Raw genomic sequence first — 72,089 nt, 5'->3', positions numbered from 1 at the left:
CTGCCTTAAACATAATAGCATCTACATGTTTAACTTTTTTAAAGTGAAAAATATTTGAATTTCAAAATGTCATAAAGGTTCATGAAGTAATATTTTTCAGCCTAAATTACCCAAATAATTTCTAAACCAATTCTTCCTTTGGCTTTTGATTAATATAACCTAGTTGTTGATCAGTCTGAGACACGTACTTTAACCTTCTCTCATTAGAGTGTGCCATGGAGTGAAAATTTACTTTTTGGTTCTTAAATGTACCAAAGACAGTTTATGTGGTCAATTTCCTCTTCTTTTTTAAATTTATTGGGAGGACCTCATAGGACTTAAGTCCTTTGACAAGGGGACCATTTTAGCACCAACATTACAAAAGCCCTTCTATTCATAAGGGAAATCTCTCCCCCTGAGTTGAATCTACCTCTTCAGTGCTCCCATTCAGCCACCTGATAAATCCACTTGACTATCTTTTGGGGAGAGAGGTGCATGGGCACAATAACACTTCCTTTTTGAACAGTTTAATAAAGCTTTGTGCGATTTCAAGATGAAAGATAACGTGAAATGCTGATAGGCCCTCCAAAGCTCTGCATTCATGGATACAATTACTTTTTCTGTCATGGTAAAAGCCACCGTGGACATATTAAATGGGAGCGTGGCTTAAGAATTAAGGCCCAGGAGTCTGGGTATCTGGTTTCTGAGGCTGACTTAACTTGTGCTGTCTTATCTAAGTATGGGCATGCAGCTTAAGTTCTTTGCCTCAGTGTCTCCTTCCATAAAATGCCTAGCAAATATCTAAGAAATGCTTTTAAAAGGACAGTGCAAATTGCCATTTAGATCAGACTGCAATTGTCCAGAAAAGAATGAGGTGAGTGTTAGCCAAGGGAAATGCTATCTTCTGCTTAATTTTATATTTATCATAAGTTTTACTTTATAAAAGTCATGAGATTTCTAAAGAGGAATGACATTTTCAAAGCCTTAAAGATACTTGCGAAAGAATGCTATTTCAACTGTTCTTTATTTCTCATGAAAGTTTTGACTCTGGCATTTCTCCAACTTCCTCTCCTCCCCACCTCCCAATTTCAAGTTGAAAAGAGTAATCACCATGTTAACTTTTCTGATTCTGGAATGTTTTCTTGGAACTGATTGGTTTTATATAATCGTTATAAATTTATGCATATCAGATTTCATCACATCATATTTGCATATGTGGTTGCTGACTGTAATATTCAGTCCCCAAACCCTCAAATTGATTTGCTTAATTATGAAACAATTGATTATGAATTTGTAGAAGGACCTAATTTTATTTTACAAAATTCACGTCGATAGAACATTGTCATCTACTGGTTAATCTATTACCCATTTCCTGAGACACTCTTGGCAGCCAAAAGATGGCCTGTAAGACATCTATGAACTGTTAAAAGATAAACTGGGACATATTAAACATTTTAAGAATTTATTTGAGCAAAAATTGATTCAAATCAGGTGAAGCCAGACCAGCAGTGATTAGGAGTGCTCTACCCATGGGACTGGGGAGAGAGAGAAGAGGCAGAAATAAAGCAAAAGAATTATTTGATTGGCTGTAGCTTAAGCCATTGCCTCCTTGGCTGTTTGTGATTGGTTATCTTTAGGTTTTGATCCTTGACCTCCGGGCTTTTCAGGCTTAGGTATGGGTCTGCGTACGTAACTACTAGGGCATTAAGCCACTCAGTCTCCTTGTTGAATTAATTTAATAGTAACAAATGATCATACCCTTAAAATATGCATACCTGTATATGTTTTTCTAGTAATAAGCAGTGTTCTGATTATACAGTTTCGAAAGTTGTATAGCAAATTAAAACTTATTCCTCCTGTAGGATGCCTATAATTGTTGGCTTAGGTATTTTGGAAGGACGTTTGTGAAACATCATAGCTCCAGTGAAATTTTTCTCAACATATCAAAGACACAGACATCAAGTATTTGGCTGCAACAAACTGAGTCACTATGAATAAATAACTCATTACTTACAGTAAATTAAATAAGTTTTAGTAAATTCAATACAGATAAATTAGTTATAAGTATGTTTAAGTTAGACTGTCTGTTCTACAATTAAGAATCCTAATTTGAACTCTCTCGCCAAGTAAATTTCTAGCATATGAATGAATTTCACGAGATTGTACCAGTGTGTTCTTGGTTACCTCCTTCTTGCAAAGGAATAGTTGGTAAGAATATTGAAGACTTTGGCTTCATTTTGAAGACAGGAGAATTTGTTTAAATAGTTTTCCTGCTGTCTAAAGATAAAGTAGCTCTGATTAGAACGCAAGAATTGATTATGAGTAGAAATAACCTCTTATAGATCTGGTCTAAATTTAACTTTGCTTCAAACCAATAAACTATAGCTTCTAATACTTTATAGACAGATTATGGCTCATCAGTATGACTAAAAAAAATCACTGTGGAATTACTATGTAATAGTTTTGTTGCTATGCCTATAAATATAATTTCACTGAGTAACTTCCATTTTCTATTGCTCAGCTACACTTTTCGGTGGCAAACTAAGGTCCGCAGGAATATTGTAAATAACAAATTAAAATAGCCTCAGATAAGACATAAAAAGTCAATACTAAGTTATCAGCGGTTAAAAAAAGAAAAAAATGGATCATTGAATTTCAGAAATATTTTTAAAAACTGTATTTTACAATTGATTTTATCTTAATCTCCTTTTTATTCAAGTCTAAAAAGGTAAAATGAAATTATTTGATTTTCACTATGGTTTACTATGCCTAACCTATAGGAAATTAAAAAAGAAAACATTATTTAAGCAAAAGCAATCCCTATAACCTAAGTAAATAAATAATTAAAAGGCTGCCATAAAGGGCAAGACAAAGATAGAATCAGGTATTGCAACTGGGAAGAGTTTGAGTGTAGTTGTTCAAACTGTTGAAAAGAATCTGGAAAATGCTTTTAAATACTGTATATTAAAACAGAACAACAACAAAAAAAAGGGATTAGAGGAGGCAGTTTGAAATCCATGCCCTTCCTTTTTCATGTTGTTACTGTGTATATACAGGTTCATTTTCTGCTTCTTTCCCTTTCTCTATAGCTTTGTTGCTCTCAAAGTGTGACCCAGTATCAAAATCACCCAGGATGCTTGATAAAAATGCATATTTTATAGATAATCCAAATTTACTGCTGGTATAGGGCTTGGCAAACTGCAAATCTAACAGTTTCCAAGTAATTCTTGGAAGAAATAAAATTTAGGAACAACTATCAAAAGGAGTGTGATGAGAAAATATGAAGAAATCAATGAGTACCATTTATTTTTTTTTATTAAGACTTTATTTTTTAGAGGAGTTTTATGCTCAGAGCAACATTGAGGGGAAGGTACAGAGAATTCCAATATGTATCCTGCCACCACACCTGCATGGCCTCCCCCATTATCAGCATCACTCACTAGAGTGGTACATTTTTTTTTTTTCACTAGGAATGACCCTACATTGACACATCACAATCACCTAAATCCATAGTTTATGTAAGGGTTCATTCTTGGTGATGCACATTGTACAGGTTTGGACAAATGTGTAATGACATGTATCCATCATAATATCATATAGAGTATTTTCATGCTTCCACAAATCTTTGTGCTTCACATACTCATCCCTCCCCATTTCCAACCCCTCACAACCATTAATCTTTTCACTTTTTCCACAGTTTTGCCTTTTCCAGAATGTCACATAAGCTGTAATCATACAGTGCAAATTCTTTGCTTCTTGTACATAGTAATATGTATTTAAGGTTCCTCCATGTGTTTCTTGATTTGATGGCTCATTTCTTTTTAGCACTGAATAATATTCCACTGTCTGGATGTACCACAGTTTATTTATCCACTCACCTACTGAAGGACATCTTTGCTTTCAAGTTTGGGCATTTATGCATAAAGCTGCTATAAACATATGTGTGTGAATTTTTGTGTGAACATATCTTTTTAGCTCCTTTGGATAAATGCCAAAGAGCACAGTTGCTAGATCATATGATAAGAGTATGTTTAATTTTGTAAGCAACTATAAATCTGTCTTCCAAAGCGGCAGGACTATTTTGCATTCCCACCAGCAATGAATGAGAGTTCCTGTGGCTCCACATTTGCTGCTGTTGTTAGTGTTACAGATTTTGGCCATTCTAATAGGTATGTAGTTGCATCTCATTGTCTTAATTTGTATTTCCATGATGACAGGTGATGTAGAGCATTCTTCCGTTTGTTCATTTGCCTTCTGTGTATCTTCATTGGTGAGGTGTCTGTTGGGGTCTTTGGCCCCTTTTTCTAATCAGATTGCTTGCTTTTTTATTGTTGAGTTTTAGGACATTTTGTATATTTTGGATAATAGTCCTTTATTAAGTAGATATGCCTTTTGGAAGTTTCCAATCTTTGTCTTATCATCTCATTTTCGTGACAATGTCTTTTGCAGAGCAGAAGTTTTTAATTTTAATGAATTCCAGCTCATCCATTATTTCCTTGCTGATCATGCCTTTGATGCTGGATCTAAAAAAAAACATACTCAAAACCATCCTCAAGGTCATCTGGATTTTCTCCTATATTATTTTGTAGGAGTTTTATAATTTTATATTTTATCTTTAGGTGTGTGATCTATTTTAAGTTAATTTTTGTAAAGAGTGTAATGTATGTGTCTAGGGGCATGTTTTTGCATATGGTTGTCAAGTTGTACCAATATTTGCTGAAAACTGTCTTTTTTTCCATTGCAATGACTTTGCTCCTCTATGAGCTGACTGACTGACTTGTGAATTTCTGAGCTTTCTATTCTTTCTGATTGATTTTCCTGTTCTTTCATTAATATCACACTGTCTTGATGACTGAAGCTTTATAGTAAGTCTTCACATAGGGTAGTGTCAGTCTTCTAACTTTGTTTTTCTTCAATATTGTGTTGGCTAATCTGGGTATTTTGCCACTTCATAAAATCTTTAGAATCAGTTTTTCAATACTTACAAGATAACTTACCAGGATTTTTTTGGGATTGCAGTGAATGGATAGATCAAGTTGGGAGAACTGACATCTTGACAATATTGCGTCTTCCTATCCATGATTAGGGGATATCACTCCATTTATTTAGTTCTTCAATTTCATTCATCATAGTTTTGTAAATACTCATTTTTAAAAGAGTACTTAAAATAGACTCTGTATTAGGAAAATAATTTTTGTGCTAGAAGAAAATTTAAAAAATAGAGTTTATTCTGATCAAAAAAAAATCCTGAGAGGCTGTTTTAATAAAATCCAGAAAAAGTACTTAGTTTTCGTATGTTTCAAAGTTTAAAATGAAGTAGGTTAATTCTGTGCATAAGGCTGGTGTGAAGAGTGATTCAAATATATATATATATATCATCTCTATAAATGTCTCTGTGACATTTGAAAATAAACATCTCCATTCCCTTCCTCCGCCCCTCCCTCCCTCCGTCCCTCCTTCCCCAGCTCCTCCCTACACCTTCCCTGTCTCCTTTCCTGCACCAGGACTTAAATTGACAAATATGGATATTAACTGTATCATATCTTTAAACATACATGGTGTTTTAATGATTGTGCTGAGATGATAGGAATCCTCCAGTTTACCTAACTTTTCAGATTGTTGATTAGAACTAAATTCCCACAAATAAAGACTCTAAGGAATACAGTATATCACTTGAAATACACACATTATACTTTGAGATCTACCCAAAATTGAGAGTGACTACTTTGTCTTAATTTTGGGTAAGACTACACTTTGAATCATTTTATACAATAAAACAAAAATATCAAGATGTCAAACTTGCAACTCAGGAAAGAAAACTTAAATGAATTGACTCAACTCTTTATTCCCATGAAATGCAGTGCCCAAACCATCCTTAAATAGCACATACGTAGCTTTTTTAAAGCTCAGCATCTTATAATTAAATCCTCTTATCCCTTGCCTGTGTGAGTTCTAGGAAGTCTACTCCTCCTGTTACAAGGCCTTCTCTCCCTTTCTGACCACAGGGCAGTTTTTGGAGAGGATCTAAGGTTATCTAGGTATAAATAATTCTTTTAATTTTTATGTAAAGGAAATGGACTATGAAGGTAGATTTAGAGAAAATTATAAAAGAATTGAAATGGACGAAAAAGATTAGTAAATGACCTGTCTGCACCACAGTCTTCCAAGATGTCTCTGCCTTTCATTGTTTTTGAGCTATTTTACAATTTTGTATATTGCAAGTAGAAATATTAATGTGAGTTTCTTGTTCAAAGTTACTGTATCCAGTTAAATGTTTCACCTATATGCTGCCTTAAATTCTCCTTTAAAATGGGTTAAACATCTTAACTGTGTATCCCATTAATGACTCACTAAAATGTAGGATGTTCATGTGTTCATTTTATGTCTAATGAGCTCATGATTAAACATTTTAAATACATATTCATTTAACATCATATAATTTACCTTCTAGCCAGTAAACACTCCCTTCTTTACTTCCTAGTGACAAAAACTTATTTGAAATTCTGATCCCATTAACTTATTTTTCATATCAAAGCATAAACACTTCTTAGAAGCCCCCTTGAAGACATCATGTTCTAGATAATTTTTATCATTTAATTCTGTGCTAATATTCTCTTTGCTCTAGACCTGACAACTACTCCAAAATACATACAATTTTCTAGCCTCATAGCCTTCATCTTGGTAAATATAATGTGTGTTTGCCACACATTTGGTATGACCAGTATTAGATATAATTGCTCTAATTCACTTATCAGAGTATTTTTATAGTTGAGGGGCTCTGGCTGATTTTACATGTATGTACTGCTTTGTTATGTCTGTATCGATAGCACTGCCTAATAAATTTTGCTTTAGCAAATCTAGCCTCTGTAACTCATAAATATCTAATAACCAGTAGTTAATATTAAAGAATGTACCCCTTGGTATTTTGTTGGTTTATTTAAAAATGAGAAAAATAAAAGCACATGAAATAAAAAGCATTTTTTTTTTTATTTATTAGTCATGGTGATAGAAAAAAATGAAAGAAACTGAGAAAAGTTATTAAAATTGCTACCAGAAATTTTAAAACCCTAAAAACTGGAAAATAAGAGCATTATAGTCTGCTTAATATGTAACAAAGATACCTGCTTTACATTAGAAATTGTTTTTTGAACAGCCTTCGGAGATTATTTTTCCTCTTGATAGTTTGTTCTGATTATAGACAACCCCAGCCTCTCTTGCTGCAGGAACAAAATTCTAAATGAGCAAGAGGATCAATTCAGTAAAAAAAGATGTCAAGCCTACAAACAAGAAAAGTGATCAAATTATGGTTTGGCAGATTAACCAAGTAAAAGTCCAGCAGCTGGAATTTATTATAAAAGCAAATACTAAGAGATCATCTAAGAAATTGAAAATTTAAATATAGTTCTCAATATGGGATGAAAGGGACATGGAGAGATCTCTTTGCATTCAGCAGAAACTGGGAAAACACAACTGTTAGAAGATTAAATGTTACTTGTGAGTGCTTAGAAAGATAAAAATAAATCAGATTATTACAGAAAATTTTGTTCAGTTGGTTCCCCTGTGTATCACAAAAATCAGATTGATGCATTTATTTTCTTTTACAAATACAGGGCTTTCTTTATAAGAGCCATGCCAGAGAAAGAGGGAATGCCACCTAAAAGTCAATGTGAATCAGCATTAGTTGTTTTTGAGTAGTGAAACCATAACTAAAAAGTAATTTATAACTGAGTTTGTAAAATCTGTTACTTTCCACTCATTGTCACCATTAAAACATAAGGCCCCATTAAAAACATGATATGAAGAGAACTCATTTTAATGCAGGGAAAGTTTGTAAGATGAAGCAGAGAAAATGCAGCCAGGGCACAATGCGGTAGATCCAGGAGGTTGAGACTCGGTTGATCATGAGGGGACGGCACAGAAAGCCTGCCCTTCACTCCCCTGCTCAGTGTTCTGCCCAGCCTGGTAGTACTGAGATGCATGGCATAGCCCTCAAGTATCTAAACAGGATGACAAATCTCTCCTACCTATGGGAAATTTAGATGCCTTATTCACTACTCTCTATATGTGCTGAAGCATGTTGGCTTTTGTTGCCTTTCCTAATTTTACACTTGTTTTTAAAGTGAGGCTTGAACTCATGGAAATAGAATTGACTTTTGAACAAGGTGGGGGTTTGGGGCACTGATTCCTGCACAGTCAAAAATCCGCATATAACTTTTGGCTCCCCAAAATCTTACCTACTAATAACCTACTGTTGACTGGAAGCCTTACTGATAACACCAACAGTTGATTAACACATATTTTGTATGTTATATGCATTATAACTGTATTCTTATAATAAAGTAAGCTAGAGAAAAGAAAATGTTTTTCCAAACTGTCACATATTTCCAAGAAATTTTCCAGTATATGTATTGAAAAGAATATGGTGGACCCATGCAGTTCACCCATGTTGTTTAAGGGTCAACTGTATACATTCGGAAAAAATCCCTCAGCTTTCCCAGCGTTCCTTAATCATGTATTTGTAAAGCTATCAAAATAACATGGAAGAGATATTTGTTCAAAGATCTTTCTCCCTTCAGTGCTCTGTTTATCCACAATTATGTTCATAATAATTAATTGTGATGCCACAAACTAGGGACAAGTCTCTGGAGCGAATAGCAGTCCAAGACATGGCTATCATTAGAAGACAATAAACTTGTTTTCATTCCAACATTCTTAGCTTTGTTACAAGCTAAGTGGAAGAAATTAACATACTGCTTGCCTTACTAAGAAAATTATTTCTAATTATTTTGCTTCTCAAATTATTCTGTGAGGCGTTGATTAAACTTTAAATCTGTTTCATATTAGTTACCCTCAGCCAACATTTGTAATTTTCATTATTGTTAAAGATGGTCTCATTATTAAAATGAGATCACTTTACCAAATAAAAGTAAATAAAATTACTTGGGTAGCCAGAATATTCAAGTAACCGTTAATCTTGGTCAGAAATTAAAAGTAGATTGAGCCAAATATCTAAATATCTGAAATTTAGGATTCAAGTACTGATTGTCTGTGCCTTTCCGGCAAAATATAATCTAATTTAGAAAAATCTCAAGAAAATCTGTGTGTTGACTATACTATCAAGAGCTGTGGTAGGCAATAAAATAGCTCCCCAAAGGTGCCTGTCTCTTAACCCTGCCAACTGGTAGATGTATCACTTCACATTTCGCCCTTGTGATTAAAGGACCTTGAGGTAGGGGAGTACCCCGGATTATCTAGGTTGGGCCAGGCTGATCGTGTGAGTTCCTAAAACTTTTCCCATCTGTGTTCAGAGAGTGGCATGGTGATGGAAGATGGGTTGCAGAGATGTGCATCACTGCTGGCTTTCAAGGTGGAGGAAGGGGCTCAGGAGACAGGGAATGTCAGCGACCTCTAGAAGCTGAACAGAGCAAGTGGATGGACTCTCCGAGAGCCTCCAGAAGGAGTACAGCTCTGCCAACATCTGTATTTTAACCAGGTAAGACTTGTGTCAAACTTCGGACGTACAGAATTGTAAAATAATTAATATGCCTGCTTTTTAACTTTGTGGTAACTTGCCATGGCAGTGATAGAACATTGACACAAAGGCCATATCCCGTCATGTAATGTTTTAAGTTAAGTATGATAGTTTAGAAAAGCTCTATGAAATAGCCATAGTTAACTTACTTTCTGATTTAGAAAGATTTATAACTCTTTAGGAATTTAATAAGATTAAACATTAATAGATAATTGAGTTATAGACATTGGGGTGGGTTTGTGCATATACATGTTTACAAGGTGCAAGGTTTTCATGTAAAACAAAAACCACTCACTTAAATTCCAACTTTACACATATAGAGCATGAAATTGAGGCAGAAGACTTAATTTTTGGTTTTTCATGGAGAAATATCTCTATAAATTGAAAAATCTTCTTTGTGTATCACAAGGTTGCATTTTTTGAACTGTAAGACTGAATGGTTATTAACACTCCAGAAACACCAGAAGTTATATTGTAACTGGAAAATTTGGAGTGTTATATCTTGAAATTTATTGAAGTCTGTCCGCTCTTGAAAATATATCAAAAGTATTGTGCAGTTTTACTGCAGTTTAGCTTCTGAAAGAATCTACATTAATATGAAGATTAAAAGTAACTTAGCAATGGAGTTTAAAGAGTTTATAGATTTTTCTGAGAAGACTGTGGCTTTGAAACCTATGAAGTACTTTGCCCAGTTTAAATTTGATTTAAAAATTAAAGAAATTACTGGTAATATTCAGATGACTAGATGTTCCACAAAGGGAGTAAAAATAACCAACATTAATGGAGCACATTATATGTATCAGATGCATCCCCTTTAATATTTCTAATTTTCTCAATAATCCAGCAAGGTAAATACAAAATTTTCTGCTTTTAATAGATGGGAAAATTGAGGTTTATGTTTTGTTATAACTGGTGCAATTATATAGCTGGTAAATGCTGATGGAATTCACTACTGGTTTGACTGACTACCAAACTTGGGCTGTTTTGAATCTCCAACCAAGCGTCTCTTCCTTTTAACTGAAAAAGCCCAAAGGTAAGCACAGAGAGAATGTCATGTCTACACAGTGCCAGGCAAATCCCTGTGAAAGTACAATTAGTACAGACAGGTAAAGTGGGAAATTCTAACAGCGGAACTATCTTAGTCTGCTGTGGCTTATGTAAGGTTGTAAATTCGGTGATGCTCCTCCCAGGGAGAGGTGAGGGACTGTGTCCGTGTCCTCACTCGTGGGGGACCCTTGGGTAGGTTCTGCTCAGACCGATAGAGGACAGCAGGGCAGAGGCTGCTTCAGATGCTGCGCCCGCCTTCCCACCCCCACAGCTTCGGCTCCTTGTCTTTTGGAACATGATCCCTGGGAACCCTGAGCTACTGTAGATGTCTGATCACCGAGGCCACAAGTCCTGAGGAATCTGGAGCTAACTAGGTAAAGACGTGACAGGGAAAGAGGGGAGAGATGAGGTAGAAGTCCAGCAGCCGTCAGGTTTGCCAGCCATTCAGGTCCTCACAGCACAGTCTCAGACACTGGGATCAGAGATGAGCCTCCCCTACTACATCCTGTCCAAATTCCTGATCCACAGAATCATAATATATAATAAACTGTGACTTTAAGCCACTAAAATGCAGCAAAGATCATCAGAACACTGCGTATGTAATGGATATTTTGGTGTCTGTTATGTCTATTTGTAATGACTACTCACACACTCATTACTTAGTTCATTCTACTTCCTGGTTTTCCAGTAAACTTGAAGGGAATGTTGTTCATGGCTTCATTTTCCACTCTTCATTCAAACTGACATTAATGCAAATGTCAATCATCTTGATACTTGGAATCTGTTGAGCCAAACATTGGTTGTTTAGGAATTATCAGGCAATAAATTGTTTTCATATTCATGCCAACGACTTGCAGTCTTGTAGACTCACATTTTAGGATGAATTTAAGCATAACAACTGTGATTTTGGTGGAAATAATAGGTGTTTAATGTATCCAAAATCCCTCATTAATTGGGAAGCAATACTCAAGATGAGTATTGTTGTGGTTAATCTCTTAGGAAATGGTAATATATTGAATGAGTAGCAGTTTTTCTCCTTTATAGCAATTTGGTTATTTTGTTGAGGCATTCATCACAATGGTGATCTGTCTTTTCCATGTTTCTATATTTTAAAACTGATAGCTTGCCACACATGATGCCAATTTTTAGGATAAAAATAGGATATGGGAAATAAAAGGAAAACTCAGGAATGATTAAGCGTACAGATTTTGGAAGGAGAGAGATTTTCATAGTCAAAGTGTTTATGTTGTTCATCATTTAAATCTATGGCTCCAAAGTGAGCGTTTGCGGGCATAGCTGGGGGATTTCTGCGTGGGGTTCCATTTCTGGTATGGTCTCGTGTCAGACCTCTCACGGAGGGTCCTGCTGGGCTCCACAGGACAGCAGTGGGCAGCACCAGCTAGCAGCTGGCAGCAGGCCGGAAATGCGAGCACCAGTGTATTCTCCTAGCAGGCCCACCGGCCAGGCACTCCGGTGATCAGGATGCACTGGGACTCCCTGGGGCTTGGAATGTGCTCCCTTGCTTGAGGTGGAGAGAGTTCGTTCCATCCCTGTCGACCTTCCTGTCGACCACATGAGGCTCTGCGCACACAGCACAGCACTGGCCGGCAGCACAGGACGGAGGCAAGACTTTGGTCAGACAGGTTCAGACTAAGGAAGCTGGACCTGGGAAACCCAGGTGTCCACGTGGACCGGAGCCTTATTCCACAAAACTAGGATTTGTCTCAAAGTAATCACAAAATGTGAAACTGGTCAATGGAGTGCTTTTTATAGGATGTAACTCTTGTACCCATGATGGGAGCCATGGCCAGTCTTTTGGTTTGGACAATATCTTTAGATATGACCGAGGGTGAACGACAGCTCTAGAACTACACTGTTCAACATCATAGCCTCTAGCGATACATGGCTACATAAATTACTATTAAAAATGCAGTTATTTTTAGTTTTTTGAGGAACCTCCATACTGCTTTCCACAATGGTTGAACTGATTTACATTCCCACCAGCAGCGTAGGAGGGTTCCCCTGTCTCCACATCCTCACCAGCATTTGTTGTTGTCTGTCTTTTGGATGTTGGCCATTCTAAGTGGTGTGAGGTGTTATCTCATTGTGGTTTTAATTTACATTTCTCTGATGACAAGTGATGTGGAGCATCTTTTCATGTGCCTGAATTTCTTCTTTGGAGAAGTGTCTGTTCAGCTCCTCTGCCCATTTTTTAATTGACTTATTTGCTTTTTGTTTGTTGAGGTGCATGAGCTCTTGATATAATTTGGATGTCAACCCCTTATCAGATATGTCATTTATGAATATATTCTCCCATACTGTAGGATGTCTTTTTGTTCTACTGATGGTATTCTTCACTGTACAGAAGCTCTTTAGTTTGATATAGTCCCACTTGTTCATTTTTGCTTTTGTTTCCCTTGCCTGGGGAGATATGTTCATAAAGAAGTTGCTTATGTTTATGTCCAAGAGATTTTTGCCTATATTTTTTTCTAAGAGTTTTATGGCTTCATGATATCAAAATAAAGAAATTTTTTAAAAAGTGCAGTTATTGAGAGGCACTAGCCACATTTCAAGTGCTCAATAGCCACATATTTACCATTATGGTAGCACAATAGCTACCATTATCGGACAGCACTGACATAGAACATTTCCATTACTACAGAGAATTCTAGTTCACAGTACTTCTCTAGAATTAAGCCAGGACCTTTTGGTAACTAGAGGTCTGAAATGCTCTATCTTCATGTGACACTGTATGTACTGCAGTTGGTTAAAGGGCTTGCCAATCTGTATAATTGATCTGGAGGATTCTAAAAGCTGCTAGTTCCTAGAGATGTTGCTGCATTTTGAGACTGGATAGCAGAAAATATAAGAACATTCTTGTGATAATCACTCATTTATCCACTTTGTTAAAACTGATCCTGGGACTCATCTGTACATTCAGCAAATATTCCTGAGACCCTCCTCTTTACTAGGCATTATTAGAGGCATCAAGATTCTGTGGTGAGAAAAACAAGGGTTCTATTCTCATGGACTTACATTCTGTGTTGTTGATATGAAAGTAAAAAAAAATCAAATGTAAGATAATTTCAGTGTATTAGGTTCTATAAAGAATATTTTTAGTCACTGGTGGAGTGGGGGAGATTGATGTTCAGGTGATCAGAAAAGGCTCTGTTGAGATTAGCTAGTCATAGGAAGAATCAAGAGCTCATTTATTCTACAAATATATATACTCATTATTAGCCAGCTGTTGTACTGTTACCAGTATATTGTTATACCATGAAAACATCATAAATTGTGTTAGAAATTCAAGACCAATGTTCATTTCCAATATATTCAATTTGAATCTCATGCATATGGTGTAGAGATTAGTATCTTAAAAAAAAAATCACTACAAGTTATTTCAAGGCATAGCTAGATTGAGCATAAAGATACCTGACTGCTCCTTTGAAATTGATTCACTAGAAAATTAGAAACCATTAAAAATAAGCAAATATGATCAAGGTTGTACTGACTTCAAAATGAATGATAGAATAGAGAGAAAAGAAACTAAACTCGGTATCTCAAATTAATTTAGATGAACAGTTACAGAGGGACAAAATCGAGTGGTGTCTGTGCGAATACAAAGGACAGAAAGACACAGAAGGACTTGAAGAGCCAGGTGTAAGAAAGAGTGGACAATAATCCTGAGAGTTTTAATTTCATGCCTGAGGTAAAGGTGGTGGGATTTTGAGGTATTACCAAACCCAAAATCTTGTAAGTAGTTGGGTTATCTTAGACATTGCAAACTGGTGATTACTTGTTTTGGGTTGTGTAGGAATACTTTTCCTTTTTCTAAAGTTCTCAGACAAACAAAAATAATAAAGGAAAGCATTATATCATGCCAGAGACTAAACTTGAAAATATTTCTCATGGCCAACATAATTTTAAGCCTTCCACATTAATCAAAATATATGCGCTGCAAAATTTCATTTCCAAATTAGATCCACCTTCTTGTTGCAGTTAACAATGAAAACAAGGCTTTGTCTGATTCAGAATCATTTTTAGGACTTGCAACATGAAAAATATTCTTCCACAAAAAGTCCACCTAACATCAAAGGCCAATAAAAAAGTAAACTGGACTAAGTGTATTCATATATTAGCTTGACGTAAGTCTGGGAACTGGGCCAAACTTTTCAAATTATACTGTCATTATTTACAAAAGAAGGGAAATGTTAACTAATGTTCTTAAATAAAGGCATGTATACACATGAATAACAGGAACCAAAAATAAACGCTTAAATGTTAATGAATGTTGAAGATGTGTGTATACACACACACGCACACACACACACACACACACACACAAAGGGAAAATAAAATACTTCCTGAGTACTATTGGAAATAGTAACTATGCCAGGGGTAAACTTACACAAGCTCCTTGGCTGTTGGGTACACATTTATCGTGTACACAAATATACAAAAAAGCCACTTCCACAGTTGCTTAAGACAAAATTGGAATTTAACATTTTTCATTTAAATTTATTTCTACTGCTCTATTTCCGGGAATGGCAGATAATGAAACTTAGGTGTTTACAAAAATAAATGGAGTATAAAAGGTGCCTTGGTCATCTGTGAAATACAAACATCTTTTATGTATTTAAAGAAACAGTTGCATCTGTTCAGAAAGTCACTATTTTGTATTCATGATGGACCCTGTTTTAAGTTGTATTTCATTTTCTGCATTCCATTTGGTTCAAGGAAGATACTTTGATGTTCTGTTTGGATTCAGTATTAAGGCAAGATGTATTTCATGCTTAAAATAATTTTCCCAATCAGACTAGACATTAAGGCCACCTCACTTTCTAGAAAACGTCCCACTTTTCTATCTGAACTATATGATTTCTTTTGCCCCCTTGCAGGGGTTTGTGTGTCTGTGACACAACCACCTCGGTGTGGGGTCCTGGTTTTCCCAGGGAGTTTGTAGTGGGTGGCTTGGCTGAAATGCTGATGAGCCCAGACAAGAAGGTGATGATGACAGGAAAGGGTAATGGGGAAATAGTGCCCTGGGGAAGAAACAGTTTGTGGCTTGGAGAGAAGTGCTTGACCACTTTTTCTCAAATGACATTTATTTTTGAAAGACAGAATTAAGAGTGTGCAATTGTAGAAACAACCTGGTAGCTGTAGAAATACACACATGCTTAAACTTGTTTGCTTTAAAAGTTAAAAAAACAGAAAAATGTGCATCTCTTCAAGAGATTTCCCAATTGTCATTGTGAACAGTAATCCAATATTTCAATTTAGAAATTGAGAGGGTTTTAAATACGAAGCAATTATTCCAGGCAGAAAGCAAATATAAATGCCAGCAGTCAAACCTGTGAAAATTTATAATTAAAATATTTTTTATTATTTATCTGTAATTCTTGACTTTTAACATCTACAGAAATGTTCCTTTGAGAAAATAATAAGAAATATGAAATGTTAAAAGCATTGGAAATACTTAAAAAAGAAACAATTTAAGAAAATATTAGTATTATGTTACCAGCTCCAAAGCCAAATACAAAAACACTTTTGAATCTGATTGGAAGTTAATTTGTGGGGAGGAACATTATTGTAAAAATAATAATTTTTATTAGTATTATTTTTATTCTTTTGGCCCTGTTGCTTGCCAATCTATTAATACATGGTAATGACACTCTCTTTTATTTATTTTGTAAGAAAGGTATTCTTTTATTTTAGGCAAAGGTTTTTAACTCAATTGTCTACCTGAATGTTTTAAATGTTCAAGAATAGTTCAAACCATGCTTTATTGGAAAAAATAACCTCAGGACCTTTATTTACTGCTTGCCTCCTTCCCTGCCCCCTGATATTTTAGAGGGCCTGTCATCCTTATCTCTGTTCAGAAGCTGTTCTTTTGAGAAATAGTTACAAAATAAATTCAAATATTATTAATTCAAATAGTATCTCACTCTTTGAAAATAATTAGTGATATATAGTGTTAAATGTTCTTATGGATGTGTCTCTCTCTGCCTATGTGTATTAATTTCATATCAATGTTCACAGATATACTCATCCTTTTTGATGATTGTATAATACTTCCAGAATGACTCAGTCACTCCTCATGGTTATTTGTTTACTTCCCCCCAAAGAGGATCAGTGCCTTAGTGAGCATCTAGCTGTTTTTCTCTTAACTGTGAGCCCATGTTCTATTTACCACATTCTCTACCCACAGATATACTACACATGACTGAAGATTAGAGTCTTTAAAGTTAGACTGTGCATCATGCTCCATAGTTAGAAGATAGGAAAGCATAGCCAAATTACTCTGCAAGATATTTCTATCAATTTATATTCTCATTAATTCTTTACTACAACCAATGCCACCAAACTCAATAGCACTGGATATTAAAATAATTTTATTTTTTAACCAAATTTATTGTCAAAATAGCATCTAAATTTTTTTTTAATTTTGTCATCTCTAATGTGTTTTGTGGTATATAATTGGTACTGAAAAATATTTGACTGAAAAGATAAATATTGGCTATTCTTTTTTTGTTTTATGAGAAAAAAAGCATTGATAAGAAAAAAATTTTTTGAATATTTTGGACAGTATAAACACAAATAACTTAATTTTTCTTGGTAAATATTTATGATTTTTTAAATTTTTGAATAATCATTATTTAAAGAGATCATATTGAAATTGATAAACTGATTTCTCTCGGTCATACTGTTCAAATTTTTCTCAGTGTAATAGTAGATGTTCTTTATTATGAAGTATAGACTGAACTATAGAAAGTTCTAAAGAAATTAGATAGTAATTGCCACATTAATATATAAAATGTAGCCTATGTTAATGTAATACATGGTTTAAGATTATATCAGTCAGGAGTTGATTAAATTTGCTGTTTATTGATGGGTTTTTTTTTCTTCAATAATAAAGACTCCCCAAATATTATTGAATCTTTTCCATATGCTAGTTTGTATGTCAGTAATATTTGGTTATTTGATTTAATATTAAAATTTCAAATCTCCTTTAACTAGTTTCAAATAAACTTTAAATTTAACTTTTAGTAACCTATGTGTGAACGACCAGACGAACAGGGGAACAGTGTCTGGAGTTACAGGTCAATATGGTTCATTAATATCATTCTTTTCATGAGTGTCTACAGGAAAATTTTATAAAACTGCAATAGTTCTCTTAACTTCACACCCTTAATGTACAGAAATATGATGGCCAAATGGTGGAAATAAATTCCATTTGTGTATTAAATATCTAAGATAGGAAAATTTAAGCATATAAAATATAAAACTAGCTAAAGATTCATTGAAAAACTATTCATATACCGTCTCTCCAAATCTGGTTTTAAAGAGACTGTAACATAATTCCAGGAATAAAGACCTTCTGGAATTGGGATTTATGGAAAGGAGATTATAGGTCCATACAATTCTGGAAATGTAAAAGGTCTGAAAGATCTCTAGACAGAAGGTACTTTTCTTTCCATGCTAAAGATTAAATGTGGGTTCTGAAAACACTGCTTTACGCAAGCGTGCATCTCTTCCACTAGTGCTGGATTTTGTATTGATTACTAGTTAGCTTTTTTTTTTGCCTTTGGAAAGAAAACCTGTAGGGACAAAAATCAGTTCTGCTTACATTAAGTCCCCTACTGACTCTGAGAGGTAGGCATTGATTTTTGATGGGAAGGTGCTACTTAGTGAAGTGGTTGGTTCAAACCATTGGCAAAATAATACTTCTGTGATATAGTTATCCAAACAGAGTGGGTCTAATGTCATTCTCAAGAATCATTTCCCTTAAGATTTTTATATTGATAGTTTCAGAGCATTCTGAGGTAGAAAATTATTTTTGACTTTGAAAAATAACTTTTATTAAACATGACTCTTTATGACCATTCTTTTGAAAAATTATCTAAGTATAAAAGACCAACTGAATGGTAAGGGTTAATTGACCACTTTAGAATATCAAATAGTGTCTTAAAATTGATCAGGCTTTATAAAATCTATTGAGGTTGTAGAAAGTAATCAAGTAACAGCTGAGGATGTGTAAGCCTGAATCATCGAATATGCTATTCCATGTCTTTTGTCGGGGGTGAAGTCATAGCTGAATATGAGGGAGAGTAGGTGGTGCAGCCTTTTAATGCCCTCAACATTTTCTAACTCGTACATCAGGCCAAAACTGTAATAAGAAAGTGCATGGCAGCTGCTCCTCTCTATTAGGTTGTAACTCAAATGAGAGCATTTATCTTTTTTGCTCTGCCCTTCATGAATGCACATGCATGCACGCTTTCAAATATAAAGTCAAAAGACTGCTCAAGGTCTGGATAGAATTCTTTATACTTAAAAGTAACCCAAAAGAGCAATGCTTTGAAGTTTTATCACGTATTAAACAAGTGGCAAGACCTTGTCAATTTAAATGTGTACATCTTCAGGCCTATCTGATCTTTCAAAATTGTATATTTTTGATATGAAAACAGGTTAGATTTAACCCATACAAAGCCATGACTGATCTTTTCTTAATTGTCCTAAAAGCTAACATAAGAATAATTGTGAAATTTTATTGGTAATGTTTGAATAATAAAAACCAATGTTTTTTTAATATTCTACATTTTTCCACATACTTTCATACATAATAACAAATATTTATAACTACTGTTAAATTAATTACTTTTTGTAGTTTTACTTAAGTGACTTGTTTAGGATTCCATTAAGGATTTAGAGAGAGAAAACCCCTATTCTTTCATAATGTCATTACATTATGATTTTCCAATAATATTTACTAGACAGTTAACTTTCTCTAAAATTAAGCTTATAATACAGGATCTTTGAAAATATCACATACATTTGGATTTCTGCCTAACTGATCACTGGGGAGGGATGGTCCTTGGGTATATACTCTGTTAATCTTTATGACTCACTGGTTATGTATCCAATCACTGTATTTCTGATTTTAAATAAATTTCATAGTTAATATATTTAACCAAACAAATAAACTTATGAAGTCACAACTAAACATTTGTTTGCCAAAATGGTCAGTTTCTGGATGGGAAATATAATTAATAAGCATGCTACAATACTTTGCTTCCTCATAAGTGCAAATAATGTTTTGTGATACAGTGTACATTTATTGAATATACATTCATTCCATACAATCACTTCCCTAAGTTCTGAGTTTATGGTGATGATCAAAACTATTCATAGTGTTTTGAGTTCCATGCTCACATACAGTTTATAATCCTATCTGGAAAAACAATATTAATGAAATAATCATACTAATAGATGTATACTTGATCCAAAATTAGATGATCATTCTGAATGGAGGAGACAAGTCAACAAAACTGGCCTAAACCGAGGGGCCATCGGGGAAGCCTTCATGAAGCATTATTGGTTAAACTGAAAGAGATCTGTAGGGCGAGGTGACTGGCTGAGCGCGGTGTGGCGAGCATTCCAGGAGAGGCAGGCCTGGAGTAGGAGGCAAATGCTCCTCAAAGAATGGAAAGGAGTTCGGGATTGAGGAGAAACCTTGAAGGGAATGCTCAGGAAGCCAGGGCCTGATTCGGCGGGAAGACTGGAACTCCCCCGGAGAGAACTGGGAAGCCATTAGAGGGGTCTGATTCGGAGTGGTGGCGGCAAGCTGGGATTTGCATTTTGAAGCCCGGGAGATGCAGTGAGTAGCGGTAGGCTGGGCTCAGTGTGGATGCGAGGAGGCAGGTTAGGGGTCTAGGATTCGATAGCAACCTCTTTTCTGTTGTGATTTTTTACAAGCAGGCACATACTTGACAGCATCCACTCTGCTAGATGGATGAGCGCCAGGGTAGGAGATGCCCGACCAGAACATGCTGCAGATCATGCAGACTGAACACCAGCTCCACGTGTTATGGATCTTAAAACACTCTCTCAAATCTGTATAAACAGAGTTAAAAATGTTAAAAGATAATTTTATGCTATTGGCTGTCAGAGGGTTAGACTTGTAGTAACCTCCAAGTTACTGCAGCCTGATGAGATCTGCTTTTAACTGCAGTTTTCATTTCTTTTTAAATCCCCCACATAAAAAAATGACAAATGGTACTTGTCCTTGTTAATAAGGAAGACTGGGTTAAGATTACCATAGAGTCCAATACTTACACCAAAGAGAATATTGCAACCAAGCTCAGAAAAATACTGTCTGTTTTACTAAGTAAAAAGTATCTCACTGAATATCTGGAAACCTAATTGTCTTCCCATCCTGTCTCTTTTATGAGTTACCATAACTCAGCTGTAATGTAACTGATCAGCACAGATGATGAAATCAATAGCCTCTGAAACAAAAATAAATGGTGTTTAGGGCACAAGAAACACTTAGCTATTTTTATCTTAGGGAAAGTACATCTGACAAATACATCATTTCAACTCCTGATATTTCATCTCTTTTTTAATAAACTCCAATTTCATTAAAATTTCTGCCCTACCTAATCAATATATATAATGTGTACTCTCTCGGTACTCAAATAGAATCAGTGCTTGTTTTAGATAGGAAATGAGACATCATTTAATTTCATTAAAAGTCATTTACTGGGGGGGAATTTGTTTTAATCTCTCTCTACTATGAGATTAGAGAGCCTTCACACAAGCAAGACTTTGGGAGCATACAATTGGTGAGCTTAGTTTCAAGTCTCAAAGTTTAGAACATGAGTGCGGAGAGATACCTCTTCATCCCGCACATAAAATTGGCTTACATATACAAACATTTTAATTCAGCATTTTACATGAAACCAAGACGACACAACTTTTAAAGCACCCATGTCAGTTCACTTTTTTAAGGGTAGCTGATTCTCAAAAGTTTCTACGTGTTGACTGACTCACCTGTCAAAGTGATTGCACTGTTTGAGCTTGTGATGACATGTGGAAGTTGCCCCTTTTGCAGGAATGCAGTGCTTCCTCCTATTTCCATTTTTCTAGTCCTTGAGCACAGCTAACCATATAAACTAGAAGGAGGATTGTGCGTAAGCGAGGAAAGGTGTTAGAATGGGTTGAGATTTGAGGAGAAGGAATGATGGAATGACCAGTAATAGATGACAGCAGGATAGCAAGGAAGGCTCAGAGGAGAAGCCTGGGGGTATGAGCTGATGTACCTTGTGACCTTGATAATGGCCTTAGTAAGCTTCCGATACTGGGTTAAAAGGAAAAAAAAGATGCATAGATACTAGGTGACGTATGTACGCGTCTATGCTTTATATCAGTATCTATATACATATATCCAGATGATTCTCTATGTGTATAAATATAGAGAGAGAGACATGTTACTTGCTTAAAATATATAAAGTTGACAATTTCTGTGCTCTCACATTGCTTATTCTGGTTGCAATGTGAAAGTATGAAGAGATTGTGATGATAAGCATTTATGATTCAATCATGTAGTAAGTACTGTCAGGATGATATATCCAATCAGATACTGTGAGGGGCATGTGATTGCAGTAGATCATTCCCTTATCTTAATACAAGACAGAGGCTGTGGATATTTAGGTTGTAACTTCAGAGTTTAAGAGAGCAGTACAAATCAATGGAAGTCAGTGTCATATTTGGAGGAGACTAACAGTCAGAGGTGAAAATGCATTATCACCTCCCACTGACTTGACTGGATCTGATGAGCCACAGCAGGAAGGGGTGTGGCCACCTGAAACTGGGCTTTTCTGACTCAGTGGGCACACGAGTTTGGAGGGACACACATTGTAAATTTAGAAAGGAGATGAATATGAAGTCATGTGTATATTTGTAACTATCAGCTACTTCTCAGAACATATTTATTAACACCAAAACAATTTTAGATGGCCTATCACAAAAGTACTTCTAAATAAATAGCAGTCAGTTTAACATACATTGGTTACGATGCACCAGGTTATGTGCTACAAAAATACAAGTCACCCATCCATTAAAGAATCCAGATTTTATAGATTTTACTGCACTGATTTTTGACAAAATGGCTTTAAATGCTACGTCAATGGTTCTAAGTAGAAATGCACAGTGGCCGAGCTCTGATATAAGTGACTGCATTTGACCTCTGGAAGACCATAGATGGGTGAGAGGATGGTGAGGGGACCCGAGTGGCGGGAGGAGTCTGCCCCACGTCAGTGCGTCTGTGACTGCGGCTCAGCTTCCCTGGACTGGTGCCAGGTGGGAATGCAGCTCCTGTGTACAGATTCGTAAGATTTTCTAGGCAAAATTTCTAACGTTGTAAAATCAGCAACCAATTCTGATATTTGTATAACACTAAACTGCCAGACAAAATAAGTATACAACTGGAAAGGCCACGAGGCATGCAATCTTACCTCTTCCAGTTTTTAGAGAATTACTTCAGTTCAGAGTCTGTGGAAATTGTGCTAGCTCTGCATGTTGGCGGAACTCACTAGAGGACTGTTCCAGAATCTCTTTTCATAGAATGACCCAAGGGAAAAAAATCTCAGCATATTGATTTTTATGCGTGTGAATCTTAAATATAAACACACACAGTACGTACTCTATACTGATGACAGCTGGACAACATTGTTCATTTGATGTTAATGCCTCTGTTAATAAGTAGAAGAGGCATTTCACTTTGCTTTCATTTTAGTTGCTTTCTTTCCCATTTTTTCCTCTGATTTCAGTGCACAGGTCTACTTTAGGCCATGAGAGGCCTACACATTTGGTGTGTTTCCCTGTAGAGCAGAGACGACTACTAAGCAGAACCTGTTCAATAACACAAGCATCAGAAACATTTCCTGGATTAAAAATTCTATCTCTTACTTCCTTAAGAGTATTATGAAAATTGATCCGATCACCTGTGTGTCAGCTCCTTGGGTTCCCTCTGATTTACAGGGGGTGGATCTGCAGACGCTGGTGCACAAGATGCCTGTGACTAAACAGGGTCCTGTTTTCTGTTCTCCTTTTTCTAACGCAAAAGAAACTCATTCATTATACTAGAGAAGGCACAGGCGAAGTGGTCTTTATGTTTTTAACCAAAAGAGCTCAGTATTCTTGGCTGCTCAGCTTGCCTACTTACTCCAGTGTGGAGATGAGAGTCCGACCTTGCGGCAGACAGTCCAAAGGACCGGGCCCATTCTCCACCACTTATTTGAAGACAAATGTCTCCTTCATTATGTTCTTTGTTATTTATCTTTTTTGCCAAATTTCCTTCAAGTAGGATTATTGAAACAAGATCTTTAGCAACTTATTTTGAAGCTTAGTTTTCTTTGGAAGGACAGTTATTAAACTCTAGGACTTCTCATTTTCTTTTTCCTTTTAGTATAAAGCAATGTCATCACTTTTCTCCAGTATTATATTTCTCCTCAATAATTGATATGTTACATAGAAGGAACACAAAATGGTCTTAATTATGCAATAATGATCAAGGCAGAACGTTTCCTGGGAGCTAATGGTTGCCCGAGAGGACGTGATGGCTTGGGGTCCAGCTGGTTAATAAGCCACAGGAAATGCTGCTGGCCAAGATTTGTATTATTTCTCTGAGATGAAAATGAACCAAAAAAAAAAAAAAAGAGCAAAATGGATTTTTTTTCCCCACTAATGGGTAAAATGGCCTCATTTTGGAAGCAGAAGACATTTCTGTAGAAGGAATGTGTTTCATAACAGCTAAATCAAAGTTTTTAATACAGTACAGGACAATTATTCTATTTTTGATTTAAAATGTTAATGCAACTAAAAATGCTGTGTGATATTTGAGTTTTTGTCTAAGTCCTGTAACTGCCATCAAACATTATGTTCAATATCTGCTTTGATGGTTATGTGAGCTAGAAACATACTTTATACACATTTTATATTGAAAATAGTTACTTTTGAAAACACTCAGAAAATAGTTATTTGGTAACAGTCAAAGAAAATAGCAGGCTTTATTTCCTTTTCTTTCTAGGATTTCTTCATATAAAATGTTAGGCAAAGATAATCTGACCAAAAAGATGGCTTAAGATCTTAAGTTGTTTTCCTCTCAGGTAAAACTACATGGTTGGAGATGAATCATTTGACCTTCCTGTCATTTATTTATCCATATGCCAGATAGGTGGGAGAGTTGCCCCGTCACTGTGATTTATGGTGAAATTATATCAAATAGTGTTTAGTAAATATTAATGTTATAAAAACACAGTTATTACCATATTTGCTTTATCAGATCAATCCAGTAAAATAACACATTTTATCACATTTTGCCATGTTGGATGGAATATGTGGAAGGGCATGGCACCAGATGAAAGAGCTCCTAGTGGCTTCAAAGCTGGGGTAATTTGAGAACAAAATATAAGTGAGGTGGTATTGAATTATGACCCAAAGTACAAAATAAGTGCCCTGAGCACATACTGATATAAATGCATAATAGAATACGTAGACAGATGGGGAGAATTTATTCTCCCAGGTGGAGGTCCAAATAATTTACCTGGATACTCTGCCTTTCAGGAGGTGAAGCAAAACTCCACATTACTCAGCTGTGTTCTGAGCATAGTGGCTCCCGAAGGGCTCAGTGTGGCAAGGGGGACAAATACTGAGACAGCAACGAAGACGAAGCCTCTGTGGTTAGAGAAAACAACCTTGACAAACCAATGTTATTAGCAATGTTTAGAATTTTGTTAAATTCAACGTAGAATTTTACAAAACTTGCTAACATAAAGGATGGATAGAGGTGTCATACTGAACGGAGAAAGTTCAAAAGTCATGAGATTTGGGGAAACATCTTTTTCTCTGCCACTATAAACCTGGTCAGATGAGGACCTGGGAAGCATGAGCCCGCAAGCTAAAGTGCGTTGCTGCCAAGGGAGTGTGTTGGAAAGTGTGCAGCAGACCTTGTTAAAGGCTTACAGGAAAAATTATTGAAACAAATCACACAGCGTGGAACACTGGCTGTACATGCACGTTTTTTTTTTTTTTTTAAGTCTAATAGATTGTAACTTTCTTGAAGGTGGAGGTTGGCATGTCTTGTTTTCAACTCTGTCTCTGGCATCTACCACAACATAGGCCACAGAGAAGACACTCATTCTTTGTTGAATATAGTCAATGAATATTTTACCATAGAACTTTTTGCTAGATGTGACTTTAAAAATAATTAGGGCCCCTTTATTGTGTTGACATTAAGGGAAATATATACTAGGGAAAGTGTTTTTAATCCTAAATGACTTCCATAAAGACATGGTGCTTCATGTTGGAGGAGGGTAACCGTGCAGTGTAACCCCGAAGGAGCCCCGGCATCGGCTGGGATCCGGGCAGCTGTGCCCGGCACCTGTGCAAGCAGAGGGCAGGGCCAACTTTCTGAGTGGGAGCTCTGACCCTTCCATCTGTAAAAATGGGAATAATAATAGAACTGATCTCAGGTTCGCAAGGACTACATTTGTTAATATGTGCAAAGTATTTAGATAACTGCTGAAAACTTTGTACTCTGTAAAGGCAAGCTGCTGTTGCTGCTGTTAATATTCATAATTTTAATGGAAGTCCTAGGATACAGATTGGATCACACAGAAGTCATTTATTCCATAATTTATATGCTATCACAGTACAGAAACCACAGCAGCAATGTGTAAATAATCAGAAGTAAATATTGTGATTATTAATGTAAAACCTTTAAAGTAGTATGTCATGTATCAAACTCTCAAATCTCCCCATAAACAAAATTGGTTAAGATTCTTAAAAATGAACAAATACAATGGATTTTGTGCCCTCTAGTTAAAATGTACAAATCTAACACCTTCAGATGAGTATACAGGAATAATTGATACCAGAAAACAAGGAAAAGTGATTTGCCAAATAAGAGCAAACACAATTGCTAAATAAGACTAAACACTGTTGGGTAAAATTGAAAAATTAATATGATGATTGGTAAGGGCAGTTCATGATTAACTTCTTCCATTAATTTGTAGCTGAATAACCTTTAAAACCAAATATTTAAGAGAAACTAAACTTAGAAATTGGTCATCAAATTGTTGCATCTTAGTTTTCCAAGATTTTGAGGCAAATTTCACTCTCTTTGTTTTCACTGATGGTATTATTCCTTTATTATTAGTTAAATGAGGGAAGTATTTTAATGTCAATATAAAAAATGATGTGATTTGACAATATTAACTTCATATTCATCTCATTCAGATTTCTATTTTAGATATAGTTCATGATGTACATAAGTATTGCTGAACATATGTAATTTCTAAACATAGGCATAGAGAAAGTTGGAGATGTGTTCATCTTTTTTTATTACACCTATCCCTATAGAAGCATGCAGAGATATTTATTATTTTTTCTTGGGTGAGATTTAAATGTTAAAAGTAAAATCTTGTATACTATTAAGCCAGTTACCACTTTTTCTTGTCCTCTCCTTGTCCCAAGGCTTGGCTTATAGATAAGTCTTTCTAAGTGCGTGTTCTCATCAGACAACTTGTTCATCTTTCTCTCGATCAGAGTTGACTATGTTTTGTAGAGGACACAAGTAATGTATTCCCTCCTCATGATCATTTATATAATCACAGGGGAGGTCTTAGCCTGCCCATTGAACTTGCCTACTCATAAATATTTCTTCCTTAAAATGAGTAGAAGAGGAAGAGAAACATCCAAATAAGAGGTTTGCTGCAAGCAGATGACCTTACTGGCCTTTTCTCAAAGAGAAGTAGTTTTATTTTAATTCATTTTAGTACTCTTTGCTTTTCTATCATTCATTCAAATTTAGCCAGAGAGAGATTTTTTAACAGGTTGCACCATATGCCTATTTCCCTAAAATATTGGAACTATTGGTCACAGACAGGTATAGTGAAGTAATCAGGACTCCATCCTTACATTAATTAACACACATTTATTGGTTTCCTGCCATGAACGAAGGCAGAGATGGCACAGAGTTATTAAGATGTGTCAGGTAGATTTCACGGTTTCAAAGACCTTTCATTCCAGGATAGGTTAAGGATAAGCATATGTAAGTACAGTGAAAGACAGCACATGCATGTAAGTACAGTGAAAGGCAGCACATGCATGTAAGTACAGTGAAAGACAGCACATGCATGTCAGTACAGTGAAATGCAGCACATACATGTCAGTACAGTGAAATGCAGCACATGCATGTCAGTACAGTGAAATGCAGCACATGCATGTCAGTACAGTGAAATGCAGCACATACATGTGAAAGCTGGCCTTGCCTGTCGCCGGGTTACAGGGATCAGTTCAGGCTCCGTTCACGTACGGGGACTTGGTGAAGACGGCATTTGAACAGCATATTAAAGGGGCCTGACAGCTGAATTGGACATTCAAAGGGTCAGAATCAGTATGTAAGGCAATGCAGGCTTTGTTAAAAATGGTTTTAGCACTTTACATTCTTCAAGAGAATGCAACCTAGTTTGAATAAATATAACAAGTTTAGAGGGGACACTTACACCTGCTTCCCCATTGTGCTAAATGGATTAGGACCCAGCTGCACGTCAGCGTCACCCTGAACGAAGCTCCTCCCCTGCCCAGGTCAGAGTAAGCTCAGAACTCTCTCCCTGCAACGGTAAAGCTTTGCCTCCCACAGGAAACTTTTCCAGGTAGAAACATATTTGGGTCTACAAGCGTTCTCCTTAAAGTGCAACCTACCCCTTGGTATATTTTAGGCCTCAAAAATAGTCACCTTCATTTTAGCCTGAAATGGCTCAAAAATCAGATTACTTTTCTCCAAATACCTGATATAATTTCCATTAATGAAGTAGAAGTTTTGATAGTAGTTGGTGGAGAGAAGTTACCTGGGCATAAAGGGAAAAGTCTGCCTGGGTGGGATACCGTGGCAGAGAGCTCTGAGGAGTCAGAATGTGGGGGGCACGGGGCCGAGGGAACCTCAAAAGCAAGAAGAGTAGTGCCGTGTGGAGGGGTGCAGCATGGAGGGGTGCAGCGCAGTGAGACAGCAGTTTTACTACCAAAGACTTGCCCTGAAGAGTTATTCTATTAAGATGGATGTCACTAAATGAGAGTTTTTGACTCAGTTTGTCTTCGGTGTATCTTAGCTTTTTTTTTTTCCCCTTAATCATATGGCTCACAGATCAAGTTCGCCATCCATCAAATCAAATGCTCCTATTGAAGTAGGCTGTGAACATGTCATTAAAGAATATTTGGATCCATTTCTGAATATAGAACTGCCCTCATCATACCCCAGGTGGGTTATGAGAGTTTATATCACCTGTAGAAGACTTAGAACAGTATAGGATAAGAGATGGTTTTGTTACCCTGATATTAAATAGCCAAGGCAGTGATTGCAAACCCCACTTCTCTATTCCACAGGATATGTGGAAGTCCAAGTTGTGCCTGACACTCACTGTGCTGCAGATCAATGATCTGCTTATCTACCCTCACCAGACTGCAAAGTTTTTGAAGCATCTAACTCTCACTCTTCACTATGTATCTGGAAGTTACTGACGTGTAAATTAGTACTGAATGAATGGATGAATGATTTTTTGATACATTATGACTAGCCTATCTACTCTTTTATCACTGTATTTAGATACTCTTTCTCACAAGAGTTGCAGGTTATAAAAACAATTTTTTTTGCTACACTGTGTTTTGCTTTTTTCCCTATAAAAGGTTAAGACTTAGGAACATCCAGTTGTCTCCTAGATCTAAACATTTTCTGAAATAAGTGGACACATAAAGGTGGAAAGTGTGAGCTGAAATTATGTGGATTGGAGATAAAACAAACAGGAAATCAACTATAACACCTAATAGGTACTAACAGGTTCCATAGTTTTAGTGAACTCTACCCCAGACTTTGCCCCTAAGAACTGATCTTTCAAAGATAGATGAAACGTATGCTCTAGTTTAGTCACTGCTTAAAACTAAGTGGGGTCTCGGCATGGAGTTGGTAGGCCTTGTGGAAAAGCCTACCACATAGCAGTCATTCCTCTGCAGTTACACATAACTATCTACTGTGTTGGTAAGAACAAAAAACTGTTGCTGATCAGTTCTTGGTAGGAGCTCAAGATATGCAATATGACTCAGTATTCCCTCTTTAAACCTGCACAACCAAATCATATGTTGGGAAGGGTTGCAATTTTGACTCCAACTGATACATATATACATGTAAAAATACTGCAGAGAAAGTGATAATTAACAAAAACTTGCTGCAATGAGTATAGAGAGAGCATGTCAGGTGCGACAGAGTTTTTTTCCTTCACAGCATTCGTTTTCTGTGTATCTATCATGTGTCAATGCCTCACAGTTTCTGTGATGGATGCAAAAGTCTTACATGAAATATATCTCCACGAAGAAGTTAGATCCGTAATAAGAGGATAAGTCAAACAAATGTAAAGAATTCTAAAGAGATGAGAGCAAATAGTAAAGTGTTGCACTGAGAAACAAACAAAAAACTAGTGCTTCCCACCTTTACACACGTGAGAGACAATGACTATGGAATGTGCCACAGCGATGGGACTTGAACAGAAGCTCCGTCAAAGGGGCTGATTCGCCCACAGGGGAGGGCAGCATGGGATTCCCACGCAGGACACTGCTGCTCGGTTTTATATTCTTCCTTTGCCTGGTTTTCATCAAGATGACCAGGTGTTTTCTACTCAGGAACAAGCCAGGCAAGTTCCACTTCTTACGGTGGTTAAATCCCATATTTATGATGTTAACTGGGCTCATCACCTGGTAGAGCCCAACCCTGGCATCTGTCCTGCCTCCTTCTCACACTGTGGTGCCATGGGCTAAGGATGCGGCATTCCTTGAATGATCTCTAAGTTTCACTTATGCCAGAGTTTCTGTAATAAAAGTACAGTGAAGGGTGTTGATGGAAAATTAGGATAATAGAAATCTGTAAGAACTGGGAAATATGTAATCGTAAACAGTCCACATTATTTTTATTATCTCTCTTTCCCACAGCCTTATGACGCCTTGGATACTAATATAAAAACCAAAATTAGAAACTTCTCCTCTGTGGATGGTTATTACTCGGTCTGCAGCGCATGCAGTCTTGATTTTAAAGCTCTAACTCAAAAGATGACATTGTTTTACCCTCTGACGTGTCAAAACGGGGACCTAATTGTTGCTGTGGTTGTGAATTATGAGCAATGTACTGTTAAGAAGGTACATTTTTCTTGAATTTTCATTCTCAGTTTCATAACATGTCTGCATAAAGGTTGCTTGTGATTTTAATATGCTCACACACAGACACACATATGCACATGCCTTCAAACATGAACACACAGATGAGTAAACAGAAATATGAAGATTTATTATAAGACAATTTACTCCCAAATCTCTTTCCTGTCATGCTTATAGTCAACATCAATAATTTTTCAGGCTTGATTTATTTTTGTTGGTTTTTTTTCCACAAGATTGAGTTAAGCTAAAGAGCAGAATATTATGCTGTTATTAAAATAAGAAGCTTCCCAAAAGCTTTCAAATTTTGATATCTTGTACTTAAAAACATTCCTAGTGGAAATATAAGTATAAAGAAACCATTAGTTACATAAAACTAGAAATATCTGTAACTTTAAAAAACACTTCTCATTGACTACATATTGGGAGCCAGGTTATTTACAGGATCCATGCAGGACAGAAAGAATTATCCGTATGTCATAGACAATGAAACCATTACATAGAGAAAGTGACTTACACAGGTAATAAGGGAGACCAAGGGCCTAGTTCTCATCACTTTTATTCCAAAGCCAAATAAAGGCAGAAATACCTCTTCTCTTTTCACAAGCTAACTCTGTCTTCTGTATTCGTTTAACCATGTACATGGTGTATATGGATTTGTGCTTGACATAAAAATCACAAGATTTTAGTACTAGCTTAAACCTTATCATGATATTTTAGTAGTTGGCTACTGAGCTATATATATATTCTTCTACTTTGAGTTTCATTTTCTCTGAAAAATCTATAATAATCAGTACAACCATCAATTCACTTTCAGGTGGGTTTTAACTTTCGTAAGACTTTACCTTCCAGCCTTATCTCTAATGCATCTACTTTTCAATCCTGGTGTAAGGAACAGCTCCCATCCAAAGGTGCAGGTGATTAAAACCCATGGAAAAGTGGGTTTTGTTACTATCACAATCAACCATTTGCCTCCACATAGGCAGAGTGATCAGGGCTTCCCAAGTTGTCTGTGATGAAGAAGTTAAGTTTTTACTTGTGTCTGTTTCCTCTCTGTTGTGGGCCAGCATCATCTTTGTCTGGAATATGGCATATTTGCAAGCTGCAGCACACGATTTACCAGTTTCAACCAAACTCTGATTTCTCTCTGGCCAATGACGAGGGTTGAGTCCACTTGGGGCTGGGTGTCAGGGCAATGCAGTTTCTATAAAAGTTTCTAAAATCTTAATTTCAGTTTCTGAAGGCATATTATCTCTGTCTGTAACACTTTTTGGTCTGGTATTCATTCACAGACCATACTTAGTGGAATGTTCCCAGAGCTGTCAGTCCATTAAAATGTTTGATGGAGTTTAGTAATTTCAATCCAAACCTGAAAGCATCATCATCTAACTGCTCTGCCATAGTCCACTGGGCACATGCCCATACATGACCTTTCCATTTCTGCTGTGATGGACATCTAGAATGCCTGCAGGTCTCTGTGGCCACAGTCCAAGGGAGGATGACCACCTTCATAGCTTATGTGAGCTTTCCTCTGTCATTCAGAAGTAGCATGTGTTTCTAATGCCTTCCCAGGTGTATACTATCAAACACATATAAATGACACCAACTTTATTCTCAGGATGATCTTGTAGCTATAAATGAGTGTAACCCTCCATGAACACAATAAAGTTGAAAGCTCCATTGCAGGACCCAGCAGAAGCCTCCCACTGTGCCCACTCTCATCCTACCAGGGCTCTTGTTCCTCAGTGGACCACAGGTCCAAGGGTGGCACTGCCCCGTCCCTGCACGCACCATTCCCTTTGAGACGTTCAGGTTTGGTTCCACTGTGCCTTCTGCTCGCGGCGACCCTCCCCCTGGGCAGTGACCACCCACCCTTCAAGGCCAAGCTTACATCATCAAGTTTCTTCTAAGTAGAACGCTGCCTATCACTAAATTTAAGTGAATAAAAGTGAGGGTCTCTCCAACTTTGATTACACTGAGTTGTTTCTCAACGTAATCTGAGACTATACGGATAACGCTGTGGTGTGATTCAGTAGGATCTGTCAGGTGGTACACTATTCAGTTTGAATTTTTGGATCAGAAAACTGTATTCACTGCTTTCCTGGTAACTTTTTATTTTTATACCATGATTTTCAAATAAATAAAGTATGTGTAAGGATTTCTGATGTGGATCTTAATATGCCAAACCACAAAAAATGTTGATCATAACATTTATGAGCATCATTCATTTATATACACTGAAAATGCAAATAGCTTAGGTACAAAAAAAGTTATTATAAAGGATTGGTGGGTTATTTTTGTATTTTTTAAACAAGTTTTCATGGAAATTTTGCTTCTCATACATTCTGGTGTACATCTTTCTTAATCTTATTAAGACATTAATTTAAGGTAACTTAAGGGTATGAGATGTTGTGTGTGTGTGTGTAATATAAACTGATGTGTACACCTGTGTTTACAAGATCTAAAATCATCTCACATGTAAACAGGTACTTCTCCAGTGCCTGACATTACTGACACCCACGTCACTAAAGCTTGAAACCTAAGCTTCTGCCAAAAAGATGTTTGGTTAATCTGCCTCAAATGGTGGTGAATGCTTCATCATTACCTAAATGGGGACGGCATGGCTGCCTGCAGTCTTCCTGAAAGGTCAAAGAGTGATATATGGGTGCTAAATAAAGCCTTATCAGGTTACTGTACATCAGAACACTGATAAAACTTCCTCAGGAAAGCACCAAATGGAACAAGGACCTATTCAGAAAATGTTGGTTTGTAGATATGCCATTACAATGGAACTCATCTAAATGACAGCGTGGCTTAAGTGTGGAATTTTTACTCCCAGGTCAGGAAACTCTATGGCAGGACCCAAAGTCTGCTTTAGCTCTTGAGATGTGGCCAGGACCCGGGTTGTTTTTCTGCTGTATGCTGGTTTTTGGAGACATGGGAGTTTTAGAAGATAAGAACAGAATAGCATATTAGCTCCAACATGTGGCATTCATCAGGTTAACAAAAGGAGTTGGGAGGCCTCTGCACGTTTGTTTTCCCTGCTGTTGTTACAAGGTGATCACAGTATTCAGACCTTAAGTCCTAGTGTGAAGATGGGAGCAGGAGTAAAACGGGGGGTGAGCCAGAGAACAGACTCAACTCATTGTTTTCCTTTCTTATGGGTGAGACAAAGATGCCCTAGGCCTCACTTCAACACCACAGGACTTTGCTTTTTGTATTTGTTTTTCCATTTCATTTTGTGCTTTTATTGAAAAAAATATTTTGTGCCATCATTCAATGACAGAGTTCCTTTAGTGTAGCGAGTCCTTTTGTAAAAGTAGAAATACTAAGGTCTGCAATTTAGTGAAAATCCCAGAGCATGGAACCTCCGAGGCCTTTGTGTCCTTCTCACTAATTCCCAAAAAAGGCAAAAAAGCCTCTACTTAGGCAATCCCTTGGATGATGAGTGTAAGCACCCAGAAGTCCTTCTTGTTATCTTATCAAAGTCACTCTAACTGTAAACCCCCCTGTTTTGTTTTTGATAGAGAAAATGAGCCTATTTCCACATTGCAGGACTGGTAGCAGAGCTGTAGTGTGTCTTGTATGACACAGCGAGCAGGGGGAGCAGCGGACTGGCCAGCACGTGCTCAGCCGTGACCTGGGTTCTTGTATGACATGTAGTGTGTGTCTGCGTGCATAAACTGAGGAAGCAGTTTGCTGTAACAGTGACACACTGTAATTTGAAGAGACAGGTAAATTGTGGCTTTGGCATTTAAACTCAGGCCTGGCTAGTTCTGCAGTCCGTGTTTATTTTTTCTATATTATATTGTTTTCCAAAAAGGATACAGAAAGAAGAGCATGGTCGGCGTCACCCAAAAGGTATCAGGGTATTTGTCTAGTGCTCAGGAAAAGAAGGTTTAAAACAGGTTTCATGAATTCACTCATCACATTTGAACTGAGAAGCAAGATCTGAGTCAGGAAGTTGGTGGACTAAGCAAACTGACACATTCAATCAATTGTATCATTGTGGTCTCTTAGTGCATAAACATGCTAATTAAATTTAAATATCATAATTTTTGACTCATTGCTTCTATCACAAAAGTTACATTAGAATTCTAAATGAATAAATATGATTTGCATTAACAATCCACACTTAACCAGGAGAAGGGTTAGCTTTCCAGGTGAAATAACTACTGTATCTACCTAAAGTGGTAGGAAATAAATCCATCCAATCTTAGACTAGTGAAGAAATCATGGGGGCCCAGGTAACATTAACATCTGAATCAGTTATTCTCACACCAGCTCAATCAATTCTGAGGGGCTTCATCCAGGGAAGGATGGCACCTGGGTACTGCTGTGCACTAGGTGGGAGGGAAACGCAAAGGTGTGAAACAGCAAAGTGAATCACCTCCTGGGTTATCAGCACCTGGGCCCGCTGTAGAGCACAGCTGCATGCTTTGTCTCTGATCAAATCATAAGATTTCTTCAGCTTTTTAAGGTTAAACAAATGATAACTACTTGTATTTGGTAAAGTGGATGTAAAAAAAAGTCACATAAAGCATGGCTTCTCTCTCCGAGGAGTTGTGAATATCGCCTGTCTGCGTCTGTCTGAGTCCTTTGCCGTCACTGCCTTGTGTCACGCGTCAGTTCTTGCATCTGGGCCGCTGTGAAGTGGAGGTGTTGGAGCACCTACGTGTGAGTCCCGAATGAATTTACTGGTTCTGTCATTCTATTAAATGTCAAATGAATATGGTACAGAAAATAAGGGTCAGAGTCCTTCCGAGGAAGGAGGAAGGAAGGGAGAGAGTCAGATATGGCCAGAGAAGTCCTGGATTCACACGTCTGGGGGCTGATTTTAAAAGCCAGGGTAAGGATTAGCTGAACAGAGCGGTCGAAGGGAGGAGTGTCATTACAGGATAAATGGAAATAATAAGGAAAACAAACCAGTGAAAATGTATGAGATGGTCATGTTACTGCACGTGGACGATGGTTTTGTATAAGATTATCAAGGTAGATTACAGAAAGCCAAGGATACGAGTCTAGCAGAGCTGGGTTTGATCTCTAAGATAATGAAAGTTTCAATCAGGAATCCTTTCCTATCAGACACAGAGAAAAGGGAATGTCCGTTTGGAGCAGTTTGAGCAAAATTAAACTAGCAGCCATCATTTCCAGATATGATTTAGCCCATAAAATGTTTGACAAAAGTAGAAATTAAATGCCAAGACTTAAAAACCTGGAAATTCACAACAGACAAGCAAACAACATAAAGTTTGCAATCTGTTAAAACTGCAAAGATTTGGTAGAATGGACCACGGCTCCACACAGTCACAATCAGCAGGAGCCAGGTGTGTGGCACAGCCTTCAGTGGGGCTGGGGAGCTCCAGGTTGTTACAACGAAGACTGGGCCTGTGTCTCCTTATTTCCTTGGAACAGGAGGGTGTTTGAATCCGATACCTTTCACATAAGGATCCAGATGGAAGGATGCTTTAAGAAATTTCACAGATGTCTCATCATTAGTGGAGAAGTCCCTCATTTAGAATGGAGGTGGGAGAGAAGGGTTATATAGGACTTTTGTTTTGAAAGCACAATTGATGTAACTGTGACTCAGTGAACTAATGTGGGACATAAAGGACAGGATCAGCTCACACAATGATGAAGCTTAAAAATATGTAATGAGTAGTTGAATAATGGAGGATACTTTTGAAAGTCTTCCAATAACAGATACTTAGTTACATGATTTTAGCATTATACTATGTGGGAAATTGAAAATAATACATTTATTCGATTTTCATTTGTACCTTCCTCAAAATGCTGCCATACTTGGATTGACCCAGAGAGGTAGGAATGCCAAAGCATACTGTCCTACTTCATGCTTAAATTATTTAAGTACACAGACTTCTTGTCTAGCACAGTGCAAGGAGTTTTTAAAATATGATAAATGTTCTTAATAACCTGCATTGAACATATTGATGATAAAGATAAGTAAGTTACTCTCATCTATTCAGTGTGGGCTGGTCAAGCGTTCCCTCTTCCACAAACTAGGCTGCGGTTCTTGCACTAGCTCTGCCAAACTGAAAATAAATATGCCTGGTTGGAAGAGAGTCTCTGAGATTTTATAAATGAAATAATCTTTTAAGGCCAGGTACCAAAGATGGGTCAGGAGCATCATGTCTGAGCACATTTGAGCATCATAGTAAGAGGTGCTAACTGCACCTAAACTTGGGTGAGGAAAGCAAGGATTCACCAATGCCCCAGAGAGGTCCTGATTTCTATGTGTTGGGTACGACCCACATACTTACTAAGGAGGGGCATGATACTTAGCTGAAAGACTAATCATATGCTATTTATTATAGCTACATTTTATGTTCCTTTTAACTCTTCAGTGAATTCTGAGGTCCTTGAAATCATAAAAGTGTTCATTAATTTTTGCTTATACCACTATATTTAATCCTAAACTGTATGGCGAGTGCTTTTTGAAATTTCTCCAACAAATACATGATCTGTAGTTGTGGGGGAGAGGGGGGTTAAAAATATTTTTGCATTTTTTCTTATTGAGTTTTCAACTTTAATCTCGAAGTCTGAAGATAACTCAGAAAAGTAGGACAGAAACACGAAACCAAGTAATTTTAGTTCTGTTGGCTATTGAAACTATTGAAATAGAATAAAACAAGAGAATTGAGATAGGTAAAGTGGGCTTCAGAAATCACACTGCTTTTTATTTTCCAGTAAATTTTGTATTTTCAGTAAATTTATGGGGACAAAACTAGCACACAATAGTCCCAGCAGACACTCACAGCATGTGCCTCCGAGACCAGACCGGAGTGTGGTTCAAGGTCAGTGTCTGAGTCGTCTTGGATGCTCTCCTTCCAGGCGTGTCTTCTCTTCTGTCTCATGTATCATGTGTCGTATTTCAACTCTTCTGACAGCACGTCCGGCATTAGCAGCAGAAGAGGCTGCAGGCACAGTGGGAGGGAGGCAGACCAGAGGCACATGAATCGAAGTTTCCAGCAGTTGATACATTACTCTCCCTGGTAAAGTAGCAGATCTGCTAAGCATATGGAGACAAGCTTATGGATCAATAAGGAGAACTTCTAAATATATGGCCATCCTGTGAAAATTTATATGTTGACTGAGGATATGTTTTGATAGCATAAGTAATATTCTCATAAAATTTTGGGGTGACACTTGAGGAATGAGGGAAACTATAATATAAAAAGCACATGTGAGATCCTTGCCAGGGATTGAGCCATCCTTCTGCCTTAATAGACACTGATTTTTGTCCTATCCTGATCTTTTATAGTAGCTCAGCTCTCTATGTATCCTGATCAATCCTATGACAATAAAAAACATCTGAAATTAGTGCAATGAGCTTAGGTTAAGAGAAAGCAAGGTTCGTTGGGTCTTGGACAAGCATACATACACAAATTTGTCAAAATATATCCACGGAGGATATCATTTTTCCTTAAAGAAATATGATTCATACCTTTATTTTATACTGTTTTCTTAACCTGAGAGCCTTTAAGATAAACATGCAAAAGAAATTCTGCTAGGCTTATATTTTTAATATACTGCCTTAAATTCTAGCAGTTCTCTCAGATATTTACACCTAAGACTCATTTTAGATTTGTTATGGGAGAAGAGTCAGAAAGTGACCTTATAATGAAAACTTCTCTCCTTTTTTTGATCTTAAAAGTGGGAGAAATGGTTTCTGAATTATTGAATATTCCACTGGCAACTCAGCAGGTGGTTCCAAATTAAATTCACACACTTCCAGGAGGACATTTTCTTAGACAGTCCCAGGAAATATTCTTACCAACTAGATCCAAACTAAGCATCTTCCCTAAGACTGAAAACAGACATTACTGAACTCTAAAATCAAGAATAATACTTTCAATTAAAATGTAATGTTTAAGAATGAGGAAGCAATCATCGCTGTGCATTGGAGCAGAGAGATTACAAGTTGTGCACAGCTGAGGAAAACCCCTTAATTTCAAGTTATGTGGTATCAGAAGTACAATTTTGGCACAATCCTTGGATAAATCTCAGTGAATGAGGAGTTTGTTATGGTGTTTGGTCATTCATACCTTCACACTGTTCTTGGATTCTTCCTCTTCATAATTATCTTTAGAAGCAATGGAGTCAGTTAAAATACCACCAAGTAGAATTTTCCACTTAGCATGTTATGTTGATTTAAAAATCACTTCCCATGAATTTTAGCTTTGGTCAATTTACAAAAAACACTTTTTTAAAAAAACAAAAGTGATCAAACTGTTCAATAAATTTTGTTTAGTGAAACTAACTTCTCACAGATATGTTGATTAAACTAAATTTGGTTGTGAAAGTCATGATCTTTTATCTAAAAATTAAAGTAACCAAATTAATCCCATAATTTATTCACTCTAGTGTGTTTATTACACAGGCATGTAGTGAATAATATATAATTATAATTTTATTGATTATATTAAAAGTATAGAGATATAATTAACTCACAGAGGATGGAATGCCTATACTAATTATATTTTGTGAAAAACTCACATTTATATTTCCTTGATTTTGAACTTCACCCTGCTAACAATTATATAGTCTTTGTTGTTATAGTTTTGAAATATTTGAAATAATCTGATGGCCTCTAGATCACACAACAAAAGTTATAAAACATTGCACTGTAAATACTATCAGTATTATAAAACCTTACAATAATTACTATAGAACAATGTTATTTTGTCACTTGCCTCTTTTCTATAAAAATTAGGAAAGAAACTCTAACCATGATAATGTCAAATAGTCATGAACTGAAGACTGACTTTGAAACTTTACCGGTAACTTTCATGGAAATTCTCCAGTAAAGTCAGAATACCAGGGCTAAATTTCTAAAAACTCTAAAATTTCTGGTTCTAATACATTCCTTTTTTGCCAGTTAAAGATACAAACACTGCCATTCAAAAACATCATAAATTATTCCTTTCCTTCCCATTTTCAATATCAGTGAAGGATAGTGAATACATCACTCAAAACGATCAATGTATTAAGTGCTAGTAGCCTTAATTTCAATTCCCAGTTCTACTTTCAAGTATGGATTGTTAGCTCTCTGGAATATTTTATACCTGATATAGAAAATAAGAAGGTAACACTCCTTCCAGTTGTAATACTCTGTTTCTGGCGGTATGGTATTGTTGTACTCTACCTAACCCCATCTTTTATTACGTACCTACTGTGTTCCAGTTAAGAGTCCTTCACATTGACAATGACATTATGTTTTCAAAATACTCAGTTAAGGTAGGTAACAGTGGAAAAAAATGACAGAGAAGGATAGGGAAGAAGTGAAGAGGATTAAAGATGGCGGCATGAGAGGAGAGACAGAGGCTTCCTCCTAAAACTGGATACAGTTAGAAAATACAGTTGGTGCAACTAATCCTGAGAGAGCAACAGGAAAGAGGACGCGTCAGACTGCACACACCTGGAGGAAAGAGCAGACCTCAGCGAACGGGGTAACGTACCAGAGCTGTGGCTCCCGGGACCCGAGCCCCCACCCACCCCAGCTCACCTGCGGGAGGAAGAGAAACGGAGCAGGAAGGGAGTGGAAGGCTTGGGACTGCTGAATACCTGGCTCCGGAGATCTGCGCTGGGAGCACAAACCTACATGTCATGGTGCTTTCATGAGACTCGCGTGACTACCGGGTTGGAAAGTTAATACAGGCAGAGTTCCTGGGGAGACTGGGATTCCAGCTGCTTGTGGAAAGCAGGGATCCATATCCGGCTGCTCTGGGACAAAAACTTATACCTGTGTGACTGGCCCACTGGCTCAGGCAGTGGAGACAGGCACAGCAGCCAGGAGACGGGGAACAGCTCTTTCCTCCCCCCAGGCACCAGTACCGCTCCCCTGCGACCCCCGACATTGCTTCAGGGGCTCAGCAGCTCCAGGAACAGAGCTTGTGGACACTAGAGGGCGCCATATACAAACATGAAACGCCAAAGGAACCTGGTCCAGAGTAAAATAGTTAATACAACTCCCAAGAAAGATTTAAATGATACAGACTTAGTGACTCTTCCTGAAAGGGAGTTCAAAATAAAAATCATCAAGATGCTAATGGAGGTACGGAAAGACATCCAAGAACTCAGGAATGAATTCAGGTCGGAGATCCAATTGTTGGAGAGCACGATGGAGGGTATTAAAAGCAGGTTGGATATGGTGGAGGAGATGATAAATGAAATAGAAACTAGAGAAGAGGAATACAAAGAAGCTGAGGCACAGAGAGAAAAAAGGAGCTCTAAGAATGAAAGAATATTGAGAGAACTGTATGACCAATCCAAATGGAACAATATTCACATTACAGGGATACCAGAAGAAGAAGAGAGAGAAAAAGGGATAGAAAGTGTCTTTGAGGAGGTAGTTGCTGAAAACTTCCCCAATCTGGGGAAGGAGATAGTCTCTCAGGCCATGGAGATCCACAGATCTCCCAACACAAGGAACTCAAAGAACACAACACCAAGACATGCAATAATAAAATTGGCAAAGATCAAGGATAAGGACAGACTGTTAAAAGCAGCCAGAGACAGAAAATACGATCACATACAAAGGAAAGCCCATCAGGCTAACATCAGACTTCTCAGCAGAAACCTTACAGGCCAGAAGGGAGTAGCATGATGTATTTAATGCAATGAAGCAGAAGGGCCTGGAACCAAGATTACTTTATCCGGTGAGATTATCATTTAAATTTGAAGGAAGGATTAAACAATTTCCAGATAAGCAAAAGCTGAGAGAATCTACCTCCCACAAACCATCTCTGCAGTCTATTTTGGAGGGACTTCTATGGATGGAAGTGTTCCTAAGGTTTAATAGCTGTCACCAGAGGAAATAAAACCACAGTAAAGAAAGAACAGCTAATTACTAAGCAAATGCAAAATTAAATTAACTATCCCCAAAGTCAATCAAGGGATAGGCAAAGAATACAGAATATGATACCTAATATATAAAGAACAGAGGAGGAAGAAAAAGGAGGAGAAAAAGAAAAGAACCTTTAGATGGTGTTTGTAACAGCATATTAAGTGAGTTAAATTAGACTCTTAGATACTAAGGAAATTAACCCTGAACCTTTGGTAACCACGAATCTAAAGCCTGCAATGGCAATAAGTCCATATCTATCAATAATCACCCTAAATATAAATGGTCTGAATGCACCAATCAAAAGACATGGAGTCACTGAATGGATAAAAAACAAGAGCCATCTATATGCTTCCTGCAAGATACTTACTTTAAACCCAAAGACATACACAGACTAAAAGTGAAGGTATGGAAAAAGATATTTCATGCAACTAAAAGGGAGAAAAAAGCAGGAGTTGCAGTACTTGTATCAGACAAAATAGACTTCAAAACACAAAAAGTAAAAAGAGACAAAGAAGGACATTACATAATGATAAAGTTGTCAATCCAACAAGAAGATATAACCATTATAAATATCTATCCTCCCACACAGGAGCACCCACATAAGTGAAACAAATACTAACAGAATTAAAAGGCGAAATAGAATGCAATGCATTCATTCTAGGAGACTTCAACACTCCACTCACTCTGAAGGCCAGATCAACCAGACAGAAGATAAGTAAGGAGACAGAGGCACTGAACAACACAATAGAACAGATGGACCTAACAACATCTACAGAACTCTACACCCAAAAGCAACAGAATACACATTCTTCTCAAGTGCACATGGAACATTTTCAAGAATAGATCATATACTAGGCCACAAAAAGAGCCTCCGTAAATTCAAAAAGATTGAAATTGTACCAACCAGTTTCTTAGATCACAAAAGTATGAAACTAGAAATAAATTCAGGAAAGAAAATGAAAAATCCCACAAACATATGGAGGCTTCACAACATGCTCCTAACTAACCAATGGATCAATGACCAAATAAAAACAGAGATCAACCAATATATGGTGACAAACGATAACAATAATTCAACCCTGCAAAAATCTGTGGGATGCAGCCAAAGCTGTGCTAAGAGGAAAGTATATTGCAATACAGGCCTACCTCAAGAAAGAAGAACAATCCCATATAAGCAGTCTAAACTCACAATTAATGAAACTAGAAAAAGAACAACAAATAAGGCCCAAAGTCAGTAGACAGAGGGACATAAAAATATTAGAGTAGAAATAAATAAAATTGAGAAGAATAAAACAATAGAAAGAATCAATGTAAGCAAGAGCTGGTTCTTCGAGAAAATAAAACAAAATAGATAAATCCCTAGCCAGACTTATCAAGAAAAAGAGAGAGACTACACACATAAACAGAATCAGAAATGAGAACGGAAAAATCACTATGGACACCATAGAAATACAAAGAAATATTAGAGAATACTATGAAAAATTATATGCTAACAAACTGGATAACCTAGAAGAAATGGACAACTTTCTAGAAAAATACAACCTTCCAAGGCTGACCAAGGAAGAAACAGAAAATCTGAACAGAACAGTTACCAGCAACAAAATTGAACTGGTAATCAAAAACCTACCTAAGAACAAAACTCCTGGACCAGATGGCTTCACCACTGAATTTTATAAAGCATTTAGTGAAGACCTAATACCAATTCTCCTTAAAGTTTTCCAAAAAATAGAAGAGGAGGGAACACTTCCAAACTCATTCTATGAGGCTAGCATCACTCTAATACCTAAACCAGGCAAAGACCCCACCAAAAAAGTAAATTACAGACCAATATCCCTGATGAACATAGATGCAAAAATACTCAACAAAATATTAGCAAACCAAATTCAAAAATACATCAAAAATATCATCCATCATGATCAAGTAGGATTTATTCCAGGGATGCAAGGATGGTACAACATTCGAAAATCCATCAATATCAGCCACCACATCAACAAAAAGAAGGACAAAAACCACATGATCATCTCCATTGATGCTGAAAAAGCATTCGACAAAATTCAACGTCCATTCATGATAAAAACTCTCAATAAAATGGGTATGGAGGGCAAGTACCTCAACATAATAAAGGCCATATATGACAAACCCACAGTCAACATTATACTTAACAGTGAGAAGCTGAAAGCTCTTCCTTTAAGATTGGGAATAAGTCAAGGATGCCCACTCTCCCCACTTCTATTCAACATAGTACTGGAGATCCTAGCCATGGCAGTCAGACAACACAAAGAAATAAAAGGCATCCAGATTGGCAAGGAAGAAGTTAAACTGTCCCTGTTTGCAGATGACATGATATTGTACATAAAAAACCCTAAAGAATCCACTCCAAAACTACTAGATCTAATATCTGAATTAAGCAAAGTTGCAGGATACAAAATACACAGAAATCTGTGGCATTCCTATACACTAATAATGAACTAGCAGAGACATAAATCAGGAAAACAATTCCATTTACAATTGCATCAAAAAGAATAAAATACCTAGGAATAAACCTAACCGAGGAAGTGAAAGACCTATATACCCTGAAATCTACAAGACACTCTTAAGAGAAATTAAAGAAGTTATCAATAAATGGAAACACATCCCATACTCATGGATAGGAAGAATTAATATTTGTCAAAATGGCCATCCTGCCTAAAGCAATCTATAGATTCAAAACAATTCCTATCAAAATAGTAACAGCATTCTTCAACAAACTAGAGAAAATCATCCTAAAATTCATATGGAACCACAAAAGACCTCGAATAGCCAAAGCAATCCTGAGAAGGAAGAATAAAGCAGGGGGAATTATCCGCCCCAACTTCAAGCCCTACTACAAAGCCACAGTAATCAAGACAATTTGGTACTGGCACAAGAACAGACCCACAGACCAATGGAACAGACTAGAGAGCTCTGATATAAACCCCACCATATATGGTCAATTAATATATGATAAAGGAGCCATGGACATAAAATGGGGAAATGACAGCCTCTTCAGCAGCTTGTGTTGGCAAAACTGGACAGCTACATGAAAGAGAATGAAACTGGATTATTGTTTAACCCTATACACAAAAGTGAACTCGAAATGGATTAAAGACTTGAATGTAAGTCATGAAACCATAAAACTCTTAGAAGACAACATAGGCAAACATCTTCTGAATATAAGCATGAGCAACTTCTTCCTGAACCCATCTCCTCAAGAAAGGGAAACAAAAGCAAAAATGAACTCATGGGACTACATCATACTAAAAAGTTTTTGTACAGAGAAGGACACCATCAACATAACAAAAAGGCATCCTACAGTATGGGAGAACATATTTGTAAATGACATATCTGACAAGGGGTTAACATCCAAAATATATAAAGAACTTACACACCTCAACACCCAAAAAGCAAATAACCCGATTAACAAATGGGCAGAGGATATGAAGAGACAACTCTCCAAAGAAGAAATTCAGATGGCCAACAGACACATGACAAGATGCTCCACATCACTAATCATCAGGGAAATGCAAATTAAAACCACAATGAGATATCACTTTACACCAGTAAGGATGGACAGCATCAAAAAGACTAAGAACAACCAATGCTGGTGAGGATGCGGAGGAAGGGGAACCCTCCTACACTGCCGGTGGGAATGTAAGCTAGTTCAACCATTGTGGAAAGCAATATGGAGGTTCTTGAAAAACTAAAAATAGAAATACCATTTGACCCCGGAATCCCAGTCCTTGGAATATACCCAAAGAATACAACTTCTCAGATTCAAAAAGAAATATGCACCCCTATGTTTATCGCAGCACTTTTTACAATAGCCAAGATATGGAAGCAACCTAAGTGCCCATCTGTAGATAAATGGATAAAGAAGATGTGGTACATATATAGAATGGAATACTATTCAGCCATAAGAAAGAAACAAATCCTCCCATTTCCAACAAAATGGATGAGCTGGAGGACATTATGCTCAGTGAAATAAGCCAGGCGGAGAAAGACAAATGCCAAGGGATTTCCCTCGTTTGTGAAGTATAACAATGAAGCAAAACTGAAGGAACAAAATGGCAGCAGACTCAGAGACTCCAAGAATGAACTAGTGGTTACCAAAGGGGAGGGTTATGGGAGGGCGGGTGGGGAGGGACAAGGGGACTGAGGGGTATTATGTTTAGTACACATGGTGTGGGGGATCACGGGGAGAACAGTGGAGCACAGAGAAGGGACGTAGTGGATCTCTGGCAACTTGCTGCACTGATGGACAGTGACTGCATTGGGTTATGGATGGGGACTTGATCATATGAGTAAATGTAGTAACCACATTGTTTTTTCATTTGAAACCTTCATAAGAATGTATATCAATCATACCTTAATAAAAATTTTTTTTTAAAAGGGTAGGGAAGAAGTAATATATGAGAGGCTCCCAAGATGTGGATGTGAGAAATTAAAACCCAGCAAAAAAGGAAATTAAAAACAAACACTGATGCCTCACTTCTGCCTAGGAGTTGGGACCTACCTCTTCTAATTGCCTACCTTGCCAGCCCCGGAATCTCTACTTTGCCCTCTTGCCCACTCTTCTTCACCCAGCAGCGAGCTGTTTCTTGCTAGAGTAGGATGGATCCGGGTTAAATTCCGCAAGCCTCCTCTGTTAGTCAACAGGAGGAAAGGGGAGGGCCGACCTCGGGGCTCCCCATCTCAGAGAGACACCAGTTCCTGAAGGCCTCCCCACCAGTCCGAGAAGCCGGCCTTGGCACTGCAGAAGCCGCCTTACCTTGCCCCTGTTACTGAACCTGTGGATGTGCTCAGCGGCCACTCCAGGGATGACCAAGCCCGCGGCCATCATACCGATCCCAGGAAGAAACTCAAACCACATCGCTACACAGCTGCTCGGGCCAAACACTTGGCTACAGGCTTCCTAAAGGTGACCCGCTCTGGCCCCTTTCCAGTAAGCTCCGCGACAGCCGGCAAGCGGGGCGGGAGCACGGGCGCCTGCAAAGGAAGCGACAGGGTAGGGCGGGACCCAAGAGAGATGCGCTGGGCGCCCTCACACTGGGGGCCCTGCCCGCCCAGGACCCCGCCCATTTTGCGCTGATTCACAGTCACGCACGACGTGCAGTCACGTGAACAGGTCTCACGCAACCATAGCCGTTTCGGAGCTCTGGACAGTAAAATGGCAGAGGAACGTTCTCCAGTAAAGGCGGCAAGTCAGGTGTGCACCTTTCTCTTCAGAAAGTTTGGGGGGCGAAAGGGGGCTGCAGGCCTCAGGAAGCGCCCCTACAACCAAGAGCCCGACGACTGCAGCAGTAGTGATGAAGGCAGCACTGTGTTCCGCCCGAAAAAGAAGCGCGTGGCCCACAATCCGCTGATACAGAAGACCCGTGGCGGTGGTAAACAGAAGGCGCCTTACAGTGCCCTGAATGGCGAGGAGGAGGAAGAGAACCACCTGGAGAGTGTCAGCGTGGTCTACAAGTCCACCCGCTCGGAGAAACCCGTGGGGCCAGAGGACATGGGGGCGACTGCTGGCTACGAGCTAGACACACAGAAGCAGCGCGATGCACAAGCCATCTTTGAGCGCAGCCAGAAGATCCAGGAGGAGCTGAGAGGTAAGGAATATGACAAGATCTACCGGGGAATCAATAATTATCAGAAATACATGAAACCCAAAGGTACATCACTGGGCAGTGCTTCCTCTGGGATGGTGAGGAAGGGCCCCATCCGAGCTCCCGAGCATCTGCGTGCCACCGTGCGCTGGGATTACCAGCCCGACATTTGCAAAGACTACAAGGAGACTGGTTTTTGTGGCTTTGGAGACAGCTGCAAATTCCTCCATGATCGTTCAGATTACAAGCATGGGTGGCAGATTGAACGTGAGCTTGATGAAGGTCGCTATGGTGTCTGTGAGGATGGAAACTATGAAGTGGGAAGCGATGAGGAGGAAATACCATTCAAGTGTTTCATCTGTCGCCAGACCTTCCAAAACCCGGTTGTCACCAAGTGCAGGCATTATTTCTGTGAGAGCTGTGCACTGCAGCATTTCCGCACCACCCCGCGCTGCTATGTCTGTGACCAGCAGACCAATGGCATCTTCAATCCAGCAAAAGAACTGATTGCTAAACTGGAGAAGCATCAAGCTACAGAAGATGGTGTTGCTTCCAATTTCCCATTAGATACTGATAATGGTCCAATTTCTATTGCTTAGTTTTCCCATCCCCAAATCTCAAAATTAATGTTTTGTTGTTTTAGAAATTAAAAAAAAAAATGACAGAGAAATTAGTACTTTATCCAAGATCACAGATCTCAGTAAGTAGTGTGAAAAGATCATCTAGTTTATAGTTCTGAAGACTGCTTTTTAGCACCAAGTCAGAAGGTCACTGAGGAATCACTCAGTTTAATTTGAACTTTATATAGAAACTTAAAGAATTGCCTCAGGTAATTCACCCACCTTTTCCTAAAAGGGCCAGATGTAAGTCCTTTCAGCTTTGTGAGTCATAATATCTCTGACTACTACTCAGTCTGCTATTGTAGTGGGAAAGAAGATGCGAACAATTAAAAAAACAATAAATAGGGTTGCATTTCAATAAAGCTTTATTTTTAGGCACATATTTATTTGTAGACATTATATAAAATTAGCATTTCATATAATGTTTATCTGTTATTAAGTTCTCTTCTTTTTTATTTTTATTTTTCAAACCGCATAAACATGTAAAACCATTCCTATCTGACAGGCTTTACAAAAACAAGGGGCGCCCATGGGCCACAGTTTGCCCACATTTGTTCTGGACTAGGATCCTTTTAAATCTAAATATCTCATACCCCATAGACTTTCTCTAATAACTACAAAGTGATGAGAGAACACGCTAACCAAGATGATCTTATAATAATGATAGCATGCACTATTTACCAGACGCTCCCCTAAATGCTGTGTACATACTACTTGAGTCAGTCTCACAACAGCTCCCTGGAGTGGAGATGATTGACGGGACACAGACAAGGAAACGGGGACTTTGGCCGTTCAATGGCATCTGGCTGCACACATGAATGTGGCAGAATCAAGATGTTCATCTCTGAACCTGAGCAGGAAAAGGTAACCAGACAAACCTGTGTCATACTAATATTTGGGAGCACTGGTGTTAAGGGAGATCTGCAGGTCGCTCTGATGTCTTAGTCATGAGCAAAAATTACTGTGGACGTGCTACCCATGTTCTTGAGGCTTGTTCTGTCTTCAAAATTTGGTTTTAATGGATTCATACATCAAACACACACAAAAGCAAACTATAATACACATCTTAAACCCAAAGTGATACTACTCAGCTTAATTTTACAAAGAGAATGAGGACAGATGGCAAGATCAGACTCATAGACGTATTTTTAACTGCATTGCACTTAACAGGTACTCTTACAGGTGAAAACTGACCTCTCTTGATAGAACAGTTGGGTTTTACAAGAAAATTAGATATCTTGATTTTACAACATTCCCTTTAGGTCAGGACTAAATGGTGAAATTATCATGATCTGCCACTGACTAGACAAAACTCCAACTGTGTTTATTGCTTTACATTTGTTTTATTTAACACTTGACCCTAGAAAACTTTATAAAGAGTCCTTCGTTACCACAGAATCTAGAAACATTGAGCAAATGTGTTACTCTTCTCCCAGACTCCCGAATGGGAACCATTTTCCTCTGTCAAAATTTTCAAACTTTAGGGTTCAAATAATTGAAGTGAATTAGTATTTATATTTTAATATTTATCTCATGAGTTTTCCAAAAAATTCAGTTTTTAAATTCTTTTATCTGCCAAAGTTATTAAAACAGAAAGTGTATATACTACATGTTGTTATACATTTACTCTTTCAAAAGGGAAATATATATATATATATATATATTACCCCCACACACAATATATGAGGTGATCAAAGTACATAATTTGCTAAGAAACTTACTCATAAAGTCAAGACGTTGTGTAAAGTGCCAAAATTATAAGAATACACATTACAAATGATTTAACAATACATGTAGATTACATTGAAAGTATTATTATTATATTGCATATCATTTGTGTTCTAAGTATTATATAAGGGCCGTAAGTATCAGAAGTATCTTACTGAGAAAACTAGCTCTGATATCTCCATAAAGAAATAAGTGATGGTAATACAATGTGGCATAAAGGAGTTGGAATCAGTTTAGCAAAGATAAAAACGTTGAAAGAAAAAGTTAACACCTGACAATCTTTAGTGTAGCAGTTATCACCTCGTATTGACATCATTTCTATTCAAGTAATTACCATTAGACACTCTGCTCACCTAGGGGCTAAATCTTATGTCTTTGTATACATTGAAAACTTAAGTACTTCATCAATGATTGGTGCTCAATAACTGTAATAAATACTTGTTACAACTAATAGAAGAACATCTTTCTAATTAATTATAAAAATACAAATTTATAGCATTTTCCAAATAATTAGAATCACACAAAACATAGAGAAAGAGAGAAGAGGAGAGAACTTTTAGGAAGAATTATGAGTTGCCTGGCAATGATGAAAATTTCCATCCTGTTTTAATTGTTGAAGTCACAATTTTATAAGTAGCAGAAACATTTCTGGAAAAGAAATGGCCAGGGAAAATGAGAAATTGTTTACTGGTACACTGGATTGTTTTATATCTGATTTCAATTCTTCCTCATTTCTTTAAAATGACCCTTGAAAATTTCAGAAGAACTTTCAAATTTATTTCTCACAATTAGTTTCAAAGTTTCTTCCAAATGGTGCTTTTTTTGTGTGGCATGATTCTCTAGTTGTGGAGACACAATGCATTCACTCCCCAAATGGATTACAGATACATATCTCTTTGCCATATCGTTCACAAAATCATTTGGCATAATTATGGTCACATAGAACTTTAACAACATATTTATGTCCTCCTACAATTCGATTATCCTACATTACAATAATGTTTAAATAAAACAGTATAACATACTATTTGGGGTTAGCCTCCATCATATCTCAAACAGGAATTAAAGCAAGTTACTATTCCGATGATTACATAGTCACAAAAATAGTCATAAAGATTCAAAAAATTATAAATATAAATATGACTTTGCAGTCTAAACTGATGACTTTTCTTTTTAAATTAACTCCTGAGGGTAGGGTACAATTTGCAATCATGATTTTTATAGGTTCATAATTGAAGAGTTTATTTTATTTTAAAGCAAATAAAATGAATAATTGTTGCATTTCTTTTCATCAGAATTGGAAAGGCCTTGATTCAACAATGCCTGCCAAGTTGTGAATCTCAAATTCTACTTAGAGAAATATTGTTTATTTGCGCAATATTCACCATGCCTTAACTAGAATACACATACTGATGGTTTTGTTTTTGAGCACTTATATTCATATATGCCTGCCATATGATTACGTTTTAGTGTAATATGAGTGTATTCATAATGATTTCATTTAAATCTATTCATGGTTTATAAAAATGCCCAATGAAAATGCTATAATCAATATCAATTACCTGAAAATCTCAAACCACCATTGATTTTTGTGGTTAATTGTTGAGAGATATTCCTTGCTCTCAATATCAATTTTCACACCTGACTATAATAACAATAATAGATATTTAGATGGCAGTTTACCATGTATCATATATAGTATCTTATTTAAGCCATAACACAGACCTATTCTGTAGGTATTGTAATAGTTTATGAAGGACAGATGTGGGATTCAGAGAGACTAAATCATGTATTTGGGATTTCTTAACTAATAAGTGACCAAGACAAGAATGAAGTTCTGTATATAAAATCTGATATAATGTTTTTCATTTATATTTAATATCAGCCAATATGAACAGATTTCTGTACAGTTTGGGGTATGTGTCAGATGCTGACTTCATGTTATGTATTTTTAAATTCCAGAGTTAATTAACTCCAGAATTATTTAATTGCAGAGAAGAAAAAAATGATTGTTTTCCTTCTGTAACTTTACCAGTGTTATAAATTTAAAAAACGTTTTATTTAAGGAGATTGTAACAGGAAGATAGGGGCTTTAGCTGAAGTAGAACGGCTTGGCGGCTACATGTAAAATTTCCTCTGACAGTGACTCCTGTGTCCAAAGGGTCCCCTCCTTTAAAGTTTTTAGATACAGGGTGACCCCCTGATGATTACAGAAGATTTATATTCTGTACTTGATGATGGAAAATTAACTAAATGATTTTCAATATTCCGGCCATAAGTGTCTCTAAGGAACTAAAAAATGAGTGTGCAAATACTCAATTTAACTGACTACAAATAATTTCTGATAGTCTCATAAGCAGTTTAATGTAGAAGTATTTTTGTAAACATCATTTCCATTTTACGTGGAATGAAAGCAGAGGTGGATGGAGAGCTCCCTGCTAACCCATCGCTTGCATCCCTATCAGTCTCTCCACTCGGAAGAATCAGCTCAAAGAGCACTTGGCAGTTCCCTACCCTGACCCAGATAATCTTTTGATCAAGATCATAACAGATATCAGTTTTTATTTTCCAGATGGAAAAAATGAAGACCAAAAGGGTATTTATGTGGCCCCTGGGATCCCCGGTCCCTGGGCAGCGGTCTCTCACTTCTGAAATCTTAGATACTGCTATTATAGACTAACACATTTTTTATTAATTCACCTAATCAACATGCTTTTATTCCTTCGAAGATTAGCTATATTTTATTTAAAAGCATACCAGAAGGAACAGAAGCATTAGAGAAAATAAAAGGAATGTGTTCTTTTACTGGTAACTTCTTTCTCCACTCATCAGTGGAAGGCACAGGGCCAGTAAAGTCTTCCCTCATGCTTTGCATATGTGAAGCATGGCTAAAGGGATATGTTCCATATCAGCACATCCTAAGAACACAATTACAGCCATTACAGTCATTCCCCCACTCACTGTAGTTTCAAAAAATGAAGAGCATAACCAGTCTCATAATGATGACCAGCTAATGAGTCATCTTAATTAGACAGATAAAGAATGTTAGTTTGTATGAAACTAAGTTTTGGAAAGGCTTAGGGAATTGTGTAGCACTCCACAACAAGATCTCTTAAAGATTACCTGGAGCTCAGTTACCCACAAGCTGGATGATGGGCAACTGTGTATGAGTATGTTTTTCCCATGATGCCCTATTTCAGGAAATACATTATGTAATTATGTAACAATAACAAAACAAAGATCTTGGTATATTAAATATTGCACAAGTTTGTGTTGTTTAGCTAATAGTAAAATAAACCAACCATGCCTGCCTGATTTAAGCAAAAAGTTAACATGTTAAGAATGAGGGGTGGTCCAGAGAATCAAAGAAATAGCCACAGAGCCTGCCTCAGAAGGGGCAGGAGGCAGAGCAGGCATCCTTGTACAGATTCCCATCTACCTTCTTGTTCAGACCCCACCCCAAGGGTGAGCAAGCTGCACGGGTGTTTCCTTCTTTGTGTCCCCCCACTCAAGGGTCAGATGCTGGGACAGGCACCCCTAATGACCGTGCTTGTCCAGGACAAGGCACGTGTCCTGCTTGGCAGCCTCCTCAAGCCGACCCGTGATAGAGGAGTAATTCCCTCGAGGAAATCGAGGGTTCTTGCCAGAAAAAAAGAAATCAGTCATGGTACTGGGCCTTGCGTGGTGGACTGTGGAATTCCTCAGTTCTTGCCTTCTTGAAGGAAAGAATTAGGCCAGGGGACCAGATAGAGGGTTAAAGCTGCAAAGGGTTGTTTGCTCTGCAAAGCAAAAGGAAAGTACACCCAGAGACAGAGGAGCAGGCAGCCCCCGAGCGTGGGTGGCAGCCTGTCGGGTTTGTATTGGTTTCTTATGAGAGTTTATTTGATTTTTCTCCCTCCTCTCTTATCATGACACCAGCCCCTGTATCCAACCTGGTTGCTTACCTCCAACCTCTTTGTGCATGTTTTTGTCCACCATCTTCCCATGAGCACCCAAGTGAAACCCAGACGCAGGATGAGGGCGTGGGGGGGGTCCTAACAGCAATGTAAATGATGTTATGATGGTCTTGGGGTTGCAAAAGAAACTTAGGTTTTCTTTAAGAGCACACGTTCCAAAGCTGGGACATTTCTTGCGACCTGGCTCTTTTGCCTATCAGTATGTGCGAAACTGTGAAAGGGGTTGGTGCAAAGGAGACACGGTGGTCCCTGGGTGGAGACAGGGGGGGCTGCTGAACTCCCTCCCCTCCTGCTCGCGTCCTAACTGTCTGCCCTGACAGTTCTCGGTCATCGAAGCAAGGCCCTGCACTTTATCAAGCTCATCCAAGAGGGCGGCTTACTCCTTCCAGCCTCTTAGTCTTATCTTGAGGGACCTGCCCACTCCAGCCAATAGACTAAACTAATTTCACGCCAGTTTTAGCTTAAATAATAATATCCTAAGTTTGGTCAGAAACCCTGAGCTATTCATCGAGGGATTCTGTAGATACTACATATAGATTTGCTGAAATCCAAAGGTATTCATAGAACTGAAAAAAAAAATTGAATCTAGTGTCAGTAATGATACATGCTCATGAAAATGATATTACCTCATCTTAGTATCTTGGACTGAAAAACTTAAGATAAAATAATGTCGACTATCATGGAATAGAAGGAAACACTTCTTATACAAATAGGTATGTCTCTTTATCTTCATAAACTTTCTTTAATTTTTTACATATGATATAGAGCTCTTTACTACTTTTCTTGTTTAGTTTAATATCTTACATTTTCTGAAAGAGTATGTATATTTCAAAATGATTAATCTTACTTTACCTTTATTGATGTATTGTGAGTTAGGGCAGATATTTTGCCACCTGTTCGATGTATGAATTAACTGTGGACTTCCAAATAATAAATGATGTTTGATTAGAGTGTAAGTCCAGGTGGCTCAAATAGGTATTTAAATGCAGAGCAGCTGCACTGACCAGCCCGTGTAAGCAGTTTGTCTTCCTGACAGACTGATTTCTCATTGCAACCAAACATATTTGCATTATGAAGTAAACATCATTCGCCTGTGAGCTTTGTTAGTGTATGTCCGTCAAGAAGCTGGTATCTGGGTTGTCCACAACAAGCAGAATTCTCAACCTGGAGAGCTGAAGGTCTTACCTTGATCTTGAAAAACATCCACCACATTAAGATGTTTCTCAGAAGCCACGTGCCAACCGATGGCTCGACTGTGGTTCTCCTGTGGCTGCCGCTGAGTTTTAGTAAGGGCACCATTTTTCCCACAGATCTTAACTTAGAGTGCTAGTGTCAGTTTGAGGTGAGTTCACATTTCCTGTGGACTTAAATACATTTCAAAGAGTATGATAAAAATTAATAGATTTTCAGTCTGTTTACATCATACAACATAATGTAGTTCTCTCAAATTAAAAATGTGTAGAGATTTGCATGATTTCATAGCTTGCCGACCAAGTGAACTACAACATGGCTGTATGCTGTTGACACTGTATGACATTTCAGCAGTTAAGTGGTATATATATATAAATGTCAGAATTAGTCATGATTAATAAATTTAGCATAATTCTGGGTCTTGAAGATTACAGACTTTATGTATCTTAAATACCATCCCAGTATTAATTTTAGAAAGATATTGTGCCAACCTGAAAATGTGATTTAGTATCACTCTCAGCTCAAAGTTCTACACCCTGTTGCTTCCTTAAGCAAAATTATGTAAACTATTTTTAAAAGCATATTGAGTGGCTTTTATTTCATTAACAATAGAAAGTAATATCATGAGCAAAGAAAACTTTTTGATGCACTATCCTTAAAATATTATTATAATAACTTTTATTAACTGTAAGTCAGTTAATGAGCCAAAAAAATTGGTTCAATTTATATATCACATCTCATACTCATGACAATCTGTTACACTATCACTGATTTTTGCTTGGTTTTCCTAAATTGAATGCCTATTTTACTCTCTGTAAAATATTGTAAAATGTAAATATGCTCAGATATTTAGCACTTCATAAATATTTTTGAGTGAATAAATATGACCAAACTGCTTTTGTAAAAGCCAAGGAGTTTGGTTATAGAGAGTTGTTTCCATTCCCTTTAATTTTTCAAAATATTACACGATACAAAAATCATATGCACATTTTAGACTCATAGCCATTTTTAGAAACTATAATTTTTGATTCAAAAGAAATCTGCAATCTTGCAAAAATGAAACTCAGTTTAACAGTGTGTTTCCAAAGAAACTGTAGCTGCTTTTCTTGCCTTTCTTCTTAGACAAGAGACTTGTGATAAGGAGGAGAAAAAAAGCAGAAAAGTCCAGAGGCCCTGTAAATATAGGCAGTGGTCTTATAGCTGAAACGCTATATTATGGAAGCGAGAACAAACATGTTCTTATTCTAGCTCTCCACCTAATTTACAACCAAGGCCTCAGTGCAGCCCACTAGCAATGTGCCCCTGGACAAGTCACATGGTTCCTCTGGGTTTTACATTTTTCGTCTGGGCCAAATGAGCTCAAAGACTATATCGCCAGCTTAAAATATACCTTTCTCTTTCCAGATTAAAATGTCAACAGCTATCATATCAGATCTAGGTTGTCAATGTTGTTTCATCCTAATACAACCCCGGATTTTTGTATGTACCTCTAGTATAAAGTGAAAAGGAAGACAACACTTCAGTGGGACACATCTGTTGCTTTATATGACACTCATATTTTCTTGAACTATTATTTTATAATAGGAACCACTTTTAAGAGGTCTGGGTCTGAAGTTAGGATCTGGTTCTTCAAGTTTTTTACAAAGTTTCATGAATACCCTACCCTCTCTTTGGGCATCATTATTGGGCTGGTTGGTTATAGGGGCTGAGAAGCAGAATGGCTACAGCTGAAGTCTGGACCAGAGGGACATCCTTCTTCCGACTGTCCAAAAAGCTGCAAGATGTTCATGTCACCCTGTAAGGGGTTCACAGCCAGATACTATATAAAGTTAAGTTTTTTCTCTAAAGTCTAATGTCTTAAATGCTGTGCCTCATTTTTAGTGACAGGGGGTGTAAGCTTTAACTACCCATCAGTTCTTCTGCATAGGCTATCCCAGAAGGACCCCAACTACAGGAACCCAAAAAAGTGTCCTGGGTGAGAGGAAAAAACAGAGTCTAGAAGAGGGAAAAAGAAAACTGGGAATGTGCTTAGCAAACAAAAATAGCTGTCAGAGAGAGCTTTTCTGGAATCGTTCATCCTGTAACAACAGAACAGTAATGATTAAACATTAAAATTGAACTACTTGCTGAGGAAACTGGACATCTACCTATAAAAGAATGAATCCAGACCCCTCCACCCTTTATGCCATATGTAAAGTTAACTCTGAATAATATACTTAAACATGAAAGCTAAAAATAAAAAACTCTTAGAAGAAAACAAAAGGAAAATCTGTGTGTCTTTGAAATTAGGCATTGTTTTCTTAGATACAACACCACAAGCACAAGAAACAAAAATTTAAAAGTTTTGTGCATCAAAGGCCACTATAAGAAAGTGAAAGCCAACAAACAGAATGGGAGGAAATATTTACAAATACCTATTTGATAAGGATTTAGTCTCTAGAATATATCTTTCAACTCAGTAATAATAGAAAACCCAATTAAATACTGGTCAGAGCATTTGACTAGGTAGGTATTCTCCAAAAAATATATGCAAATGGCCACAAGCACATGAAAAGGTGCTCAACATCATTAGTCATTACGGAATACAAATTAAAAATATAAGGAGAAACCCCTTGGCATCAGCTAGAATGGCTATGGTAAAAGAATGAACAACAAGAAGGATTGGTGAAGATGCAAAGAAACCATAACCCGTTTACATTGCTAGTGGGAATGCAATATGGTGCAGCAACTGTAGAAAACAGTTTGTTAGTTTCTCAAAAGGTTAAACATAATATTACCTTCTGACCCAGAAATTCCACTCCTACATAAATGCCTGAGACAAGTGAGACATATTATGTCCAAACAAAAACATGTCCATGCATATTCATAGCATCCTGACGATACCAAAGTAGAAAAAGAAAGTCCACCAATGAATGAATGGATAGACAAATATGGTCTATTTGTAATAACAGGGAGTGAAATGCTGTTATTTGATGCAATATGGATGAACTTTGAAAACATTATGCCAAGTGAAGGAAATTAGATACAAAAGTACACACAGATATGACTCCACTTCTATGAACTGTCTGCTTTAGGCAAATCTACAGAGACAGAAAGTAGATTAGTAGTTGCCAGGAGCTAAAGACAGGGGAGTTGGGTCTATGTGCTAATAGGTTGAGGGTTTCTTTTTGGGATGAAATTGTTCTAGATTTACATAGTAGTAACAGCTATACAATCCAGTGACTATACTACAGTAACACACACTCAAGTCCCTTGCATATGGTGAATTTTATGTCGTGTAAAATATGTCTCAGTAAATAAATCTTAAAAAGACTCACTAAATTTACTGAACAGGCAGCCATAAATATTTAGAGACATAGACAAGTGTGTAGTTAGTTTTTCAACAACCTGTTCTTGTTAAAATATTACTAATAGTTGTATAATCAGCTAAAAGTAAATGTGTGTTGATTCCTTAAATATCAATGGATATTTATTAACTGTCCATTGAGGGTCTAGCATGTGCTGAGCCTGTCTTGTGTTGAAATAGATGGATAAGATTCTTCTAGAACTATCTCCTTTTGTTTCAGTTGTGCAAATGTCAACACAGTGAAGAAGGCAAATAAATGTCTTCATATTAGGATGATGAAAATAGATTTGACCTCTCAGATCCCTTAAAGGGTCTTAGGAACACCTACCGATCCGTTTGCCACACTTTTGCAGATTCTAGTGATCACCCTGAGCTGCTTTATCGATTGTCCCTTTTTAAGTGTATCTCTACATGATCGAGTCTTTCTCATTATCTCTTGGATCTTTCCCATCCTAGTTTTTATTGGGCTTCAATAAATATGCACATCCTTAGATACATATTTTCCCTCTGGAATCTCCTCTATCTAGCATGCTCTATATTTTACACATCATGACTGTCTTCTTGTCATGTGTTTCCTGGATTCTTGCCATGGTTTCTCTAGGGGGGTCTTTGCTCCTCGGGGTGCATGAGACCTTGTGAGCCTGGGAGTCCAGGCAGGACTACTTGGGTGACCCAACTCTGAGCTCTTATCTGCCTTCATTTTCTTGATGAATACCTTAGTCTTGCACCATCATTTCCTCTGAAAGCTATTTCCTGCTATGATGAGGAGGTTTGGTGGCCTCTTAGATTGTCTTCTTAAGTAACTGAATGGTGGGAGGTATAATTTATTTGCTCATAAAAACATACTACCTTTTAAGTAGGAAGACGTTGGCTCCGGGACAAAGTGCCGTTAGAAGAGTCCTCCCCACCTCTACTATTTTATAATGCTTATCATTTTCTCACCACTATAGAGCATCCTGCCAGCATTAGGACCCAATCCCACTAGTTACTTGTCCTGAGGAGCAAAAATTTCAAAAAGAATTCATTCTGGAAAGAAAAAACTGTAATTGCATTACAGCATACAGAGCACTCCTGCCCGCCGTGGTGCCAACTGTGTGCTCCTCTGTAGGGCTGATTAACATCATAAAAAATGGAGAAGAGCATGTACCCGTCACCTAGACTGAGTTGGAATGGAATCCTAACTATTCTGTGTTTATCATGATTAAGGTTATTGTTCTTAGCCTGCTGTTCTAAGTAGCCTCACAGGTAAAGGAACTCCCTGACGATGGATACAAGATCTGGTGAGGGTTTTCCCCCAACTGTCTATGATTTTCTGGGTGAAAGTTTCATAACATCTTCAAGCTGATGATGGTCCGAAGGTGGTAAGAATCATTTACTACTGATTTTACGTTTTCAAATTGTAGATAGGTAGGTGGAAGGAAGGAAAGAGGGAGAGAGGAAAGGAGGTGGGAAGGGAGGGGGGGAGAGTAAAGAAGTTACATCGTAACAATATCATGTATTGCACATTAACTTTGGTGCAATGTAGAATTTGTAATTAACCCAGCTCACCATTTATTTTCTTTTTTTCTTTTTTCTATTTCAAAATTACATGAACACTATGACCAAAACACAGTATTTCCTCAATAGATGCTTATTGGGTGAGTTATTTTGAAGCCCCAAAATAAATTAATTAGTTATATACATTTTCAAGATCAAAATTGTCCCTGGGAATTATTTTTTAGAGCTATTCTTTTGTGTTTTCCTACTTTGCAAACTTACAATTGGTAATGTTTTTTTAATTAAAAATTATGATTAGGAGCATCTTAAAGCATAAAAATAAGTATAAATACACTCGCTTTGCATTTTAAACACATGCTTTCATGCCTTGGAATCCCAAAATACCATAAATATCAGGGGAAAAATAAGCCGTTGTTGCCTTAAATATATTCCTTTGTTGAGTTTACACTACTAACCCTCTGGGGTACTGACAGCCTCTTATTTTTCATATGTGCCATCTTTATCCAGGAAACTGAAAGAACAACTAATTATATCCTTTTGCAAATGAGTGCAGCAGCATGGCTTTTGTTCAACACCGTTTTAAGTCTGTTCAATAGGACTGTCGAATCACTTAAGAAATTCCTATAGAGCATGTGTGCACATGCGTGCGTGTGATGTACAGCCACTTTAGTGGCATGGGGGTGTGAGTGTACCCTGTGCTTTGTTAGAAATTTAACCAGTTTCTTCGGGTCATTTCTGGAGTGTGTGTGCCTCCAGATCATTCAGCTTGCATGTGGTATGACAGAGGTGGTAATTACTGTTCTTAAAGTTAGTGTAAATGTTGCTGGGACGCGAACAACTAAAGCAAAGATCATGAAAATAAACCTATTAATAAAAGCATAATAATTTCTGGAATAATCCCTTCACCTCTCTGTATCATTATACTTTCTCATAAATAACTGTATAAGCAAGTCCAGACATACTGCGGCTTTATAGAGCTGCACGGCAGAATGCATTTAGCTGCATTAAGTACCAAGAGAAGTCTTGAGTTCCAAAACCTCCTCACGTGAAATTTCCAGCTGCTTTCACAGGAGAGACGAGCTAATGTGCATATTAGCTATTAGCAACATCTCTTTACAGAGGCCCGTGCAATAAGGTGGTGGTGGTGTGACATGTGAGGGATGGGAGACATATGCAAGCTAAAGTATAAAGCGGGACCAGCCAGCTATTGGTGATAACATGCCTCTTATGTAATTCTCTGCTCACTGCTTCTGCTCTCCTCCCCACCCCCTTCTTCCTTTTCCTTTTTAGCCACAAATCACTGAATTGTGTTGTGAAAATTGCAGGAAAACATTCAAATTTTGTGCAAACTTGGATAATCTTTCTCTGGCATCTTTGTAATAAATGACATCTTCTAAAATTAGTTGTCATCCACGAAACCTTCTAGGTGACTGTCAAGCCACCAGGTCAATTTGACTGCTGAGGAAGATTAGTTCTTAGACTTTGTCATGGCCAGAAATGTGGGACTTCACAGGACAAATGATGAGGCAAGCACGTATTCAAATCTTGTCCTTTTATTATACTCAAGTTTTAAAATGGAAATGTCAATTCATTGTTGCAAAGTCATTGTGCTAAAGAAAATTGTGATGGTCTAGTTAATATTGGTTCTCCTGTTCTTAAAGGAATTTTATTGCACTTGATACTATTAAATATAGCTGTTTCTCCATGGCCAAGGTGTGCATTAACGTTTTAATAACAATGATGTTTAAACTGTTTTATGATTTTACAATTCACTAGAATGCATTTTGGAGCTCTTGATCATATTATTGCACTTGGACTAGTAATATTTTAGAATTGTTTCAATATCTAGCCATAGATACAGCATTTAGTTGGTAACACCTTCCTGGCTGTGAGATAAAGGGACTACTGGGGTGTTGTCATTCTGGCTGGTCAGGTAGCATTTCAGTGGTTATATTGATTTGGGACCAGCATATGCTGAATTCCCTCTCTCCACCTCACACCCCTTGAACACAGGAGCTAGAATTGTGTGTGTGTGTGTGTGTGTGTGTGAGTGTGTGTGTTTGCATGCACATGTGTGCATGATTGTATCCCCAATTTATTTTTATGCCTGTATTGTAGTTAGTCTATCAAAAACTATTTGTGGAATGAACACATAATGTATGATACTTAGGCAGTTCTGGAATCAGGTATGAATAATGATTTTTTTCATGAATGAATGCCCTCCATGATTCCAAAACTCTCAAAACATGACGCTGTGTAAAATGATAGGTAAGATTTTCTAGAATGAAATGTGAAAAGTGTTCTTGTAAACTTGCTGCATCCAGTGGATACTGCAGTATGTTTTTATCACATATGTAGGTAATTGATTTTAGAAACATTAAAATAAGATATTCATCATATTATAAAATAAACATATAATATTTAAAAAATTACAACAAACTTTTATATAGGTGAATGGAATTATACAAAATACTAATGATGAAAGTATTATTTTAAAATACTAAAAAAAACTTTTATTAAATCTTACCTTGTTCCATTCATCATATAATTGTGGAAGGCAGGTACTAATGCTTCACCCACTCATTTAGGGGGAAACTGATGCCTCAAGAGAAGGCAAGTGAGCAACTCCTCAAGGTCATGCAACTAATAAATGGAAAGTGGGGATTTTAGCACAATCTTAATTCAGAATGATTTTACTTCATTTTAAATAGGAACAACACTTGTACATGACAAGAATTCAAACAAGAATTTTTACAAATTTACCAAAATCCCAGATAAGAAGCCCTTTCCCCACTCTTCCAGTTCCTTCTCCCAAGACAACCAGTGTTTATAGCTTTTATTTTTCTTTTAAAGAAGTTAATATGTGATAACATATAAGTGGTTTTTTATATTATTATGTATTAATTTTATATATAATTATATATTATATATATGAAATAGATATATATTAGATGTATGTATATATATATATATGGTATAGTTATACCTTTCTCTTAGTAATATGGCTGCATACACAGATCTACCATATTTTATTAATACCTATAGAAAATTATGATGTGTAGATGCAATTCCTATTCTTCCCTTATTAATTTTTAGTTTGTTTCTGTACTGTATTTTTTATTTGGTTATTCCTAAAAGTTATGAAGTAAACATGAGTTAATTTCATTTATGTTTTCTGTAAAATATGTCACTATTATTGAAATACAAGGGTTGAGATGAACATAGTGACTAAAATTACCTTTAAAATACTTGAACAGCAAAACAAAAAGATAGATGGAGGTTTGCAAAACCCTCATCATTGACTTATCTGGATAATGAGTATATGGAGGTTTATCATTAATTTTTTTAAATGTTTGTGAGTGTTTAAAATTTTTACAGTAATTTAATAAAAGTTCCTTTTTTAGGTAACTGATTTCTAGGGAAACATTAAAAGGGAAATAGCAAATTCCCTTAAAATTCTCCATAATAGCATAGGAACTCCAAATGTGGATGTGTTAACCTAATTCTAGAGGAAGATAAGAATGATGTGAATGTGTTATGAGCCTTAACTCTCATGGGAATGAAGTTTGCAAAGGGGTTTTATAAAGAAAGACGACAGCAGTGAATAGACCTTAAGAATGATGTCACTCAAATGAGAAGGACTATTTCACAAGGGACAATGAAGTCAGTGATGAGAAATTAACAGTGTAAATGTCTTAAAGGAAGAAAATATGTTTATAACTGTATTTGTATTTTCCCATCTGTGTCTTATCCGTAACCATATCCATATATATCCATACTGCATGCAGTATATACTATATATATCTGTATCCCTACACTGGTCTTAGCCTACTTGTGGTAACATATGGCTGATGTCTGTATAACTGCTATAAATTCACAAAGCTTAACACACATTTCTGCTCTCTCATCATACTTAGAAGAGCAATGTGCTCCCATGTCTTTGAGAATTGGGCTCAATAGGGGCAGCTGTTTTGAGTCCATAGTGGCACCGTCATGCCTTCCCAAGTCCTTGTGGCAGTGTGGCATCCGTGGCTTAATAGATGATTCGTTCTCTAGTGGGAGCTTCATACTCAAAGGACCAGAGAAGCTTGAAGAGGGAAAAAGAGAGTATTTCTTATTCTGATTGCAATTACTCAAACATTTTGGCTTGAAATCTGATTGCCATTAACTTGCCATACTCTACCGACCTGTGTGTGTGTGTGTGTGTGTGTGTGTGTGTGTGTGTGTGTGTGTGTGTGTGTGTGTGTAATTTAAAAATTTTTGCGATGTTAAAATGTCCCTACCTAAAAACCTGGGGATGACAGATTACTAATTAACTATGTTACTGTATGGGTAAAACATCACCAATGTCTCTCATGTGGTAAACCACTCCCCCCACTGCTTTAGATTTAATCTGAATTCTCGTCCTTCAATGAGACTTTTTGATCCTCATCTTTCCAGCCTCCCTTCCCACAGCCTTCACGACTGAAGGTTGTTCTGTGTTGCCCATACTTGTTCTTTATGTTCTATAGTTTTAAGCAAGCGCTGCCTCTTTGTGGTTAGTGAGTAAGTTGACTTTAATCGCTGAACTCTGAGGGATGGTAGAGCTTATTAATTTAATAATATAATGTATTAATGATACATTATCACCTCAGTTGCTGTACTTGAATTATTCTTTCCTACTAGAAAAAGAATGAGTATTGTACAAAAATCCCATAGATTAGACCCAGAGCCTCAGGCCACTGGTAGGCTGCTTGTAGTTCAGTGGCTGAGTGGGCTTCAAGTGCCTAAGGATTCTCTCTTCATTTGAATGTTTTCTGGCTAGAAGGTTAACAGATGAGTGCATTTTGAGAAAAATACTGAAGCAAATGGCTGATAAAAATATCAATGTCATATATCTGCTTAATGGAGATGCATATCTGTTCTTTGTCAAAGCACTGTTAAGCTGTCATCCGCATGCTTATCACAGAAACAATTATCTCAGTAGTTTTATCTCCAGACATTTTCCTGACCAGACAGAAAGAATCTGAGGAAGTAGCCATTCCCCTTGTTTGTTTTAAGGGGGACCGCGTTGGTTCTCATACGAGGAATCCACTCACACGTGATGCTAAGGTCTACAAACACAGGGGCTGACTGCACTTGCAGTCTGTTCTCTCCACACAGCAACATAGAGTTTTAAGTTGCTAAAGCCAAATAAACAGAACTGCGAGGAAGGGATGGTAAACTTCCTTTGAATACTAGCTGACTCTCTTGTTTATGGAACTGTCGAGTGATAAATTTCTAGAAAAGCAGTATTATTTTACATCTTCTAACACCTCAGAGTTCCCTTAAGGAACTTTGTCTTCAAGTGTGGGAAGGGGCACATTTAGGTGGAGGCCAGGGAAGAATGTGTGAAGTGACTAGTGTGCTGAAAGACTGGCCTAACTAGGGTGCCAAAAAGCAATCGTAAGAGAAGGGAGCAAATGCAATTCAAACAGGAAAAAAATGCAGTTTTATGATATAAAGTAAAAAATGTAATTTGTGGATTATCTTATATGAGCTACATGATTTGTACATTGAGCCTTCCGAGCTTGGTGAATAATGTCATTTTTTTCTTTTTTGCACATCATCTGGCTACAAAACTTTGAAGACTTTTTATGGAAATCAAATGAATGTTTAAAGTCACAGAGAAGCTTAGGAATTTTTAATATCCCACTGACTTCTTTCCTTTTGCATTAAGGCTTAAATCATTATTCAATTAATTTTCCTTCTTGTTAACAGAAAAATAAGAATTTAGAAGAAATGTAATTACAAATAATGTAATGAATGCACTTGCACGTTTATGAAGAATTTGTTCAGAAGACCCTGTATGTTTACAAAATGCATATGTACTTGGTAAATCACCAAACTTGTAAATAGCATTAGTGCATTTATTTAACTTCATAAAATGCAAGAAAACATAATTAGAGATTCAAAGTGATTCCTTTAGACACTCGATACGATAAATATAGGGTGAGATGCTACTTTAAGCTAAATGTCTATTTTCTGCTTTTATAGAACATTTTACCTCTCCTTATCTTCCATACCAAAACTAGCATTTTAGAATATTTTCACACAGAAAAAACATTATTGATACATGTGTACCATTATCAAGAAAACCAATTTAAGATCCAGGTAGCAGTGTCCTCAGTTATTAGCGAGGTGACTGACGTCCTCACACCATCTCATGTTTAAGAAATTCATGTTCATATGCCAACAGAATGACACTTCATCAATGAGCTGTTAAGGTGCGTGCTAAGCAAGACAGGCATGGAGACTATCTGGTAGTGCCAACTTCCTCGTCGGCCTGTACTTAAGCAGGCTAGCAGAGGCTTGCCCTTTGAGGTGGTAAGTTGTGCATCTTCTGCCTCTCCCAACTGGAATTTCCCAATGTGTATGTCTGTGCCATAGCCAATACTGCCCAAGGAGAGATGTGTTTATTAGCTTGAGATTTCTTAGTTTGTGATGACCAGAAAATATCTTGCTTCCAGATAGAAAAGGCTTGGAGGAGCCAGCCTGGAGCTCCTGCATGGTTGTCAGGGAGTAAAGGAAGTGCTTTCTGGGTCAGTTACTCCATTCACTCCCCTGGAATCATAGCTATTTCTAGAACCAAGACCTGTAGATTCTCTTCCAAACCTCAGAGCAATTCTCACCAAAACTCAAGAAGTATGACCATGTGAAAAGGAGTTAGTTCTCCAGCCAACCCATACTGCCATGCTTTGCGTAATGCAAGTCTCATTAATTCCCACTGCCCTCCATATCTTACCCATGGGATTTCTAAAGATAGTATCCCTGAAGAGTTTATGCTGAGTCTACCATAATTATTTATATGAGTTGTATCAAAGGATGGCTAGTTAACCACTTGCATCATTATTATCTAAGAATGAAAAAAAAACAGAGAATACAGCTACAGAGGGTTATCCCTGCCCATGTGGAAGTCCTGGCAGTATATTGTACATTCTACTAGCGTGGAGACTGTTTCCACTCTGTGCTCACCGTCTTCACCCCAGAGCCAGACACCATGCCTGGTGATAAATATTTTTTGAATGAATGAACCGATGTACCACCTCCCACCTCATCACCCTGAGTAACTTTACACCCCAAAGGAAATTGTCCAAAGAAAGACTCAAGGACAGAAAGGTATATAATGAGGGCACCAAAATAGCTCAGTAATTCTTTTTCAGAGAATAATGGCTGATCATATTTTTATTCACTGAAAATTTACTTAATTTGCTTTGATTCTTCCAGCGGTTATAGAAATTCTACTATTTGTAAATAAAATACTTTAAAAAATCTTTATAGCAGAGGAGAATCCACTAATAATATATAACAGCAATGTTATGCCAACTATCTTAATTTCTAGGTATTTTTGACAAAAACCTTACTCTGAGTGTGTAAAATTGAGTCAGAAAACCATGTATCAGATGCAAAGATGCATTTTTTATTTTTTAATAAGTAGTGTAGATTTTTTTAAACTCTGATAAAATTATGAAAAACCATTATCTTGTTATATTTAGAAATATTTATTAACCTCAGTATTTAAAAAGAAGGAATAACCGATGGTTATAGTATGCTGATACCAATTCACAAAATTTAAATTTATTGCAAAATATTAGTGCCAGCAGCTTAGCCTAACACTTCTCCCATTTTGAACCACAAAGAAGTAGTCTTTTTGAAAATTGCTTCATGGTAATGTACAGATGAAGTAAGACCTTAGGATGGTCTTACAGCCTTTACATTCTCATGTATTGTTGGTTTCACTAAGTGTGTCCAAGAAGAGAAGCACATTTCAGTTGAAACTGGCTGGCTGCAACCCTACCATTTCAAAGTCTTTGCTATAGGGAGTTAAGGAGAATGTACCGGACTGTTCTATTTAATTTGGATTTAAAATCTCATTGTATTTGGAAATTTAAGACATAAAATAGTAAATTTTCCTCAGTTAAAAGTAACTTTGGTGTTTGGAGAGCAGGATAATGAACCCCCAGACAGGCAGTGTGTTACAGAAAGTGCATGAGCTTTGCAATGATCAGACCTTGGCTGAGATTTCAGATCTTCCAATTCTTAGCTATGTCAGCTAGGGAAAATTACCTTAATTCTCTGAACTCAGTTTATTGATCTGGAAAAAGGAGGCAATAAATCCTACCATTCAAGGTTATAATAAATGGCAAAGTATCTAATATGTGTGAAAATGACTAGGCTGTAACTATGGGATAGGCCATTTATTTTAATGTGCTCTTGATTTTCATGTTCCCAGTGTAACAGTCATTTGGTAGTTACCACATTATAGATATAAATATGAACCCAAATAAACACACCCATTTGCCATTTATTGAGTACATATCCATGCACACACACAAACGCAGCCCTTTGTGAAAAGTGGTCATGGAATTAGAATTTCATAAAATGAATTATAATAGTGGGAGGCAATATAGCATAACAGTGAAGAACAGAGACTTTGCAGGCAGACATGAAGGAGATAGGCGCTGGTTCTGCTTATTTCCTGTATTATTCTGGGCGAGTTACTCAAGCTTTTCAATCCAGTTTTCTTTATAGGAGCTTCTGTACCTGCATCATAGATTAATTGTGAGGAGTAAAGGGGATCTGGATGAAAGCACTGTCACAGTGACCAAATCAAAGGAGGTACTCGGCAAATGGACACTCTTTCCTTATAGATCTTTTGAAAGATATATTTAAGCTTAGACAATCAGATCAGAGCCCCGTATCGGATGAAACGATAATAACTGGGCACAATGGGAAAGATCAATGGTGGAGTATCAAAACAGATTTTCAGCTTCAATGGCTTGAACTTGAGGTTGAAATTTAAACCTCCTCACCTGGTTATTAGAAAGTTTCAAGACAGAATAATACTCTGAGTAGCAGGATACTTCTGTCCTAACCCAGCCTCTCTCAGACTTTATCTGCATGAACTTTGGGAAGAACACACTCTCTGAATGAGGTTGAAGTGCTTTGAATAAACAGAAATTAGTATTTAATTTTATTGAAAATATTAAAATAAAATTACTATGATGGCTTCTATTTATTTCAACATGAAATACTTTTTAAGTTGTGTTTGAATAATGTTGACTAAGCTAGTGAAGTCGCAAAAGGGAGACTTGAGTGGAGGAGGATTTTAATAATCAAGTGGCCAGGATGACCCGGTCCATAGATCGTGACGAGCTGCTTCTCTCAGCCCCTGTGTCACACCCACTGGACTCACGAACAGAGGGGCCACAGCAGAAGGGGTGGAGTTACGCATGGGCTCAGTGGATGGACTTCCGCTTACCAGGGCTGACCCGGATCTGGCCACCGAAGTGTCCAGTCTGCCAGTAGCTGAGGCCCAGAGTCCCTCGTATGCACTGTTCCCCACGGTGTCCAGCTACCTACCTGGTGGCAGGTCGGTTACATTGGATTTTTTCCATCATGGAAGTTCCAGAATTTTATTTTCACTCCACATATGGATTTGCCTTCCTTGAATGCAGTATTCCTGCCAAAACTACTGGGAGTGGACGTATAGAACGCTTTATGCACTGTCGCAGTGTTCCACGCAGCACTGCTCCAGATCAAATAATCCAGTTCGCAGCAAAAGAAGAGTGACAGCGGGTCCATGCTCATGGAGCTCACTGGTGTCACCAAAGCCCTCACCATACTCAAGCGGCTGGCTTGGTACATGATAGAGGGACCATTTGAAGACTCAGCATCCATGGCAATACCTTGCAGCACTGGGACAAGGTTCTCCGGAAGACTGTACCTGCTCCGAAACAGCATCTAATACATGTTTCGGATGGTCTTGTCAAAATCGATCTTTCTCACACAGGTACCGACAATGGAATCTAAACTTGTTAATTTGTCCTCACTCAGAATTGAAAGACAAACCTTTTTATTGTTTTAGTTTCAAAGGTGTATTTCTTAAGAAGCAGCATATATAAACTGTATATTGTAAGGAAAATCTTAAACAGATGGTTGCTTGGCAGAGAATCATAAAAATCACATTGCACAATAAATTCCAGAAATTACAGTGCTGTCAATATTTTTGTTTCTTTGAGGTTGATTCTACTGGCTTTCAAATGTCTCTGCAGTTAAAAAAGAATAACAATGTTAAATGATCACCTAAAATGACTGAATTAGTGCTATTTAATTTCTGTTTCTTTATCTTTGTGATCACTATATTATAATTATTTCAAATCAACCTTACAAACACATGGAGACAGGGACTAGGCTGGAAACAAGTAGAAATGATCCCACATCTCTATGAATTTTTCTTTAAATGAATGACTGAGTCAGTGTCTTTTGGGGTCACTTGTAAAACTGGGAATTCTCTAACATCCATGTAGAATGCAATATTTATTGAAAACAATAAAAGTATGGTAATGTGATGCTTAAGCATACATTATTAAATTCAAGAGAAACAATGTAACTTTTAGATCTTAGACCAATAACATATTTGGGGGAGGAGGACTTTTTAATCATGAACTGGAGAAATATCCGTGGCATATTGTGAAGCAGAATTGGGATAACTTCATTATCCTTTGAATTCAATGCAATTCTTCTTTGACTATAGATTATCAGAGGACCTTGGGTTCCCCAAAATCAAAATAAAGCTACTGTCTAATGGACTTCCATTTCACTAGTTCACAGTCACGCCTGTATAGGGATGCAGACAGTTTTGCAGAAAGGCTAGAAGGAATACATAGAACTAGCTTCTGATGGTCTCACACTATCTTTACTCAGAAATATTTACCTTCTCTTTATTTAAAGGATTTTTGAATCTGTGATTTGACTTAACTTTGGAATTGAGTGAGGATTAAAATTCTATTTTGGTAACTTCAATCAGGCCTCTTGGCACTAGAATGAGAATACGTTTTAAAAATAGAAATATAATAGTATCTTAGTGAGCGGACATGAGTTATGATCCTTGGGAATCCATGGTCAGTTCACAGCTGCAGTAATCCATGAGTCCTATAATTCTGATGACTCCAGTGGCCCAAATATTTGCTAGGACCACAACAGCCCTTGCATCTTGAGCGTCAGTCCAGTGTCGTTGGTTTCTGACTGCACAAATGCACCCAATCCAAATGATTTTAGGGAGAACTATCTTTCTTTGATACTGCATATATTCGCTTTTGGTGAAAGGTTATCTAATCTCTTGATAAAAGGAATGATCTGGGAGACTCATAATGAGTCTCATAGATCCCCTGTAAGCTACAATCTTGACAAACATTCTAGCATTTCCATATCCCAAAGGTTTTGCATCCTTCCTACTTTAAATCAAATAGGTTTCTGCCACTGTATCCCTCTTGGGTTTTCACTGAGCCTAAATTTTAGCCAACATACTTATTAAATAACTAGAAACATGTCCAACCACTCAAGATATTTGGAGTCTCTGTGTAAGGTTCCACTTTGAAATATTCACCCCAATTTAATGTTTTCCTGATTGAGCACTCTGAGAACCCATTATTTTGGAAATTCTCACAAATATTGCTGACATAAAGAAGTCTAATAACTCCATTGTTGTGTCACTTGTTTTCTGAATGTACGTGGCTGCTATTTCCAGTTTAGCTCTGGCTGAAGTTCTAGGTCTGAGGACAATGAAGATTGGGTAAGTGAGGAATGGGGTGAGAGTTGTCTTCTCTGTCAGAGGGAATTCCCTCAGAGGAAATCACTGCTAAAACTGGTCTGGAAATAGACACATAAGTTTCCTATTGTTATTCTAGGAAATTTCTTGTTCTGTTTATGTTAGTAAAAATTAACCCTGCTTCCAGTCAAGGACCTAAGAGATAAAGAAAGAGAATTTAAAGGGTGAAGCATTGAACAGAAAAGAATTGGAAAGTGTTCAATGAAATGGGAACATATGGGAAGATTCTGGGATGTCCGAGAATGCAGCAGCTGGCTTCCGCCTTCCTAGTAACTTGCTGGACTATTAGAAACTCTGTGCATGTTTACTCCATCCACTCAAGTTTCAAAATACTTGGTGGTAAGATATATTTGACTGACTTTAGGACATAGGATTTCATTTTAACTGCCACAAGGCTTAGGAAGGAGGAGACTGTACACTGTGGTTTTTGGAGAGATGAGACTCCATGTAACAACAAGTTCTGTGCAGAAGCCGCAGGCTGGGAGGACTGCAGGCAAGGAAATAAAAGAAGAGGTGGCAAATGCCTATGTAACAGCCGGATAATTTTATTACCAGTCAATACTATATCCTTTCCTCCGATTCTAATGTCTATGGGAATTTGAACAATAACTGTACTATTCAATTACATTTTTTTAAAACATGTAAATGATCACTACTTGAGATTTGAGTATTTAGTCTAGGTAAATTTATTTCTCACTCTTTCACCTTTCCATTATTTTGTTTTTGAAAAATTTCTGCATTCAAAGCACATTCCCTAATATAAAAAATCTTAAGTGAAAAAAATTTCTTCATGTCACAAATTCCCTCAGTATTAACTATCTTCTTCCTTATAAATCTAAACATAATACATACCTTATTGTTGAAGTTGTGAAAATAAAAAAGTTATACCATCCTGATATTTATTGTACTGATAGACTTTTTCCACTCTACTTATTTGAAGAATAAACCATTGTTTAATAGATGCAAAAAAAATTAAGAACCTTGTAGAGAAATATCTTAAAAAGCAATTTTCAAATTTTCTCTTTCTTATGAGAGGTGCATTTCAGTG

General features: G+C 37.2%; 1 protein-coding gene across 1 annotated transcript; it reads left to right on the top strand.

The window, feature by feature from the left end:
- The first annotated feature begins 46,644 nt into the window (after nt 1-46,644).
- LOC118916678 (E3 ubiquitin-protein ligase RNF113A-like) lies at nt 46,645-47,681 on the top strand. The gene has a single exon (XM_036893793.2). It carries the CDS (start codon nt 46,645-46,647, stop codon nt 47,671-47,673), a length of 1,029 nt encoding a protein of 342 aa, XP_036749688.2. The 3' UTR covers nt 47,674-47,681.
- Nucleotides 47,682-72,089: the final 24,408 nt, after the last annotated feature.

The sequence above is a fragment of the Manis pentadactyla genome, chromosome 17 (genome assembly GCF_030020395.1).
Source record: "Manis pentadactyla isolate mManPen7 chromosome 17, mManPen7.hap1, whole genome shotgun sequence".
In the NCBI taxonomy this organism is placed as follows: Eukaryota; Metazoa; Chordata; class Mammalia; order Pholidota; family Manidae; genus Manis; species Manis pentadactyla.
This window is presented reverse-complemented; position numbering and strand designations above follow the sequence as displayed.

Coding starts and splice junctions, on each gene's coding strand:
- LOC118916678 (XM_036893793.2), top strand. CDS start 46,645: ATGGCAGAGGAACGTTCTCCAGTAAAGGCGGCAAGTCAGGTGTGCACC.